Source organism: Pituophis catenifer, unplaced genomic scaffold (assembly GCF_029215685.1).
Source record: "Pituophis catenifer annectens isolate HBS135680 unplaced genomic scaffold, rPitCat1.0.hap2 SCAF_5, whole genome shotgun sequence".
Lineage (NCBI taxonomy): Eukaryota > Metazoa > Chordata > Lepidosauria > Squamata > Colubridae > Pituophis > Pituophis catenifer.
This window is the reverse complement of record NW_027256885.1, coordinates 2760745-2832290: the sequence shown is the minus strand read 5'-3', so window position 1 is coordinate 2832290 and position 71546 is coordinate 2760745. Positions and strand designations below refer to the sequence as shown.

General features: G+C 45.0%; 1 protein-coding gene across 3 annotated transcripts; it reads right to left on the bottom strand.

Moving 5' to 3' along the window:
* Window positions 1-12961: 12961 nt before the first annotated feature.
* On the bottom strand, window positions 12962-59286 carry SRCAP (Snf2 related CREBBP activator protein). 3 transcript variants are annotated; one of them, XM_070944567.1, is made up of 34 exons: window positions 59047-59286; window positions 48194-48267; window positions 45155-45387; window positions 44652-44894; window positions 44305-44490; window positions 43807-43947; window positions 39748-39964; window positions 39239-39522; window positions 38659-38749; window positions 38468-38557; window positions 35090-35242; window positions 34342-34598; window positions 34085-34262; window positions 32052-32188; window positions 31427-31596; window positions 31146-31338; window positions 30884-31020; window positions 30445-30631; window positions 30115-30284; window positions 29378-29727; window positions 28544-29089; window positions 28296-28463; window positions 26048-26278; window positions 25014-25340; window positions 23730-23971; window positions 23211-23599; window positions 22580-22782; window positions 22242-22411; window positions 20806-21002; window positions 19579-19693; window positions 19211-19336; window positions 18933-19115; window positions 18311-18394; window positions 12962-17880 (listed from the first exon to the last, which is right to left on the bottom strand). In XM_070944567.1, the coding sequence occupies exons 3-34, from the start codon at window positions 45197-45199 to the stop codon at window positions 14143-14145; spliced, it is 9948 nt and encodes a 3315-aa protein (XP_070800668.1). In that variant the 5' UTR covers window positions 45200-45387; window positions 48194-48267; window positions 59047-59286; the 3' UTR covers window positions 12962-14142. The 3 variants fall into 3 exon arrangements, with proteins under 3 accessions (XP_070800668.1, XP_070800667.1, XP_070800669.1); XM_070944566.1 differs by lacking the exons at window positions 48194-48267; window positions 59047-59286 and having other exon boundaries at window positions 38659-38746; window positions 45155-45270; XM_070944568.1 differs by lacking the exons at window positions 34342-34598; window positions 35090-35242; window positions 38468-38557; ... (7 more) ...; window positions 48194-48267; window positions 59047-59286 and having other exon boundaries at window positions 32052-32184; window positions 34085-34133.
* Window positions 59287-71546: the final 12260 nt, after the last annotated feature.

The following is a 71546-nucleotide window of genomic DNA, read 5'->3' as shown; positions in this document are numbered from 1 at the left end:
TTTTGGATCAGTACATATATTTGGGAAGGAAAGATCATACCCTTATTAAATAAGAGAGGTATATATTGCTTTTCTTAATATCCAGGAATTATTTTCCCAAAGAAAATTGGATTCAATGTGTTTTCTTTCTCGTTCAGGGAACACAGAACAGAGACATTAATTTTATCACCACCTTCCCAGCCAGCTTTTTCCATATGGGAAATCACTCACCTTGACTGCATAGATCAGAGCCAGGACCCCAATGCACAGCCACAGATGATGCTAGCTATGGCCAGGTTGCACAATCTGCGCCCATTCAAAGCAGGGGACTTGCCAGGGATATCATTCTCCAAGGTGTCCGGTCCTGCCATCCCTCTGCTCTCCCCTTCATTGACCCCCATTTCTTCATCCATGACTAAAGAACACCACCAAGTTGCTGAAGAAAAAACAAAAAGGCTAGAGAGAAGTTCCCTGAAGATGGGCTCCAGCACGAGTCTGAAAATTTAGAAGACAAAACCTCTGGTCCCGGTGACCGACCCAGGTTGGATTCTGCAACATTATCCTGGGACGCATATATTCACCTTCATTCGTAAAAGTCAAAAAGCTAGACTCTTGCTGTTTCAGTGATTCACATTAATTATCTGAGGCATCAGGATACTAGTCCAAGGTTGTGAGTCTAATTACAGAGGCCAGAAGTGTGACTGTCTTCATTTCATTTGGGAGAGTCGATTTCCAACTCTGTGTCTTGGTGTGGCATGGAGAAGAACCACATCATCTTGGCATCAGTCTTCTTTGAGCCAAGCTCTTGTGTCTTGAGTTGAGCCTGGCCAAATTGTCACAAAACCAGACAAAGCAGAATACCGCCAGACAGACGTTTTCACAAACGGAATGTACGAGATCAAGATTAAGAATGCTTTTTGACTGGGTCTTTCATTCGGCTCTTTCAGTGAAGGTAGGGAAGAAAGGAACAGAAGAAAACAAGTCTTAAGAAAAGATTCACATCCTGCAGGACTTGCACCTCTCTTGATGTTTACTGTTCTTCTGAACACCTTTTTCCTGGTTTTCTCCGACTGTTATGTACTCACATGTTAGAAACTGGATCTAGCCCAATAACTCAAAGACAGACTCCAATTCTTTTCTGTAGTTTTATTGTTGATCTGTTGGTACTGGAGGTCACTGACCTTGTACCTTTCTCTTTCAGGTATACATCTGGAATCAACTGTGGAACATGTGGTTGGACCTTTTGTACCCAGGAGGAGGGGCTAAGAGGTAAGGAGTGGTTACAGGGATTATGGGATATGTGGTTAGTTAACCCTTGAAGGTCCGGGTGGTCAGGGAGATGTAGTAGTTAGGCATTTATTATGACAAAACCCCCTCTAAATGCCTAACTGGGTACCTGGGGCAATGTTTGCATACATACAGGAAATACACAAGTACAGGCATGAATTACAAGCAAACACGCATTTTTGACATTAGGTAAGCATGTTGTTTATGTGGTAGGGGTTTAGTGAGAATATCTGCTGTTTGCTCCTCTGTGTCACAGTGTACTGCTCTAATGAAGCCTATCTCTGAAAACTGCCTGACGTGTTTGTATTTAATGTCAATGTGCCTAGAACGCTGACCTATGGCATCGGCCCTAGAGATCTCTATTGCCGCTTTGTTGTCTTCATGGATAACTATTGGATATGAGGGTTCAGCCCAGATGTCGCAGAGCAGGTCATCGAACCATACTAAATTGTTTGCGGCCTTTGATAGGCAGACAAATTCTGCTTCCGTAGTTGATGTGGCCACCAGTTTTTGCTTTCCAGTGTACCAATGGATGGGGCAATTGTTGAGTAGTAGCACGTAGCCAGAGGTGCTTTTTCTGCACCCTATGTCCCCAGCCCAGTCAGCGTCAGCATAGCAGGTTAGCTTTGGTTTCTCGGATGTTTCTGGTTCTAGGCAGAGTAGGGCATCCGCACTGAATTTTAGGTATCTGAGTAGTCTTTTTATGGCGTTCCAGTGTGTTAACGTGGGCTTGCTTACATGCCTGGACAGTAGATTGACGGCTAAGGCGATGTCGGGCCTGGTCCAGTTGGATATGTACAGCAGTGACCCTATCGTTGATCTATACAATTTGTTGTCTGTGAAAGGTTCAGATTCCTCATACATGGTCTTCAGGAACTCAGGCTGCATGGGGGTCTCGCTGGGTTTTGCTTCGGACATGTTGCATTTGGACAGCAGCTCGATGATCTTTTCTCTCTGGGAGAGGCGGAAGCCCTTGTTGGTTTTCATCACTTGGACCCCTAGGTATCTGTCAATCTTTCCAAGTGACTTTAGGGAGAAGTGGCTACCCAGGTCAGTGGCGAACTTGTCACATCTGTCCTTGTGTTTGCTGATGTACAAGATGTCGTCCACGTAAACGAGCACACCCTCGAATGTGTTGTTTTCTCTCCTCGTAAAGAAGCATTTGTCGGCTGAGATGTCCTCGAAGCCCATGGATCTGAGTGCCTTGGCCAGGCAGTCATACCACCTTTTGCCTGACTGCTTGAGCCCGTACAGGCTTTTGTTCAGCAGCCAGGTTTGGTCCTCGCCTTTGTTGTACCCAGGCGGCGCTTTGACGTATATTTCTTTATCCAGCTCGGCGTGTAAGTACGCTGTTTGTACGTCGAACTGGAAGACCTCCAAGCCCAGGATGGTGGCCACCACCAGGGCGCTTTTGACGCTTTCCGCCCTGACGGTTGGCGAGTAGGTGTCTGTATAGTCTTCGGGGTATCTTTGGGCGAAACCCTGCGCGACTAGTCTTGCCTTGTATAGGACCTTGTTGTCCTCTAATGTCTTAACCCTGAATACCCATTTGGTTCCTATTGGTTTTTTGTCCTTTGGAACTTGGGCAGGTGAGTATACCTGGAGGTTCCTTAGGCTTTCCATCTCCTTCTCCATGGCAGACATCCATTTTTCTTTTTCTTCCTGGGGGAGCCCGAGGATGTCTTCATATGAGCTGGGCGTGAAATGGGTGTCGTGGATGGTCATGACGTAGTCCTCTAACTTCTTTGGTAGCTTGTTTCTGGTTCCTCTGACTGGCCTGCTGGGGGTTGGCTCGGTTTCCTGCATGTTGTCTGCCTCATTGTCCGTCAGGTCATCTATCTTCAGTGAGGGGTGTCCTTCTTTCCAACCTTTGATGCTTGCCTTGCGATGGTTGGCTTTGTGCCCTGTGACCTCTCTGACCTCCCTTTCCCCTTGGTCATGCTCGAATGTGACCCTATTGTTTGGGATGTCATTGGAGTGTACCCTCGACCAGTTTGCGTTTTCGTGGAAACTGGCTGATCTGGAAACCACAAAACGGTTATTGTTGTCGACAAATCTGTAGCCCTTTGTGCCCGGTTCGTAACCCACGAACCTTAACCTTTTTGATAATTTCTCCCCCTTTCTTCTTAGCTGCCTGGGAATGTGGACATCAGCTGGGGCGCCAAATATGTGTAAGTGAGCAATGTTGGGCTTTCTGTTGTATAGCATCTCGTATGGCGTCTTATTGATAGAGCTTGACCACAGTCTATTCAGGGTGTAATTGGCGTAGTGTAATGCCTCTGACCAGAAATGCTGCCCCATCCCAGCATCCTCCAGGGCGCACCTCATCATGGTTTGCAACACCCCGTTTTTTCTCTCTGAGACTCCATTTTGGAATGGGGAGAAAGGTGAAGAGGTGTAATGCGCTATGCCCTGCTCCCTCAGCCACCTTGTGAATTCTTTGGCCATGAACTCTGAGCCCCTATCAGTCATTATCTGCCTTATTCTCATGTTGTGTTGCATATCTACTCTCCTGTGGAATTCTTTAAACCTTTGGAATACTTCATTTTTGTGTCTGAGGGAGTAGACGTACCCGTATCTGGTGTAGTCATCTACAATCGTGAGGAAGAATCGCTTCCTATGTCCTACAGAGGGTTTCATTGGCCCTACCAAGTCCATATGCACCAATTGGAAGGGGTATTCCGTGGTTCGTTTGGATCCCCTGGGGATGGCCTTAACCTTGATCTTAGAACGCTTACAAACTGAACACTCCAAGTAGTTTTCGCAGTTCTTTACTTTGAGACCCTCGGTACATTCCGTCATTTTCTTTACAATGGGGAAGCTTATGTGTCCCAGTCTCCTGTGGAGGAGGTGGGCGCAGTTATCATGTAATGGCTTGCCGATAGATACAGACTTGTTTGTCTTCTCATGGCTACATCCTGCCTCCTGCTGCACCCCCTCTGTTTCTGGATACTTATCTACCCTGTGGTTTGTGCTGGTATCAATGCCTTCTTCCTCCCTTGCGTTGGGTGTGAAGTAGGGAAGTCCCTCGTGTATGGTTACCTTTCCTATCTCTTTCCCTTGCTTGATCAAGTGTGCCTTTCCATCTTTAAATTTTATTTCTATATTTGTGTCTCGTGTTAGCCTTGTGATGGCTAGCACATTGTGGGGAATCTCTGGTATGTACAGTACTTCTTTTAAGTCCCCTACCTGTGTGATGTGTACGTTTCCTTTCCCCACTACTCTGACCTTGCTTTGGTTTGCCACCTTTATTTCTGAGTCTATTTCTGTGAGTGAGTCTAGCAGCTCTGGGTTACAGGTAGTGTGACTTGTGGCCCCTGAATCTAGAAGCCATGAGTTTCTCTCTATCTTATGTTTGTCATTTGGGTCATCGTGCCTGATCCCGTACATGGAGCCAGAGCTACTCTCCCTGGAGTGGTCTCTGCGCTCGTGGTGTTTCCTGGGGTTGGGTGACCACCCTCGCCCCCTTTCCTTTGGGTACCTGCGTTCAGGTGACCTTCCCCCTCTACTGTCTTGCTGTCCCCTATCCCTATGGTTCCTGGGGCAATCCTTCTTTAAGTGGTTCCTCGATCCACAAGAATAACATTCTGAGGTATCCCTGGCCCTATCCTGGAAATCCACCCTCTTTGTGGGTCTGGGGTCCCCTTTGGCTAGTTGGCGTTCCCTCCTCAGAGTGTCCTCTGCAACGAGCTGACTGGTCAGTGAGCCTAGTGTGAGGTATTGCAAGTTGAGGCTATTTAGTTGGGTCATAAAGATGTCCCAGCTGCTATCAAGAGAGTTTATGATTATGCTTATCATGCTCTCTTCAGTGATGATTTCCCCCCTCTGCATGAGTTCTGTCCTTGCAGCATTCATCTTTAAGATGTGCTCACTCATGGGGACCCCTGCCTTATGCTTGGTGGAGTGGAACTCCCTAGATAGTCTAGTGGTGGTGGCTCTGCTTTGGCTATAAAACAGGTTACATAGTTTTTGCATAATATCATAAACAGTTAGATTGTCCTCAATAGATGGATACATAGCAGATGGAATGGAGGTTAACATGATGCAAAATGCCCTGTGATGAATGCAGTCAATTTCCAGTGACCAGGGCTTTTGGGGAGGTTTGTTAGCTAGGAACAGTGCATTCTCTCTCATGAGAGCAACCCTTAATTGTTGGCTCCATTCTATAATATTACCCCCATCTAACTGCAGTTTTGGCAAATTGGCATAATTTGCCCCAGAAATGTTAGTAAGGTTACTTACTGGGGGGAGCTGTCCATGGTCCAAGTTGTGATTAAACTCACAATAAGGCTTTGGGATGTCTGTGGCCATTCTGTACTTGCTTGGATCTATGTAACTTGCTTCTCTTATTACAGGCAGGTACTGGGCATGCGCGAAGCTCATTCCGCGCTGGAGTCCATCGGGTGAGGTTCCTGTTGCTGGAGCTCCCAGGCCTAGGCCTAGGCCTGTCGGTGGGAGGCTGGACCCGCCCCCGGTGGGTCCGAAGATTCCTCCTGAAGGTGGACACCACTGCTGGATGGCCGGATCCCCGGCGAAGAAGGGCAGAAGGTGAGGGGGCGACGCGGTCGCAAGTCGAGGACTTTCGCGGGTCGGCGACGCGGAAGCAGCGGAGGTCGTAGGTTGAGGATTCCCTGCACCCAGCGGCTCGGCGGTAATGGCGGCGGCGGCGGCTGATCCTCCCTCGTGGTCGCTGGTCCCTGGTCGCGTGGACTGGCCCGATGGGTGTCGTGGCGTTGGTGAGTAGCCGGTTCTTCTCTTCTGCCTCGGGCCTCGCGTTGCCGGTGTAGCGGGTGGTGAGTTCGAGTTCTGCGGTTGATTTTTCCTGCAGGTGGGCGGTCTTTTGTGCCGGTTGTTGGCGCGCACGGTGTTTTTTGTAGGTTGTGACTCGGTTGCCTGGTCTCTGTTGGTTGTCCTGGCCTTCTTGTGCCCTCCAGGATTTTTCTTTGGTTTATTGAGTGCCGCAGGGGGCTCGAAAGCGGAGCCTAGGGCAGCGGTAATGGTCTCGATTGCCTTTTGCAATTCGAGATCGGTAGGCGTTTTTCTTTTTGTTATTGCGATCTCTTCGTGGTCGCTTTCAGAGCTGGGCTCTTCGTAGTCACTTTCTGAGCCCCCCTCGTCTGTTTCGGGGTTCGGGCATTTTCGCGCCAAGGGATTCAAATCCTGGCTTCCCATTGGCTGGTGCTCGTCCCAAGATGGCCGCCGGGAAGGGGGCGCGGAAATGGATTCTGCCGGCTCAGGATCATCGGGTTGGGGTGGCTTACCCTTTTTTGCTGGCTTTTCTTTCTCGGTAGTCTTTGGGGCCTCGATCGCTGCTTCTTGTTGCTCGAAGAGGCTTTGAAGGTCCGCGATGAGGTTTTCTTTGTCGCTGTTTCCCTCCATCAGTTTCAGGATGGAGAGTTTGAATTTTTTCATTTTCTGTGCTGTTTCTTCTTCCGGGGCGGTGATTTCCTTGGATGGCCCCTCTTCATCTGATTGTGAGTCCAGGCTGGAGTCCTGTTCGCTTCCAGCTTCTGTCTCCTCCATGGCTGTGGCTTTGGTTGCAAGCTTCTCAGCCATCTTCTTGGTAAGAGCTCTGGTCTGTGCTCTGTTTGCTTCTTCAGGGTAGGTGTTGGGTTCAGTCATTGTCTGGAGTTATGGGCAACCGACCTCTGCTACCATTTTGTTAGAAACTGGATCTAGCCCAATAACTCAAAGACAGACTCCAATTCTTTTCTGTAGTTTTATTGTTGATCTGTTGGTACTGGAGGTCACTGACCTTGTACCTTTCTCTTTCAGGTATACATCTGGAATCAACTGTGGAACATGTGGTTGGACCTTTTGTACCCAGGAGGAGGGGCTAAGAGGTAAGGAGTGGTTACAGGGATTATGGGATATGTGGTTAGTTAACCCTTGAAGGTCCGGGTGGTCAGGGAGATGTAGTAGTTAGGCATTTATTATGACATCACATGCCCACCAGTTCGCTTATCTTGGGTTGGGTTCCTACTGCTTTCTCCATAAAGTCATGTTTGAATCGTTCTGGTTGAGCTCGTGGCCTCCCCTTTCTTTCCTTTTTCCAGTCTGCCTTCTGAGTGCTGCCGTTTTGATAGGAAATGGTCCAACTGGAAATCTCTGCTAGGTTATGCAGAAAGCTGAGTGAGAAAGACTTCTAGGCTGCCTTCAACTGATGAAGATGATTGATGGAGCCTGGCAGATAAGATAGGGAATATTCTGAGCAATACCTCCTAGGCAGGGTGGGACAATGAAATCAGGTGACTTACTTGCCTAGCCAAGTAAGTTTAGCAAAGCAATAGCACTTATATACTTCACACTGCTTTATGGCCCTCTCTAAGTGGTTTAGAGTCAGCATATTGCCCCCAACAATCTGGGTTCTCATTTTACCATCCTTGGAAAAATGGAAGGCTGAGTCAACCTTAAGCCGGTGAGGATCGAACTCCTGGCTGTGGGCAGTTAGCCTTCGATACTACATTCTAAGCACTGCACCAGTGGTAAGAATGCAATATTGCAGGCTAACTCTGTCCCACAGCCTGGAGTTCAATCCTGAAGGGGCTCAAGGTTGACTGAGCCTTCCATCCTTCCAAATGGAAAGGTAAAATGAGGAACCAGATTGTTGGGCGGGGGACAATATACCAGTACCAATATTGTAAACTGCCCAGTGTTATAAAGCACTATATGGGGCGGTATATGAGTCAAAGTGCTATTAATGGATGTTCCCTTTATTATTTCTCATATTTCAGTGTTTATCGATTGTTTGATTTGCTTCATGAAGTACTTACCCTACTGCAGATATGCTCAAATTCAAGTTCAGGTTGAAGAACAGAGAAAACTGAGGCAGGATACTTTTTTTTTCTAGCTTTCTTCTTAGCCTGGGACTTTCTCCTCTTTGGACAGTGCCACAAGCATATTCAATTCTGATCAACAACCCCTTGTTAGACCCTTCTTTTCAGGCAAGTAGCAAGGTCAATGAGATGAAACAGGAAACTAGCTGCAGCTTAGAAAGAGCTCCATCAAAGACACTCAACTGCAACCCTGCAGAATCACACCAGTTTCTGTCAAGTAATGCCCGCAGACTGAGGAACAGGTTTGCCTACAGGTGAAACTCGAAAAATTAGAATATTGTGCAAAAGTTCATTTATTTCAGTAATGCAACATAAAAGGTGAAACTAATATATGAGATAGACTCATTACATGCAAAGCGAGATAGTTCAAGCCTTAATTTGTCATACTTTTGATGATTATGGCTTACAGCTCATGAAAACCCCACATTCACAATCTCAGAAAATTAGAATATTGTGAAAAGGTTCCATATTCTAGGCTCAAAGTGTCCCACTCTAATCAGCTAATTAAGCCATAACACCTGCAAAGGGTTCCTGAGCCTTTAAATGGTCTCTCAGTCTGGTTCAGTAGGAATCACAATCATGGGAAAGACTGCTGACCTGACAGTTGTGCAGAAAACCATCATTGACACCCTCCATAAGGAGGGAAAGCCTCAAAAGGTAATTGCAAAAGAAGTTGGATATTCCCAAAGTGCTGTATCAAAGCACAATAGAAAGTTATGTGGAAGGGAAAAGTGTGGAAGAAAAAGGTGCACAAGCAGCAGGGATGACTGCAGCCTGGCGAGGATTGTCAGGAAAAGGCCATTCAAAAGTGTTGGGGACTTTCACAAAAAGTGAACAGAGACTGGAGTCAGTGCATCAAGAGCCACCACACACAGACGGATCCTGGACATGGGCTTCAAATGTTGTATTCTTCATCAAGCCACTCCTGAACAACAAACAACGTCAGAAGCGTCTTACCTGGGCTAAAGAAAAAAAGAACTGGTCTGTTGCTCAGTGGTCCAAAGTCCTCTTTTCTGATGAGAGCAGCTTTTGCATCTCATTTGGAAACCAAGGACCCAGAGTCTGGAGGAAGAATGGAGAGGCACACACTGCAAGATGCTTGAAGTCCAGTGTGAAGTTTCCACAGTCTGTGTTGATTTGGGGAGCCATGTCATCTGCTGGTGTTGGTCCATTGTGCTTCATTAAGTCCAGGGTCAATGCAGCCGTCTACCAGGAGATTTTGGAGCACTCCATGCTTCCTTCCGCAGACGAGCTTTATGGGGATGCTGACTTCATTTTCCAGCAGGACTTGGCACCTGCCCACACTGCCAAAAGTACCAAAACCTGGTTCAATGACCATGGGACTACTGTGCTTGATTGGCCAGCAAACTTGCCTGACCTGAACCCCATAGAGAATCTATGGGACATTGCCAAGAGAAAGATGAGAGACATGAGACCGAACAATGCAGAAGAGCTGAAGGCTGCTATTGAAGCATCCTGGTCTTCCATAACACCTCAGCAGTGCCACAGGCTGATAGCATCCATGCCACGCCGCATTGAGGCAGTAATTGATGCAAAAGGGGCCCAAACCAAGTACTGAGTACATATTCATGCTTATACTTTTCAGAGGTCCGATATTGTTCTATGTACAATCCTTGTTTTATTGATTTCATGTAATATTCTAATTTTCTGAGATTGTGAATTTGGGGTTTTCATGAGCTGTAAGCCATAATCATCAAAAGTATGACAAATCAAGGCTTGAACTATCTCGCTTTGCATGTAATGAGTCTATCTCATATATTAGTTTCACCTTTTAAGTTGCATTACTGAAATAAATGAACTTTTGCACGATATTCTAATTTTTCGAGTTTCACCTGTACATTCCTAAGCTAGTGTTGTGGCCCACCAGCAGTCTGCTCGGATTGTGGCTGATCCCGATGACGAGGCTGGTGTGGGGTCGCGCCAGCAGCCTGCGCAGCCGGCACTCGCGTCGGACAGCGAGGAGGCTGAAGAGGATGTGGTGCCAGAGGCAGAGACTCAGCCAGGGCCTTCAGAACCTCCAGAGGCTCCTTCAAGTGGAGAGAGCAAAGTGGAGGAGCCTCTCCTCAATGCTCGAGCACGCAGGGCTGCCAAAAGGCAGGAGTGGCTACTCAGGAGGAGGTCTCCTTGAGAGTAAGGTTTGAGGATAATTGGCCACTCCCTTAGCCTATTTAAGTCACAGGCAGTTAGTAATTTCTTGCTGGAAACAACGTGTAATTATTAAAGAGCAGTTTGGATAGTTAGTGTCTTATGTATCTTGTTTTCTGGGCTGGTTGCCAACTTTTGCCAGACTTTGTTTATTCTTGGTACGTTATAACTTTGATAAGGACCGTTGGTGAGTGTCACAATCCTTGGGAATCCGGAGCTGGGGCAGAACAGCTAGCAACTACAAAGTTTGCAACAAAGCTATGTGCCAAATAATTTATTGCTTCCTTTTTGGGCATATTACAAGTTTTAGTTGTTTGGTTTTATTTGTTCCTGGCAGACTTGGTTGCTAACGCAAAGGTGGTGTCCCCCCCCCCCCCAATTCCTTACAGTGTAAGCCAGCCTTTTCCAATGTGTTGCCCTCATGTGGGCTGGAACTACAGTCCCCTCCAATCAGTTTTCTTGATCGATACCTAAATATTTCCCGTTTTGGTATATAGTAATGGGAACAGCAAACCGGCAGCGTTCAAATAATGGACCACTCCCATGATCACCACCCTTCGTCCTGCTACGATCACAGAATCACAAGGCTGGAGGCAGGCTCCTGCTCAGAAGACTCACTAGAGCAGTGGTTCTCAACCTTCCTAATGCCGCGACCTTTTAATACAGTTCCTCATGTTGTGGTGACCCCCAACCATAATATTCCTAAAACCATTGAAAATGTTTTCTGATGATCTTAGGCGACCCGTGAAAGGGTCATTCGACCCCCAAAGGGGTCATGACCCACAGGTTGAGAACCACTGCACTAGAGCATCTCTGAGAAACGACCATCCAGGCTGTTTAAAGACCTCAATAAAGAATTCACTCTTTGTGGCAGTTTGTGAGGTCAGGAAATTCTTCCCAACATCTACCTTGAGAGGACTTCATGTGATTTTAACTCAACTGGGTTGATCTCAACTTGTGGGACTACAGTGGAAATCTGTTCTCCTACGTGCCAAATTTTGGCAGATCAAGACTGCGATCATCTCTCCCCGCGGTTGTCTCTTCTGCAGGCGAGGCAGAGACTTCCTGCCCGATTTAGCACCAATACCCTTTTACCTAGACCAGGGGTCCTCAAACATTTTAAATAGTGGGCCAATTCAGTCCCTCAGACTGTTGGGGGGCTGGATCGGCTGGGTGAGCGTGGCTAGGTGGTCACGTGGCTAGGTGGGCGTGGCCAATTTAACAGTCCATTTAACAATGCACACAAATTAAACTTTAATTTGGTCTCTCCCTCTCTCCCCTTCCTTTTCTCTCTATATCTTCTGGAGGCGGGGAAGGTGAAAAACGGGGCGTTTTTGCCTTCCCCCACCACACACATTCTGCAGGCTAAAACCAGATGGGTTTTTGACCAAAAATGGGCCATTTTTGCTGATTTTTTTTTTTGCCTCATTTCACCCCCCCCCCCCCAAGCATTTTGCAGGCCAAAATTGTTGAGCTTACCTTTTGGTTCCAGCCCACAGGGCTCCCGAAAGCTAGTCCTGTGCTCTGCTGAAGGGTGGGCGGGGCAACCTCGAGAACTTTTCTTCTCTGAACAGTTTCCTGCCTCCCCACAAGAACTAATCCAGTGCAAGGAAGAATGTTTTACTTAAAAATAGCATCTTCCTGAGAATGTTTCTAAATGAATTATGTGGACAAAGGATGTGAATGTACAACTGCAACAAGCAGATCAGTTGGTCTTGCGTCTGGCTTTTCTGTCTCCCAGTTATTTATTTAGTATATTTATATCCCATCACGATCTTTTACGTAATCTTGGTAGCAGGATATAAATGCACTAAATAAGTTAGGTTACAATGAAAATGCTGTCATACGAAATGTTGTATCTGAATATGAAACCATTATCCACTTCTATTCCCAAATGATACAGGTAGTCCTCAACGTACGACCACAATTGACCCCAAAATTTATGTTGCTATGAAAAATTTGTGAGTTTTACCCCATTTTACGACTTTTCTTGCTGTGTTTGTTAAGTGAATCACTGCAGTTGTTAAATTAATAACACAGTTGTTAAATGAATCTGGCTTCCCCATCAACTTTGCTTGTCAGGTCGTAAAAGGGGATCACATGACCCCGGGATACTGCAACTATCGTAAGTATGAACCACTTGTCAAGCATCCAAGTATAAATCATGTGACCACAGGGACACTGCAACTGTCATAAGTGTGAAAAATTGTCATAAGTCCCTTTTTTCAGTGCTATTGTAACCTTGAATGGTCACTAAACAAACTGTTGTTAAGTCAAGGATTACCTGTACTTTTAAGTTTGGCTATTTCCTAATAAACTCAATATAATTTGCTACCATTCTTAGCACAATCTTTACTTTTAAACTGCAGGTATGCTAAAATAATAGACTTGGTCACCAAAGCAAACTGCCTATTTTTGCTTAAGCTATGGTTTGAAATGGGCAAGGAACCAGGGCAAATATAGATTCCAGTTTGTCCAACTGAATATGACAGCAAATGACACCTTGTGGTAAGACCAAGTAAATTTGCTGAATTTGAGCACGACAGCGTGTGGAGAAACATCAATACCCAGCTCCCTTATACAACCCAACCCACTGTGCCCAAGCAAGCTGTTTTCAAAGATGGAAACACAGAAATAAAAACGACTTTTAAGAAAAAATTTCACAAATCCGTGTGGTGTGCGTTTTTTCCCCTTTTAACACTTTATTCATAAGCATTCTGAAGAAAGATTACATCGGTCTTCTGTACAAGTTCTGAATATGCTTCAGTAGGAAAGACAGCTCTATGGGAACACCTCCCGCTCCACCCCAACTGCAGCCCATCCCCAAATCCAGAGAACCACTACCGCCCCCTAAAAACCACTGCAGTGAGGGAGGGGAGGGAAAATTGTGCTCCCCTATACAAAATAACCTTTGCATAGTTTATGTTCAAAAGAACCTATTTTACAATGAGAGCTGTACACAAGGGGAGTGGAAGGGGAGAAGTAGTTGACCCAACTCATGAACCCACAAAAAAAGTCCTTGGAGCAGTGAGGCTGTGATTGACATCATTAAAAGAAGACATTTTTCTCTGGGTGGTGATGCAGAAAAGGAGCACATAATCTTACTGGGTTGGGTGGTGTATCTCCTCTCCCTTGCCCTCCAGGTTGGTTGGGGAAATAACTGGCCCCCTCTTCATGCCTCAAAAGGGCCCGACGTGGTGAACGGAATAAGCAGGGAGACAATGAAAAGGGGTAGCCAGAAAAGGGGACCTAGCATTTGGTCACTGTCATTTAAAAACCAACCCAAAGCCATTAATAAAGAAAGAGCTAATCGTGTTTATAAATCAGGAGGGCATCCTCTGCAGGACTCTGGTGTGGGTGAGAAGAAAGAGGACAGAGGAACATCTGGACCAAAAACGTGACACGTGCCTATCAAAGCCTAGGCTGGACTTCCCAAAGCGCTGGGGGGCATTTAAGGATAGCAGGTGCCCTGTAGTGTTATTCTAGGGGCAACAACTCTGAAGCTACTCCTCCCCCCCCTCCCCGCTCATGGTTAGGAAGTAGAATTCATTGCAAAGTGCTGGCCCTGCCACTACAACCTATGGAGGGGCAACTGAGCTCCCCAGCCCCAGCAAGCGTGCCCCTTGCCTGCTCCCAGAAAAAGCACCTGGGAATGAAGAGCCACACTCACCGTCCCCCTCCTCCTCCTTTCAAGTAGTACTCCAACAGTCAAGACTGGAATGCAGGGAGCTCCAGTAGCCATCCCCACATTAACGGGAGGAATAAGAGCAAAGGGAGGGGAGGGACTAGATCGGTTTACTGTTATGTGCGGGAAAAGAGGTGGTGATTGAGCCATCCTCGCAGAGAAAGACCGGCAGGATCTGTCGCTCTGTGGTCACGTCTTGGGCTTGCGGCCTCTGTTACTTTGTGAAGAGGTAACTGGGGCGGTGGAGGAAGGGGTTGTTGGGGAAGAGAGGGCTCCAGTGACCCCCACAGCCAAAGAAGCAAAAGCAGGGCCCGTTTTCCTGGGGGGAATCGGGGATGACCCCAATCGGGTATTGTTGGCAGGCTTCACTGCGCTACGGAGGATGCGGTTGGCCGTCCCACTCTGGTGACCCTGGCCCCTTTTTCGACCGTGCCCCCTGGCTGAGTCATAACACTGGCGCTTTGGTTGCCAGATACACTTATAACTGTTGGATTCCAAGGAGGATTTTAGAAAAGCTTCCGACTCTTCACCCTCCTGTTCAGAGATGCCTTGGGAAGCAGGTGACTTACTGCTGTTCCTCACCTGCTTGCCCTCCATGGAGCAGCGCCGTTTCCTTCGCTGGGTTTCCCGCTCCAGCGGTGGAACAAGGCAGCCAGGCCGCAGGCGAGTCGAGCGGGCAGGGGTGTCACCGGAAGGCTGTTCCCAAGTACTACTCTCTGCCGATGAAGCCCTCTCAGTTCCTGTGTGCTTTGGAGAGAGCTGAATTAATGCCCCGCTGTAAGACTCCGGCTTTTCTTCCCGCTTCAGCAGGGCGAGTCTGGTAAGCAGTCGGGTCTCCTCACCGTCCGAAGAGCTCTGGTTGGCACTGGGCAATGATGGGCCAACGTCATCCTTTCTCCTATGCCTTCGTTGTTTGTGGCCAGGAGGAGCTGGGGTGTGCTTCTCCAAAGAGGTCTCCTGGTCAGAGTTGAAAATGGAAGGTTGTGCCACCTCCACCCGAGGCGAAGATGGGTTCTTTGGGGGACGACCTCTTTTCCGCTTAGGTGGAGAATTTGCTGCTGGGGAGCTGGGGGCACCTTTGGGTAGCGAGCGTGACACGGGGGACAGATAAGGTGGATCTTGCATCTCCGGTGAAGTTTCTGTGGCAGAGACCCCTTGAGGGGAAGACGCTCGGGGTTCACATACTTCAGTGGAAGGTTTGGGAAGCGCTTTAGGGGAAATGGTCAACAATTCTCGTGCCTTCAAGGTGGATTTAGAATCTGACCTGGATTGAGAATGCAGTGAAATTCGATTCCATGCTTTAGGGGAGGTTTTTGAGACGGCTGTTTTGGGATGTAAGTCTAGAGGCTCGTGAAGCATCAAGGTGGCCTCTGTTACAGAGACTGCCTCAGATTTCGGCAGCTTCTTTTGTACCTTAGTGGGGAGCTCTAGTGTCTGAGGTTTTGTGGATGGGGATAGCAGCGCTTCCGAAGCAGGAGACTTGGGAGGCATGACAGGGGACTGCCGAGTCTTAGGGGGCCGGCCACGCCTTCGCTTTTCCACAGGGGAGTCACCATTCTCACTGCTGTCTGTCTTGCTCTTGGGAGATTCACTCTTGGAATAGGAGCTCTCAGGCCCCTTCTGCTCTGGGGACTGAGTCCGTGGATGGCCCTCGGGTGTTTTCCTCACTGGTGCTTTTCTTTGGGGGCTGATCTCCAGAGCTGGCTCAGGGAAGGGCTGGAGCAACCCTGGACTCTGCTGATCCGGTGACTTGTTCTTGGGGGGACGTCCTCGTTTGCGCTTGACAGGCTCAGAGGACATATTACCTAGCAGCTCCCCTTTCGAACCATCGTCCTTTTCTTTGGCTGCTGCCCAGCTCTCCAGTTCAATTCTTCGCCGGGCAGGCAAATCCCGCAGCAGAGGCAAGGCTTTTGTAGAAGGCAGAATTTCTGGCTCCGACAGGCTTTGTGCCAGGCTGCTGCCCAGGTTCATCATAGCGCTGGGGCCCAAATCCAGCTTGCACAGGCGATTGCGTCGTCGACGAATGAGCTCTTTCTCTTTCACCACCGTCACCAGGCGCCCTGGCAACTTGCGTAAGACTTTGGCGGCAGGGCCATCTGGCGTTTGACAGCTTTGCTGGATTTGTACATCAGCGCTGGTTCGGCGACGGGGAAATTTGTTCGGTGAAAGGCTGTCATCCAAAAACAAATTTCCTGGAAGCGATGAACTCTCCTGCAAAGAGGCAGAGCTAGGGCAGACTGCTGCAAGCCTAGCCTCCTGGGGCCCCTCCCCGTGATTGTTTTTCCCTATCGTTCCTTGATTCTGAGCTGTTGTTTCACCCAGACTATTGACTTTGTTGTCAGCTGTCTCTGATTTGGGCAATGTATCCCCCAAGGGTAAGATTTCAAGCTGGGGCTCAGTTAGCAAACTGGAAAGAGAAGGGAAGTCTCCACTTCTCAGAGATTCCTTCATGCCATTTTGTTCCTTGATACAGGCCAAAGTTTCCAGTTGAAGGAGAGAGCTGGTAGCTGGAGAGTGATCCAAGGAAGGAAACACAGGGGTGTCCATCTTGGGGACTTTGCTGTCCAACACAAATGATGCTACACTGTCTGCAGCTTCCCAAGTGGCGTCTTTTGTGTTTTTAGAAGAAAGAGGCTTGGTTACTACCTTAGCAGTGTCATCAGGAGGTGCTGTGGTCTCTCGAGTAGAGATCTGCCTGGTTCCTTCATCCGCAGAATTGACTGGTTCTCCTTCTGCAGCATTACAGCTGGTGCTCACATCTGCTCCTTCCGTTGGCTTCTGCACACTAATCTTTTGCTCAATCACAGGTAAATTTATTTCACCTGTAACCTCAGGTTTGCTCTCAGAAGTTAGTTCCACAGTGTCAAGTGACACTGGAGTTGTTGCTTTTATTTTACTACCTGGGATATTCAGCTTCCCAGCATCAGGTAATTCCTGTGTACCCAATAATTTCCCAGTGAGCAGAGTGTCTTGTTCTTGGAATGCTGGAACTTCCTTATCTGCAGCAGACTCAGCAGGATGGAAATCCAGGGTTGGTGGACTGAACTGGGAAATTTCTGTTTCTGTTTTCTGCTCTTCTACATCCGCTTTCAATTTAAATGCCTCTCCATCAAGTCCTTGCAAGTAAAATTTGGGAGCATTTACCTCTGTCCTTGACACCTCAGGCTTAGGTGAGCTACATTTAAGTTTATCTGGCCCGGAAGGTTTTTCAGGGTTCTGTAGGCCTGGCCTCGGCCCTTTATCCAAGTTGGTATCTGATGCCTGTGGGGCACTTCCTGGTAATCTTTCATCAACAAGCAGGGTCTCAGTCTTTGATGTGGTACCTCTTAGAATTCTGTCCCCAGCAGCTCCAGGATCTGATTTCTGTGGAGTAGCTTGTAGCATCTTATCCCCAGCAGATGGGGTGTCTGTTCTATGGCGATTAGTTCTCAAAACCCTGTCACCAGAAGCTTCACTTCTGTAGAGGGGCATTTTCTGCACCTTCTCCCCACTAGTTGGGCCTTTATTCCATAGCTCTTCCCGACAGGTCAAAGTTCTTCGAGTATTCGGGACAATCTGAGCCCGCTTTTCTTCCCGCACCAGCTCTCTACGTACCAAAGCACTTCTGGTGTGCTGTGCTACTTGGGGCAGGTTGTCATCTTCCTCATCTGTCACCATTTGGGAATGCTGGAGATTGGGCAGCCTCATCTGGGTGGATTCCACATGTCCGCTATCCCCATCCTTTGGTGGAAGACGAGTGCTACGGAGCCGTTTGCTCATGCGGGTGCCGGTCCTTTCTGACAGTGTCCGGCTAGACATCTTGGCCTTCTTGCTTTTCTTGCTGGAGCCTTCCTCAAGGAGATAACTCTCATTTTCATCCTCTGGTAGTTTAAAGACCACCTCATCCTTAGCCTGGTCAATATCTTTGCGGGCAGCTTCCACCTGTTCCTGGAACAACAGAGAAATCAGGTAAGGAGGAATCACCACTAGGTTGGCAAGGATTTTAGCCCTGTGAGCTACTCAAAGGCATCAGGAAAAATAAGACTACAGAGACATAATCTTTTTTTTCTTCTCAATAGGACCAAATGCTAAACATCCCCATATTTCAAAATTGCAGAAGGTCCTTAATATACATGATGTGATGATTGTCCTCTCCATGAAAGGTTGAGACCAGAAAAATGGGACTCTCAACAGCCTGGAAGATGGTTGCTTTGCGGCTATTTTAAAGAAGTTGAATCAGACTGAGGAGCTGACCAACATTTAACGTAAGATTTAGCCGGCTTTTTAAAAAAAAGAAGAAAAGAAATGACCCTTGATTCCTATTTTTCTGACCAGTATTATCTAAAAGAATTTCACCAACCAGGGAGTGGAAATTTACCTCTGCTTGCTTCAACTCCTCCCGACTGATGTCCTCCAGGGATGCCTCCAAAAAGTTCATGGCATAGCGTTCAATAGGAGTGAGCTAGAAAATTGGGGGGGGGGGGGATTCACAAGGGATTTTTGAAAAGAACAGATCACGTGTTTTAAAATTATTTTGGACACGGGGGTTGGAATGCAAGGCAGTGCTTGTGAGATGTTTCTATTTGTGTTGAATTTTGAGTGTTTGTTTATGATTTTTTCCTACTGCCAATTACGGATTCACTGTTATGCTGCTGTTCGGTTGTATTCTTTTAGTTATGGTTGGCCTCCCAGAGTCATGATGAGATGGGCAGCCATATACACTTAAACAAACAAGCTAAAGAAAAAATCCTCTGCCTGAATCTAAAGCAGGGGTGTCCGACCTTGGCAACTGTTAAGACCTGTGGATTTCAACTCCTAGAATTCCCCAGCCAGCCGGCTGGGGAATTCTAGGAGTTGAAGTCCACAAATCTTGAAGCTGTCAAGGTTGGACACTCCTGATCTAAGGGAAACAGTATTTTTGTATGACTGCAGTCTATGTCATGGAACAAAGGGGCAGCCTTCCACTTCCATCTCAGGTTAAAAGGAAGGATTTTATGTACCTGTTCTACAAGCAAAGCAATTTCCTGCTCTGCTTTAGAAAATTCTTCCTCTTCCTCTTTGCTGGACCGGTCTTCTGCATCCAAAGGAATGTTCTCGTTGAATTCTGCCAGCTCAGCCACTTGCTCTGCCTTGGCCTGAGTAGCTGCCCGGATGTCTTCCGGGTCCTCGGCCTTGCACAGTGCCTGTGAGGGAAGACATTTCCAGACAGAAATCACAATAGTCCTGGTCAAAGGGGGGCAGCTCCCTTATATTCAGCATAATGAACAAAGTAGCCTACTTGTTCCAGAATCTGTGTCTTGGTGGCCATGGGATCCTCTTCTTCCTCCTGCACTGGAACTGCGGCCTCTCCTTCTTTCTTAGAGGGTTCATCTACTGGCATGTCAAACAGCTCACGGATCGTTTGCTGAGGGCAGAGAAATTAAATTACAAAATAACCTTAAGATAGGAACTGCTGGCCTACACATCTGATGATTCTTTTGTTGCCTTTGTTTGTAGCAGATTAACATAACTAAGGATGTCTCAAAGTAACATGGCAGAGTTAAGAAGCTCTTTACGATCGAAACTGCGGGTTCCATATGCCATTACACCAAGCACATCACAATTCAGCACCAAGGTCCAGGATCAATTACAGATGTTTATGGTTACCTGCTTGAAGTAGGCTGTAGTGAAGTTGCCCCCCTCAATAGCCATATCTCCTAGCATCCTTTTCTGATTAGCTTTCTTCAGAATATTTTCCTCCACAGTCCTTTCGCTGATCAACCTAAAGAAGGCATCAGAGAATTAATCTGTAAATTACTGCTAGCAACCATGTCTACATCTGGAAAAACTTATGAACAGTTTTTTTTTTTAAAAAAAGATAGTGCTAATACAATTATTAACCATCTAAATCATTTTCTGCAACTACCAGAGCTCCTTCTAATTGCTGGTGCTGAAAAATGGGAGTGTGGCTGTTAAAATGACACTGTAGGAGATGACCAGGCTGAGCCCAAGTGAGGGGTCAAATGAATCATAAATCACGAGTCCTTACGCAGCAAGAGATCTAAGTCCAGCCCACCTTGAATGCCTATCTTATCTCCCGCTCATTTCCCTTAGCTGGCAGATGGTCAGATTCTTGTAGAGATTAAGCTTGCAATAAAGCTTTATATAGAAATCCTCGATTCATGACCACAACTGAGCCCAAGATTTCTGTTGCTAAGTGAAACATTTGTTAAGTGAATTTTGCCCCATTTTAGGACCTTTCTTGCCACACTTGTTAAGTGAATCACTGCAGTTAAGTTAGTAACACAATTGTTAAATGAATCTGGTTTCCCCACTGACTTTGTCAGAAGATTGCAGAAGCTGATACATGACCCCCCCGGCACTGCAAACATCATAATTATGAGTCAGTTGCCAAGCATCTGAATTTTGATCATGCGGCCACGGCGATGCTGCAATGGTTGCAAGTGTGAAAAATAGTCAATCGCTTTTTTCAGGGCCGTTGTAACTTCGGTCACTAAATGAACTGATGTAAGTCAAGGACTACCTGTATTCATTTGAACTGCCTGAATCTTCTGATTTCTCCACAGTTTGACAGACACATAACCAATTAGATCCCATGCTTTGTACCTCTTCTCCAACCTCATTTGCCAAGTGTGCAGACTGAAACCCTGGAGAGTAACTGCCAGTCAGTGTAAACATGGCTAAATTAAACTAACCGATGCTCTGAAATAATAGAAAATACTTGTAGCTCGGGTTTTAAATTTTGGCAGTGGTTTGCTCTCCAAGCTTGTTTCAATTTAGTTTCTGAACGTTTTGTTTTGTTACCAGACTAGATAACATCATCATCATCATAACCAATGTTCTGTTACACATGGAGTAGAAAGCTTAGTTAACCTGTAGATGTGGACATCCCGTGTCTGTCCGATACGGTGGCAGCGATCTTGGGCCTGGGCATCCATGGTGGGGTTCCAGTCACTGTCATAGAACACCACAGTGTCAGCACCGGTCAGGTTCACTCCCACCCCACCGCTGCGCGTTGACAAGATGAAACAGAAGATGCGCTTGTCTGCATTGAAACGCTCCATCAGTGCCTGCCAAAATCAAAGAAAGAAAGAAAATCCTGGACCGGGATTCTGCCTTTACCTCCTAGCTTCAGGAGGGGAAGGCAAGTTTATGAATTGTCATCATGTATGAATTACATGATTAAAAACAGATGATACAATTATCTTAATTTGACAACCTAGAAAATCAATTTTCTTCCAGAACTACAGATAGTCCTTGACTTACAAGTTTGCTTAGTGACCGTTCAAAGTTATAACGGCACTGAAAAATGTGATTTATGACCGTTTTCAGCTACGACCTTTGCAGCGTCCCCATGATCACGTGATCAAGTTTCAGATGCTTGGAAACTGGCTCATATTTATGACAGCTGCGGTGTCCCGGGGTCATGCGATCTCCTTTTGCGATCTTCTGACAAGCAAAGTCAATGGGGAAGCCAGATTCACTTAACAACCGGCTTACTAATTTATCAACTGCAGTGATTCACTTAACTGCGATGAGAAAGGTCGTAAAATGGGGCAAAACTCAGTTAACAAATGTCTCACTTAACAGAAATTTTGGGGTCAATTGTGGTCGTAAATCGAGGACTACCTATACACTGTATGTTTTTTTAAAAAATCCCTTCCATTACAGGACATAATCTCCATAATTTGCAATAGTTTCATTCTGAAAGCCCCTTCTCGCAGTCTTGGACTGTCACAGTTATTCCCTTACCTATGCAGCATACTTCCACCAAAGAAAAAGCCAGGTCTTTAAAAAATTATTCTGAATGAAAGCTATTTTTTTCAAATATTCACACCGATTTCCCATGACTGCCGATTTCCCATGACTGCCTATCTATCTAACAGAGATGACAGCTCCTGGTCCCTTCAATTAAACGTCACATGGTTGGATCCCAGAGTAATTTATTCTCTATGGCAGTGTCTGCCCTACGAATCTGCATCACTCCAGAGATTAGGATGGCCTCGATCCTTTGAGCCTCTTGCTGTTCCCCCAGGTGTTTGGGCTGTGTGGTTATTAATCAAGCTCTGCTGGTTAATGTTACTCAGTGTGAATTGGACTCTGCTTATGGCTTTGGACATTTGGTTTTTGTTAAACTGTGCTTGTTCTTAATCTTTGTATGCAAGTCAAACACTTCTGTGAGACGGATGGGGTTTATACATTGTTTATATGAATACATGAGGTAGGAAGAAAGCAGCATGAATAACTTCTGGGAGATGGGCAGGGATTTACTTAGCATTTCAGGAAGGGCACAAGCTGCTATCATTTACCTGCCGCTGCTCTACCCGAGTGCTACCATCCAATCGCAGATAGATGTGCCCGTGATAATTGAGGAATTGTTCCAACACATCCAACATGCGGGTCATCTGGGTGAAAATCAGGACCCGGTGGGCTCCGGCCTTAAGCTGCCGTAGTAGAACATCCAAAGTCTGCAATTTCCCTGAAGACAAACAAAAAGAACACAGAGAGAGAGAGAGTGAGTAACTGGACAATAGGCAATTATATATCTGCCAACCCAGAAATAATTTGCTTGATCTTACAAGCAGACTGACGCGTGGCCCTTATTTCCGATTGGCATCAAGTGGACCCTAAACTCTTCACCACCTACCACAGTCGTATTGGATGAGGCGAAGGTCTGGGAACTGGGTCCTCATGTTGCAAATGATACGATGCAGACAACTTGCATGGGGTGAGAGCTCTTGCCGCAAGGTCTCCTTGAAGACTGACTGCTGGAGCAGGAGTGTTGGGGGAGGATGAGAGGTGTGCATGGTGATAGCCGGAGCCTCCACAGGAGGCATAATGAAAATGAACCTGCAAAGATGAACAGACAGTAAAGGAGATGTAAGAACACATATTCAATAGCCAGTTTGGTGTAGTGGTTAAGGTGCTGGCCTAGAAAGCAGGAGACCGTGAGTTCTAGTCCCACCTTAGGCATGAAAGCCGTCTGGGTGACTTTGAGCCAGTCCCTCTCTCTCAGCCCAACTCACAGAGTTGCTGTTGTGGGGAAAATAGGGAGGAGGAGACTCTAGGTATGTCTGCCACCTTGAATTACTTATAAAGTAATCAATGTGGGTTAAAACTCTAATAAATATATAAATACCTCAAGAAAATAGAGAGGAAGATTTGACTAAAACTGGAACTCACAGAAATATTTTGAAAAACCTCAAGGATTTCTTCATGCTTCTCCCCTTTAGCACCACCATTTCAAAAACAGCCAAATGTCTGCAGGAAAATGTTACCTCTCTATAATGTCTGTCAGCTCCTCAATCCTTTGCTGGGGTGTCAGGACTGCTTGGGCCAAGGTTTCTGACTTCTGCCAATAGGCCTCAAGATGCTGAGCGTCCCTTTGGACTTGTGCTGTGTAGCAATGGGTGTATCCAGATCCTCTCGAGCCCTTTGGTTCCACTTTCTGGGTTACCATGGCTCGTTTTTCACTCGCCTCCACCACCACCTCCTCTTCCTCCTCCTCCTTTTCCTGCGCAGGTGACGGAACAGGAGGAAAGAGGGTGCAAAAGCGGAGCACTTCAGTACCGTAGATGGGCGCAAGGATGCAATGCTGTTCATTGAGACGGAAAAGCCGGTCGAGGCGCTCCTCCTTCTGCTTCTTCCTCTTCTCTTCAAGTGCTTCCTGGAGGCCAGAGCAAGCAGATAGAATTGTATTCAACTTCTTACCACCTCCCTGCCACAACCTGTCAACTATCCTGTTCCAGCCCTCCCACCACCACCATCGAAAACCATGTCCGAGCCAAGGAACTCACCAGAAAGAAAGGGGAGCGGGGTGGGGGAGGAGGTTGCCGTCTCGGCCTTGGGGCCAGGATGGAAAGGGGTGGTGGTGGTGTAGGTGTAGTAGAACGCAGAGTTAACATCTCCGGTTCCTCCTTGGGCATGGGGCTTGAGGCAATTTGGGACACCATTGTAGGAGAAGTGTTGGCAGTAACAGTAACAGTGGCAGCTGGGCTGATAGCAAATGAAGCAACTGTGGGAGGTGGGGAAGGAGGAACTGTGAAGGAAACAGAAGAGCAATCATGAGGATTGCCGACAAATCTACAATCTCATGTTTTCTAGAGTATGGCAACGTGTCACTTGGCTCCCTCTTTGGATTGGAGTTACTGCACATGTTAAATGTTGTTTAGAAGACTAGTTGGCTTCTGTAGGTGCTTGTATTCTTTGGAAATACATTTTGAAAAGATGACAACAAAAATGAATACCACACACCTTTAATGACTTCAAAATGTTGTATCATAGCCGGAAAGTTACCAGTTCTCCATCAACTACAAAATGATTTAAAGAATCCATATTTTTGCTATGTTCGAACTATCATTTTACCAATGTTTAGAGGGCTACGAGGAAACCTGGAATTTATGCAGGACTGTCAACATTTGGAGAATTTATTTTTGGTGTAACTGCTGTAATTCAAAACAGGTAGAATTTAGCAATTATTATTCTGAATAGTGAGAATGCTTTTGATACGATTTCCTGGAAGTTTTTGAAACATGCACCGATTTATTTTGGATTCCCTAGTTTATAGCCTACACTGATTTAAATAAGAGTTTACATTAATTAATTTGGGGTATTTTCAGAGGGTAATATTATGTTATGCACCTCATCAAGGATGCCCTCTTTCATTGTTTCGTTTCAATTTAGCTTTAGAACTGTTTCAATGTGCTATTAGAAATTCTGAAATCAGTAGTCACATTAGGAGAGGTAAAAGTGTACGTTTTTGCTATATGCAGATGGTGTGTTTCATAGATCAGCCAAAATGTTCCATTCCTAACCATATTTCACTTGCATCTTCTATAATATACTAATTTATCTGGTTAACTTTTTTTATTACATGAACTACTATCAGTCATTTATCTGCATAAAAATAGAAGAATCTATCTAAAGATAGTCTTTGTTTTAGCAGATAAACATATTCCTTAATTTTTCTTTTCGACAGAACATCATTTAAAAAAAATCAATGTGAAGCTGGCACTGGGATCAAACTCCCAAATTTTCTTAGATACCCACAATCCCACCCGGTGATTTTAAGACATGCTTACCCAGCTGTTGCTCCAGGTTGGGGTTTGAGTCTTGTATCTTTCGCAACAAGGGTCTCACCAGGGTCTGGAGGGGAGCTGGTGCAGGTGGCCTCCCTGGGCCCAGTGGCTGGTTGGGCAACCTAACTGATGAGGCTGGGTTCATAGGAAGTGGGGCTCGCTGGGCCAAGAGGGCTGTTGGAAGGCCAGGTAAAGTACTGGCAGTTGTTGATGTCACAGGACGCATGGGCGGATGCTGTGGCCCAGGTGATGGGGATACTAAGCCATCTCGAGGAGCCTGTCGTACGACAATCTTCACTACACCAGAACTGTTCACTGCTGAGGATGGCACTGTGAGAAACAAAGACAGAGAAGAGAGGCTGGGTTGTGGCTCGATTGTGAAGCATAATTATTTGTGGTTATTACTGTTTACTACAGGTAGTCATCAACTTACAAACAGTTCATTTAGTGACCATTTGAAGTTACAACACTGAAAAAAAGTGACTGACGACCAGTGCAGCATTCCCATGGTCACGTGATCAAAATTCAGATGCTTGGCAACTGATTCACATTTATGATGGTCGCAGTGTCCCGGGGTCATGTGATCCTCTTTTGCGACCTTCTGACAAGCAAAGTCAATGGGGAAACCAGATTCACTTAACAACCATGTTACTAATTTAACAATTGCAGCCATTCAGTTAACCAACGTGGCAAGAAGTCGCGAAATGGGGCAAAACTCACTTAATAAATTTCTCACTTAGCAACCTAAATTATGGGCTCAATTGTGGTCATAAGTTGAGGACTACCTGTATTTGTTGGAATACGGAGAAAACTGAAACATAAAGAAGGTATAGAAAGATGACGACCGCCAAAAGACAAGAAAGACGATTGGGGATGTAATTCAAGACAAAGCATGCCTCAAACAGTCACCAGAAAGGAAAGCTGGTGGAGGGCAACCACAGTTGCAGAAAGGGGCTTAATGTCCCCAAACCCATTTCCTAAATGACTTTTCCCTCACAAGCCAGAAGGAAAAATCTAGGATGCAGAGCTGTACTGACCTTGAGTAACGGCAATAGGGACGCTGATTGTTGCTGTGGAAGCAACAGGTGGAACAGTTGTGCTGGTAGCTGGGACCGGCAGGATGGTGGGAGGCTGCTGGCCTGGAACAGTCTGCACACCAACTGGGTTCTGCCCTGCCTGCTGGGCCATAGCCTGGATCAAAGCCACTTGAGCTGGCTGGCTGATTATGTGGTGCTGCCCCCCAGCGGACACCAAGTGAACCACATTCCCTGGAGAGAGAGAAGGGAAGGAGAATTCTTGCCTGTTCTCTTGTCTTTTCTGTCTGCAATGTGTAGTAACATTTTAAATACATCCACTTTAAGTCCACCTCAAGAGATCCCACTAAGAAGCAGTGGTCCTCTTGAGTCAAGGCTCTAGTTTTGTTCTATCCCTCCGGTCACCGGATGACTCACAAAGAGACACCAGGAGTGCTCCAATTAGAAAACCTATCTACCCCTTAATTTCCTTTTCAACATTATCTCCAGGACAGCCTGCCACTATTATTTTCCCTTAACAGGAGGCATTTAATCTTGTAAGCATTTTATCTTGTCTGTGGATCTATTAATTCAGATGATTCCATTCTCTTCCATAAATGGTGTTAAGTAATAGGAAGAAAGTATAGGTAGTCCCCAACTTACGACCACAATTGAGCCCAAAATATATTATAAATTAAATTATATTGCTGAGAAATTTGTTAAGTTAGTTTTGCCTCATTTTACGACTTTTCTTGCCACATTTGTTAAGTGAACCACCGCAGTTATTAAATCAGTAACATGGTTGTTAAGTGAATCTGGCTTCACCATTGACTTTGCTTGTCAGGAGGTCGCAAAAGGTGATCACATGACACCGGGACACTGCAACCATCATAAATATGAACCAGTTGTCAAGCTTCCAAATGTAAATCACGTGACCATGGGGATGTTGCAGCGGTCATAAACATGAAAAACGGTCATAAGTCACTATTTTCAGTGCTGTTGTAACTTCTGTCACTAAATGAACTTCTAAATCGAGGACTACCTGTATTCCTGCGTAGAGCAATTCATTTTAAATGGCAAGTGCAAAGTTTAATGCTGTCTCATGGGATGTATAAGACACACATCATGCAGGACTGTTTCTTATGCTGAAAAGATCCTAAACCAAGGATGACTAGAGTGTACATGAGGACCTAACATCCTTTTGCTAATTTTGAACAAAACAAGCCTTCCGATTTCAAGGAACAAATAACCCCCCTCCCCCCAGCTAAAATTCTGATATGTATGGCCGATGTATTAAAGCACAAACAAATCCCTGAACTGAGTGCTCAGAAGTACCTGGTTCCCAGGCCACTATTTTGTATTAGGGCTCAGGTTGCTGGATCTCAGTCTAATAAAACATTATTGAGCTAAATAATTATGTTTAGCTTAATAAGAAAACATTGGAAAGAGGATAGTAGTAATACTATCCTTCTCATCTTAATGTTTAGCTTAACAAGATGAGAAGAATAGTATTACTATTAACCTTCTCATCTTTCCACTTACCTATTTCCCTAGCTTCTTATGATTATAATTTTGTTTCTTTGTATCCTATGGTTTACGTTGTTTTTATTCAGTATCCCATGAGTTAGGTTGATTGCATATTTAGTATCCTATGACTATCACTGAGTGTTGTATCTTATATGATTGTATTTTATGGTTATGATCATGATTTATCACTTATTGCTTGTCTGTACACCGAGAACAGGGGTGAAATGCTCTGAAGTCTGCTACTGGTTCGTTTTGCTACCGGTTCGCTTTGTGTGCACATGTGTGGTGCGTGCCAAACGCGCATGAGCACCACAGGTGCTACCGCGCAGCGCTGAAAGAGGACGATTAAGAAGCCTTTTCTGAGTCTTCAAAGGTAAGTAGAACAGCAAGGGGGGGAAACAGCTGTACCGTGTGATTTAGATTCGCTAGAAGCAGGATTTCCTGCTTTCTAGCGAATATAAATCACACGGCACAGCTGATCATCGGAAATACTGGTTCGCCCGAACCAGTAGCATTTATTATTACCGGTCCGAGCGAACCGGTAGCATTTCACCCCGACTTGAGAACCTATGCACCAGAGACAAATTCCTTCTGTGTCCAATCACACTTGTCCAATCAAGAATTCTATTCCCATTCCCTATTATTCTACTCTGCTCTACCATAAGCAAAGGTTACCCAAATCTGTCTTATTCAAGACAGAGGACAAGGGAGTCATTGGGGCTGCTAAGGACTGGAGTTTACCTACTTGGCAGCTGTCGGGCTGGCTGAGGCATAGTGACCTGGCGAACTTGGGTACCCGTCAAGGTAAGCTTGTTGCCTTGGATCTGGAATGTGAGGGGTTTATTGCCTGGGGCACCTTGGAGAGGCCGATTAGCCAACGAGGTAAGTTGCCCAATGCTAACTACTTCACCTGCTGCAGTGGGGGAAAAAAAAAATTAGATTTTCAAACCATCATGGCGGCTGCCTGTGTTTTGCTGGCTTCTTAATACTTACAAGGCAATCGTGCCTGCATATCCGGGGACAGCAAAAGCCTTTGCTGCACACCTCCGGCTGGTGCTGCCAAGTTGTATCCAGGCAAGGTAGGTATAGCAGAATGGATGTTCATGGGCTTAACCATGCCCCCAATGGAGCTGGTGGATTGTTGAGCGGTAGCCCCTACAGGTCCTGGGCCCAAAATGTTGGTCGGTGGAGGCTGCTGCCCCGCTACAAGGGACACCCCCAGAGTGTTAATGGGGGATATGCTAAGTGTATTAATGGACTGGGTATTGGTGGGTGGTTGCTGAGCCATAGGACTAATGCCCAGGGTGCTGATGGGAGGCTGCTGTTGGACAGTGATACTCAAAGTATTAATGGGTGGTTGCTGTCGCACTGGGGTGGCACTCAAGCTGTTAACTGGGGGCTGATGCCCCACTGGGACTGGGACTGGTGCAGCCTTAAGGGAGGAGGCGGTGGTTGTGGTAGGAGAAAAAGGAGATGGTGAGAGGAGAGGCAGGGGAGTATTTGGGACCAACTGAGCTGCAGTCATTGCCATGGGCAGCACTGTGGGGGAAAAAAGAGAACAAGGTTAGAGACCTGCAGCTCTATCCTTTTAAAATATTAAGATACTACCATAAGTGACCCCAATACCAAAATAGTTTTGCAACCAAAAGGGCTACTTGTTTAAAAGTCAAACAAGAAAACTATTATTTCTACTTCAAAATAAGCTCAAGAGGTGCAGATACATTTTATGCAAACAACTTTAAAAGTAAACGTGAAGGTAAGAAGCAGCAGAGCTCAACCTCCCACACCATCCCCTTTCTTCATTCTCCCAAAAATTCCGAACCTCACCCTGAGGAACAGAGGCCTTGCTCTGCAGCAGAGCAGCAGCTGGGTTGTTCTGGTTTGAAGTAGGCACTAGAGTTGGGGTCTGTGGTCTGGTAGGAGGCGGCACTGGTACAGACATGGCAACAGGTGAAGGAGGCATCGGGATAGGCACAGGGAGAGACACTGAGGCAGGGAGCATGGTGGGCTGCAAAGGCCCTGGCAATACTGAGCCTGTGTGTGGTACAGGAGCTAGAGCAGGTGTCAGTGGTTCTGGAAGCACAGGAGTTATTGGTCTCTGTAGAGGGGTTGTGGGCCGAGGGCTGTTCACTAGAACTACTGTTCTGTTTTCTGGCTTGGGCATTGGCTGCAACATCCTGAAAGAGATGACATAGAGCAATGGATATTCCCTTTTTTTCCGCTATGCAATTAAAAAAAAAATCTTGGCTAAGAACTGTCTGATGGGGACAGTTCCAGAGATGGAGAGATGTAATAGTCCCCACCAGACAGTTCTCAAGCCAAGATTATTGCATATATATTCTAGCCAAGGTAATACTCAGAATTCAAAGTCAGGATAACGAATGCAGAGCACCATAACTAATAGCACATATTCTGCTGCATAATTTCCACTAGAATAATCCCAATATTAACATTTCATTTAGGTCAGAAAACCCAAATCCTTCAGAGCTGGCAAGCTTGTGTCTGAAGGGAAAAGTCTGGCTATGATGCAATGAAGCCTCTTGAGAAGAGAGAATTGCAAGTACCTGTTCACTTTCATTTTGAATGGCTTGGGTCTGGGAGGAGGGTCTGGGGACTCAGCAATCTCTTCAATCATTTTCCTTGTCACCTTCCATTTGGGCAGGAATGTGTCTGTTTCATAACGGGACACAGAACCCTCCAAGTTGATCAGATCAAAAATGCCCAAGTCCACATTCTATAAGAGGTTAAGATTCACACGCAATAAAATCAGGATGCTTTATTCTACTAGTTTTGCATCCACCCCTTGCCTCAAAAGCAGCTGTTCCGTCCACCCAGATACACCCCCAAATGGAGCAATTCCATCCTTCCCAAAAATCAGAGGAGGCGGCACCTGCCTTGAAAGGGTCATAATCAAGAGCATGCAAGACGAGGGAGGCGGTGTTGAAGCAGATGCCCTCCGTGATAAATGGCGAGTGGATCGGCCGCGGGTCGAAAAGATTGGGGTGATTGCAGACTTTGCGAAGTTGCATCAGGATGTTGATGACACTCATGAAGTGCCCTGTGGCCAACGTCTCCTTGGTGCTGAAAGGGTGACAGCCACATATAATCAGCTATGCCCATTGATGCCAAGGAACAAAATAATCAGTTTCAAAAGTCGTAAACACTGCTGTGGTGTGGAGCTGGAAAAACAAAAGCTAGAGAAACACCACGGTCTATAGTCCTTCAATGACTAGCCAACTGTTCTGCGAGGCCCACACTTCCTCACAAAATCCAAGAAGCCCAGTATAAAAAAGTATTTCCTCTGTCACTTCTCAACTAGCTTTGTATACTCACGTAGCCTGGGCCATGAAGTCATCGTAAAGATAACGCTGGCGCTTGGAAAGACGGCACTTGATGACATGCTCATATTTCTTTGGCATTTGCTTCTCTACATCCACTTTTACCCTTCGCAAGAGGAAGGGACGCAGCACCTGTTGGGACGATGACAAAGAAGAACATGTTCTGTTCCGGATCTTTTCCTATCCGGTTAAGTCAATCTCTGTCCACTTTCAACAGTCCCTTGCAAAGGGCCCTCCTCTCTTTCTACAATGCTCACCTTGTGCAGTCTTTTGACTAAATTCTCATTGTACTCCTGGCTGCCTTCGATCATGCCCGTCAGGGGGTTGGAAAACCACTCCTTGAACTCACGGTGTGACTGGAAGACGTGTGGCATCAGAAAGTGCATGAGGGACCACAACTCCATTAAGCTGTTCTGGAGAGGCGTCCCAGTCAGCAGTAGCCGCCTCTGGCTAGAACACAAGCAAGACACAAATTTGAAAACTTCTGAAACAAAAGGCGTCTATTCAATGCTGAGGAAAACACTGTATCTCTCCTCACCTGTTGAAGTTGAGCAAAGACTGCCAGCGTTGGGATTTGAAGTTCTTGATGTTCTGAGCCTCATCCAAGATCAGATATTTCCAATTCTTGCGTCGAAAGGCCTGGTGATCCTGCAACACCAACTTGTAGGAGGTGATGCAGATATGGAAGGCATTGGGCTTGGTCCAACCCTAAATGGAGGCAGTGAAGGAATTACAACAGGGCTAGTAAGAGAGATCCCTTATTAACTGCTTGCTACCATTTTTCTAGTAGAAACATTTAAATAAAATTGCTCCTCATGTCAATGATCTAAAAGTAGGATTTGCGTTCCTAAGTCTACCACCGTAATACAACTTTCTCTGCATGCCTTACCCACAAGGTCAAGCGTGCTTGCGGTTTCTAAAACTGTGATACATGGTTCTGAGATGGCACTGATGTCAGTGTCCAATCCCTTGCAAGTAATTTTTTTTCAGCTTTAACTAGGAAACAGCATTAATGTGAACATTTCCTACTTACCCTACATTTAGTATATCTACGAATACCAGATACTAGACACACAAGAAGATAAAGCAAAAGGCAATCTTCTTATGTATAACTGAAGAATAGGAAAGTTCAAAACCAGTTGAGAGTGCTTGAAAACTCTCACCTGTCGCTTTAGCTTACGCTCCTTCTGTGCCCCATAATATGTTAAAATCTTGAAACTGGGGCACCAGCGCTTGATTTCCATCTCCCAGTTGAGCATCACACTGGTAGGAACGATGATCAAGTGAGGACCCCAACTGCCTGCAGGAGCAAACAAACATTATACCCAGAAATGTTTATGTCTCTAAAGACAAAGGTCACTTCTTCACCTTATTCCCCAGCCATACATGTCCCCTGGATACATGCAGTTCTACCACAAAGATGGCAATACGATCACAAGCAGATCATATGAAAAAAAAAATCAAATCTTCTTCCCAGCTGTATTTATCAAGGGTTGTCCAAGTGGGCTCTTTCAGGCTGCCGGATGAATAATCCTACAGTGGGTCTGATCAGTGCCAGGTTCCATTTCAGAACCTTATGAGCAATTTTGTGGCATTTTAAGGTCACTTTAACTCATGCTGGGCTTTGAGTCAGTTCAAAGCATACCATACTTGGGATGACCATAACACCACCTAGCAACGTTCTTTTGAATTAATCCCATGTATTGTCTCCTAAAGAAGCCAATAAGGTTTTGGGAACTATTTCAACACAGGCTCATTCCCCACCCTTAATTTTAAGGACCACTAAAGACTCTGGCATGCTAATTTATCACTGGGGTCATTAATACTTTTTTACAGAGGGAATTCCCCATCCACTAAAAAAAGAGCCAGTGAGGAAGGCCTACCTAAGAAAACACATTTGGGCTGGATCAATTCAACAATTTATTTATTTATTAAAGTTATATGGCCATCCATCTCACAAGAAATGACCCTAGGTGGTATACAGCAAAACACACACACACACACAGTCCTCAACTCACAGCCATTATTGAGCTCAAAATTTCTGTTGCTCAGTGAGACAATTGAGTTTTGCCACAGTTGTGAAGTTAGAATCACTGCAGTTGTAAATTTAGTAACACGGTTGTTAAGTGAATCTGGCTTCCCAATTGACTTTTGTTGTCAAAAGGTCGCAAAAGGTTATTAAATGATCCTGGGACACTGCAACCATCATAAATAAGAGTCAGTTGCCAAGTGTCTGAATTTTGATTACGTGAACATGGGGATGCTGTAGCGGACATGTGAGAAATGGCCGTAAGTCACTTTTTCAGTGTTGCTCTAACTTCAAACAGTCACTAAGTAACTGTTGTAAAGTTGAAGACTATCTGTATACCATAAATATATCAAAACAAGTCATAGTAAAACATTTTTAAAAAGAATACCACACTCAAGAGATCAGCAAGAGAGCCATCTCAAGATCTCACTGGATTCGTGAGACCTGCAGGCCTCCCAATTACACATGCCTAGTTGCTCCAAGAGTTATTGGATTAAACTAAATGTCTTGACTTTTTCAATTTGGATTTGGCATGGTGAACCACTCTGATTACCCTGATGTATACTGAGAAAGATTGGGGGGGGGGGGGGGGTGTCTATGCGCAACTCTATTAGTATCTCGTATCTCTTGGCAGCTTTTGGTACCATCAAAATAGTATTTTGTTGTAGTAGCTGAGGGAGCTGTAGTCTGATTTCCTTTTACTGCCTTGCAGTGGTTCTGCTTATATTTCACCAAGTACTACCACCAAGTGATACTGGGATGCTTCTACTTGACCTACAGTAATTGTCCCACTAGATCAGGGGTGTTAAACTGGCGGCCTGCGTCACGTGCAGGCCACACCCACCCCAGCTCAGCGAATGGGAAAAACATCGCAAAACATCACTTGACAGCAACGTGACGCCGCAAGTATGACACCCGTGCACTAAATTCTACAGATCTGTCCTTGTAATGGTGTTATTTAATATATTATGAGCCACTGGGAAGGTTCAATTGCAGGTACAGAGCAACTAGCTTAGCTACTCTACCGAGGGTGCCAGTGAACATTAGTACCCAATATGAACTTAGCACAACATCAGCTGTGGCTTTTTTCTTATGTGGAATCCATCTCCACTCCCTGATCTCCTTCCTACCCAAATAATTAGGGCTCTCTCCAAGCTATTTGCCCACCTTTTTCACAGGCCAGATGCGCCAGCAAGGAAATTGTCTGGATGGTTTTACCAAGACCCATCTCATCAGCCAGGATACCGTTGAGCTTCTTCTCATACATGGTAACCAGCCAATCGAGGCCAATGTGCTGGTATTCTCGTAGCATTCCACGCAACAAATAGGGGATTGGTGTCTTAACCTGCAAGGGAGAATGGTAATACAATTTGTCTACTTTATTTTATTCCCTCCCTAATTGGCTGACCCCAGAAATGACTCACCTGTGTGGTTGCCAAGGTATAGCCTTTTGGCTGCAGGCTCTCGGCTGCTGCTGCAATGTCTGTGATCTCTTTTTTTGGCCCTGGGGCTGGAGCTGAATCATTGTCTCCCTCACCGCCATTATCATCATCCTGCTTCAACAGGTACTCAACGCCAAAATCTTCCTCCTGGATTACTGAAGCTTCCCTCCTTTCCTCCTCAAGGGCATCCTCTACTTCACTTTCCTCTTGCTCACTTTCTTCGATCTCTTCTGTGGAATCTGGAGGCAAAATCAGCAACATCAGGACAAAGCCGTACTACATAAGACCATTAACTATTGGACCAAATGTGCTCCAGACCCCAAACCAAGCAGCTGGCTGCTTTCAATCAATGATTTACAATGGCTTAGAACTATATATTGCTTTTCTACCTAAGAAATCACTCATCGCAGGCCCCCGTTTTCATTAAGACAAATCCAACACATTGTTTTAGACCAGCAGTTCTGCAAGCTATCAATTTGGAGAACTAGGGTGAAATGTCTGAACAGTTCAAAAATCCATTCAGCTTTGATATCATGCAAAAACATTCATTTATATTAGGGATGGCGAAGTGTTTTTTCACCCCAAAACATTGTAAAACGTCAACTCTCAACAGTTCTAACCAGCATCAATTATAATAAGGTGCAATCCGCATCTTCAATTGTTCAACCCCGAAATACAGGAATAACTATAGCTGTACATTTACAGGGGCCGCTCCCTCTTTCTTCTATACCTGAGTGACTAGTGCTATTCTCCTCTGATTCCTCCTCGTACTCTGAAGTAGTAGGCTCCAATGCCTCCGATGAAGTGTCTGATGTTTCCACTTCAAAGTCTGAAGCATAAGCACCAGCGTATTTCTGCAACAACTCCTCCATGGGCAGTTCACCTATTAAATCCGAAAGAAACCTTGTGTTAGGGCCAATGGAACCTAAAGGAGTTTGTTTTCCCCTTGCTTCCAAAGAGATTTTTTAAAAAAGTTTATTTTTTTAAACATTTAATACATCAGTCATTCCTTCCGTGTGACATCTCGGTGTTGTCTCCAATCGTTCTTCTTTTTGTTATTTCTTCTGTCTTCATTCTCATCAAATCAATTACAACAATTCATCACTAACAAAATATTCTGATTATGGCATTTTTATACATAACTATTAATTTACTTATTTGTATCTCTTTTCTAACCAATAGTAAAATTGATTCCATATCTTAAAAGTATTCTGAATCTTCTCTTTCTTTAATCATCAGTCAATCTAGGAGGCGTGGCCAATGTTGCAGCGGCAAGTTGGGTTCTTTAAGATCTCTTGAAGACCCGTCGATATCTCTGCAGTCCAGGGGTCCTAAGTGACCTAAGTCATCCTGAAGGGATGATAAACAAGGGGAGCACGGACTGGTCAGCATAGGGGGATCGCAAACTCCCTGGCTGAACCAGAAGAAGCTCCTCAAACCAGACTGCTGAGAAAGCGAACTTAGAAGTCGCTAGGAAGCTGTGGCGGCAGTAATGAAAGAGGATGACAGGAAAGCAACGTGAGACATCGAGGTGAGAGAGACTCTGATTTTTACAAGACTTTTCCCTTTGAATCCAACTGGAAATTAAATAAGAATAGATGGGCTGAGAGTGAGGAGTGAGAGCGAGTGTGTATCCACTCTCACATCCAGTAATCTGGCGGCGGAGAAGAGACAAAGGCCTCTTTTTTCCTTATATTTTTCTTTGTGTTGAGAAAAGTAATTTCTTAAAAATAAGAAATTGGGACTAAATGAATTAATGATTGAATCCCATTTCTATTGAAAAGTTGGAATGATGATAACTGAGAAAACGAAACTTTGATTGTTTTAAAAAAAGCCTATTGTGTTCTTAAAAGATAAAACGAAACTGAAGATTACTTTAAAAAGTTTGCTGTGTTCTTGAAAGCTAGTCTGCAGTGCCATCTAGTGGCAGAAGGGAAAAGATTTTGACTTGGAAGAAACTCTGACTATAGTTGACCTTGGCATTTCGGTAGACTGATAAAGAAAACAGATGTACAAGAGAGAAGACTGGATTTTGAACTTTCCTTTTCGCTTTTAACCTTTTATTATTATTACTCACTGACTGATTGCTTTGAAGTTCCGTGTTTTGATTTTTGCTGGTGGATGAAAGGCACTCTATTTCGTGTTTTGTGTTTTTTATTTTTACTTTTTTTTCTTTTAGGGACCTTTTTTTTCCTATGCTTTTTTTTTTTTAAAAAAAAATACATTGACATGAAATGGGATTAAGACTGGAAGAGTCAGAAGAAAATTTTTCCTTTTTGGTTGTTTGTATTTGTATTTGTATTTTTTACTTTTGGCAGTTGAATTTTTTTTCTCTTTCTCTCTTTTTTTTCTCTCTGTTGGGGTATTTGGAAATTTGATTTTTGAGGGAGGTGGTTGATTGGAATTTTTGTTTTTTAATTTTTGTATTTTATCTTTCATTTTTATTATTCTTTTTTCCCCCTAATCCAACCATTGGGGAGGATTAGGCACCTGGATTATAAATATGAAGAAATTTACATCACATCCACACCCAACAGCAAATCCCTCGTCGACAGAAACACAGAAAACTTCGGAGATGATGGAATTAAGAAATTTTATACAATCGCTTCATGATGACTTAAAACAGGAAATAAAAGAAATGAAAGCCATGATTGGGAAAAATGAAGAGAGAATCCAGAAAGTAGAAGAAAAAGCAGAAATGACAAAAAAGAAAGTTGAGAAATTAGAAGAAAAATTGGCACCAACTGAAAAGTCAATTATCCTGTTGGAGATGGAGCGTTCTGAGCTTTACTTAAGATTCCAAAATATAGAGGAAGAAAAAGGAGAAAATTTACCTGAGATGATTGCTGAGATATTATCAGAAATTTTGGAACAATCCAAGGAAAAGATCTTAAACATGATTGACGATGCCTTCAGAGTATACACAAGATATGCAGTGAGGAATAAACTACATGTAAGATTTACGAAGAAGGCAGTGAAAACAGAGTTATTACAAGCAGCAAGAAATACAGCACTGAAACACAAAGATAAAGAAATTGTGGTATTAAGACAAATACCCAGAAGAGTTAGAGAATTGAGGAGAGAATATCAGTTTCTAACAAAGTTCCTAATATTCAAAGGAGTGAATTTTAGATGGTTAACACCAGAAGAAATTTTGGTGACATGGCAAGAACAAAGACAAAGACTTGACTCCATTGAAAAAGCAAAACTATTTTATCAACAATTTTGTGGACCACTAGAAGACGACTTGGGAGCAATAGGAGAGACAAAGCAAAAAGATGAAGAGAAAGATAAAGATGAAAAAGCAAAGGAAGAAAGAGCCCTAAAAGAAGGAGCGAGATCTAAATATCCAATGGAACAAAGAGAGACAAGGGTGATGAAGTCAAAATTTAGTAACAAGTAAAACATGGTAGAAGAAATTAAAGCAATATCTTTAAATGTAAACAGACTGAATGTGGCGATAAAAAGAAACAGAACTTTATCTAAATTAAATAGCTTGAAGATGGACATTATATGCCTACAAGAAGTACATATTAGAAAACAACATTTAAAATTATTACAATATCCAAAGTTAGGAGTTCTATTTACATCATTGATACAAGAAAGCCAAAGAGAAGTGGTGTTGTATATTAAAGAAAAATTAGAACCTAAATTACTTTTTGAGGATGAAGAGGGCAGGATTCTGATGGTGGAAATAAAAATGAACTTTAAACATACTTTTGATAGCAATATATGCACCAAATGAAAAACAAGAAGAATTTTATCAGAGATTACACAGAAACATTTTAGAATTGGATTATGAATATGTATGTATAATGGATGATTTTAATGCTTCCAAAAAGAGATTAAAGGGAAAAAAAGAGCCAGCTCAATAAAGTTAATAAAAAGGTTTGTGACAACACTTTTTTTGTGGAAGAAGTACTCCAAGACATACAGTACTGTGTTGGTGCTTAATCTGACCCTCCCTGCTTCACCAAATTCTAGGAATTATGGTTCATAGAGCCAGCAAACATTCAGAAGCACAATTCAGTAATTATTGTTCTGAAGGATCATGGAATCCAACTCCTAATCCCCATTTGCTATCCCAATCTACAATCTCTATTCGAACCTTCCTTGGCCAGATCATCCAGTTCTTTGCTGTGATCCACATTTCCTTCCAGCTTTTCTTCAGCATCTATCGTTTCCTCTTCATCTTCGGCTGGGAGAGAAAAGATTTCCTATATTACTGGATTGCAATCCTAACCTCATCCCGATTCTCATTACATTCAGTCAACCCATGACCCCAAATAGCATGCTTACCTTCTTCTTCATTGGCCGTAAACTCCTCATCTTCTTCATCAGGTTTCCAAGGTTTCTTATTCCTCTGAGTGACAGCTTTGAGTTTCTCCTGCTGAGTAGAAGGAGGGAAAAGGCTTCAAGAGGCAGAAAGCTCTCTGTTGCACATGGGCATATGACAGTAGATCAGAACATTGAAATTTAAAAAGAGATCTCGTTTTTTAAAAAACTTCTATTTTAAGCCGCATATGTAATTGATGCTTCTTGGCAAACAGCAATTGTGGGTACCAGTGAAATAGCAATAGCACTTAGACTTATATACCGCTTCACAGCCCTAAGGGGTTTACAGAGTCAGCATACTGCCCCCAACAATCTGGGTCCTTATTTCACCAACCTTGGAAGGATGGAAGGCTGAGTCAGCCTTGAACCTGTGAGAATCAAACTGCTGGCAGTCGGCAGAATTAGCCTGCACTACTGCATTCTAACCACTGTGCCACCACAGCACAGTATAACTTTTAAAAATGAGCGATTGGATTCTTTTAATCCCAGCCTATAAATACATAGCACCCTACTTTCCCAGCTCAAGATTTGACTTGAAGGATACCTTTAGTGTCTCAGAGGTCTGACTTTCCTCGTGCTCAGCTTCCTCTTCACTCTCACCCTCTTCATCATCATTGTCAGAGCTGGAGGCACAAGGACATACACTGAAGGAATTTTCTAAGATTTGGGGTGGCAATGTCTGGAGAAGCTCCTCTAAGGGCAGCTCACTTTCCTGCTTTAGCAGCTCAATCTCCCGCAGCTGTGTTTCTGAATCATTCCCTTCCTGTTGTTCCTCAACTTCAATTGTCTCCTCGTCATCTGACTCTTCATGGGGTTGAAAATCCCTGTCTGCCAGAGAAAAAGGATCAGCTGCAACGCCTTTCAAATCACAAAACCAACGCTAGATTTGGGGGTCGGGAATGGACATTGAAATCCCACACCCCATCCCTGGGAAGTGAATACCATTTCTAACAAAGCAAATGTCTTTAAGTGGCAAGGTGTGGCTTGAGACAGAAGCCATACTAAGTGGGTCAGGAATTGGCAAGTTCAAAGAACAGAGTTGAGGAAACTAACCTTCATCTTCCATGAGCTGAGCAGGGGGAGGTGGACTAGAAGCAGTAGAGCCAGCATGGGAGCCACTGGTCTTGCTGGGAACTGGAAGAGTCTCATTGAGGCTTTGGGTTAGCAAGTCGGAATATTTCTCTGTCTGGCCCACTATAAAATCCAGCTGCAGATCCAGTGCTTTTTTCCGTTTTTCCTCCAGACGTGACTGCTGCTTGAATTGCACAACCTGAAATTTGTTTATTTATTTATTTAAGTTTATATGCTTCCCATCTCATGGTTTGAAACGACTGAGTGGCTTGAGTTAAGAAATACCAAACTGCATCTTCAGCAGAATATTATTAGGCATAATTGCAGCCATCTTTTCCTCTGCAACCATGAGAATAGAAAAACAGGCTTGATTTCTTCTCACAGTTCAAAAGCAATTTTGCTAATAAGAAGAGATAGTCATTTGTCTGGAATGTTATAGGGTCCTGCTTGAGCAGGGGGTTGGACTAGAAGACCTCCAAGGTCCTTTCCAATTCTGTTATTCTGTTCATCAGATTTAAAAAAAAAAAAAACGAATCCAATTACCTTAGGACAATATCTCCAGTGCAAATTTTAAGAGTAGGCCAGTGTGGTTTTGAACTTGGACTGAGACTATAAACCTATCTGAAAATGGGAACTTACTGAGTGGCTATCCCCCAATTCAGCCCGTCTCATGGAATTGGTCAGGGGATAAAAATGAGGAGAAATCCCTACATGCACTGCCTTGAGTTTTTGGAGGGATGGTGGGATATAGCTATAATAATAGGCAAAAGTAACACTATGGTGTAAAGGACCAGATATTTCATGCATACATTTTTAACATTTTTGATTAGACACATAAAATAAGAATAAATTCAATATGACATGGAAAATGGGTTGGCATGTACTTGCCTATATATTTAGGCCAGGGGTGTCAAACTCAAGGCCCGTAGGCTGCATCTGGCCCATGGGGTGCTTAGATCTGGCCCGTGGGGCCACCCTGGAAACAGTAAAGGACCATCCCGCAGTGACTTTGCCAGCAAAAACAGAGCTCCCGGGGGGGGGGGGGGCGCATGCGGCCCTCCCGGGCTCAGTTTTCACTGGCAGAGGGCTAACAAAACAAACTAAAAACAAAACAAAAGAAGAAATGTTTCCCCTTTTGCATTTGAGCATGCAAGAAAGGACAGGAAAGTAGAAAGGGAAAGAGGAAAGACAAAGCAAAAGATGGGAAGATAGCAAGGGAGGGAGGGAGGGAGGGAGAAGTCCTGCCTTATTTATTTATTTATTTATTTATTATTTTATTTATATGCCGCCCTATCTCCATAGGACTCAGGGCGGCTCACAACAATAAAATATCCAATAAAACATATTAAAATACATGTTAACCCCCCCAGTCCAGGTTGAACCACCATGTCTTTAAATCGCGGCGGAAGGTGCAGAGGTCAGGGGCCAACCGGAGCCCCAGAGGACGTTGGTTCCAGAGGGTGGGAGCACCCACAGAGAAAGCTCTACCTCTAGGGGTCGCCAGTCGACACTGTCTAGCCGACGGCACCCTAAGTAGGCCCTCCCTGTGAGAACGCACCGGGCGATGGGGAGCTGTTGCTGGTTGCAGATGGTCCGACAAATATCCTGGGCCTAAGCCATTAAGGGCTTTATAGGTCATCACCAGTACCTTAAATCTCACCCGGAGGGCAACCGGCAACCAATGCAAGTCACGCAGGAGAGGTGTAACATGGGCGTATCAGGAACCACCCATCACGACCCGCGCGGCTGCATTCTGTACCAGCTGGAGTCTCCAGATGGTCCTCAAGGGCAGCCCTAGGTAGAGAGTGTTACAGTAGTCAATACGGGAGGTGACTAGCGCATGAGTAACTGTGCGTAGGGCATCCCGGTCCAAATAAGGGTGCAACTGGCGCACCAGGCGAACCTGGGCAAACGCCCCCCTGGTCACAGCCGTTATATGATCTTCTAAACTCAACCGTGAATCCAGGAGGACACCCAAGTTGCGTGCCCTGTCTACCGGGGGTAACACCTCACCCCCTATAGACAAAGATGGAACCTCGAGATCGGACCGGGATGCCGGTACCCACAGCCACTCGGTCTTGGCAGGGTTGAGCCGAAGCCTGTTCCTCCCCATCCAGACCCGTACCGCCTCCAGGCAACGGGACATCACGTCGAGAGCATCACTGGGTTGGTTCGGGGTGGATATAAAAAGCTGGGTATCATCAGCGTACTGATGATACCTCACCCCGAAGCCACGGATGATCTCACCTATGCTGTCTCCGTGCTGTAGTGGGGCCTGAAACCCGATTGGTACGGATTGAGGTATTTCGCTTCATCCAGGGCCACCGGGAACTGACGCGCCACCACGCTCTCAACAACCTTCGCAAGAAAGCGAAGGTTGGAGACCGGACGGAAGTTATTCAAGACAGCTGGATCCAAGGCAGGTTTCTTGAGGAGGGGCCTAACCACCGCCTCCTTCAAGGCGGCAGGAAAGTTTCCCTCACCCAATGAAGCAGTTATCACTGCCTGGATCCAGTCACATGACACCTCCTGAGCCGAATAAACCAGCCAGGAGGGGCACGGGTCCAATATACACGTGGTCGCACTCAGTTTACCCATGATCCTGTCCACTTCCTCCGGGGTGACAGGATTGAACTCCTCCCAAATGACAAGACCCGCCGCCTCCCCACCGTCTGACCCTGTCCAGTCGGGGTCCAAGCCATCCCGAATCTGAGCGATCTTGTCCAGCAGATGCTGACTAAACTCCTCGGCTCGTCCCTGCAGAGGGTCTTCCCCCTCCCTCTGATTCAAGAGGGAGCGGGACACCCTAAACAGGGCAGCCGGGTGATTATCTGCGGACTCGATGAGGGCGGAGAAGTAACGATGCTTCGCCGCTGCCATCTCCACTAGGTAAGATCGTGTAAACGACCTTAACCGGACATGGTCAGATTCGGAACAGCTGGCTCTCCAACAGCTCTCTAGGCCTCTCCTACGGCTTCATCTCCCGGAGCTCCCCCGTAAACCACGGAGCCAACCGGGATCTGTGCCAAGTCAGAGGCCGCAAAGGCACGACCCGGTCGAGAGCCCCGGCAGCCGCCTTATCCCAGGCATCCACCGGGTCGCAGCCGGGGCGTGGGAGAGAGAGAGGTATCGTCCCCAGTTCCACCTGGAACCTCTCTGGGTCCATCAGGCGCCAGGGGCGGAACCAGGTGGTCGGTCCCGCATCCCAGTGAGGAGGGGTGGCATACTGGAAGCCTAGCCGAAGGAGATAGTGATCGGTCCATGACGGGGGTAAATAGTAGGTTCTCCCCCACCGAACTCAACCCGCCACTGTTCCGAGATAAAAACAAGATTGGGTGTGTGACCCCCCTCATGGGTCGGGCCTTGAATAATCTGAGTCAGGTCCATGGCTGCCATGGAAGCCATGAACTCCCGGAAAAATATTGGAGTGCGCCGAAATGAACAAACTGACTTCAGAAATTAATGACAGAGAAGATTCGGAATTTTATAGCGTGTGGGACATGTGGTACGAATGGATGGGGAAAAGAAATAAAGAAGGAAATAGAGATTAAATATTAATTAATTAACAAAATCCATATGAACAGTATTACATTTAGTCTTAGAGATTTGAGCACTATTATCTTTAAGTGTTTTGAAATTAAATCTAGCTTTAAGAAACAATATCAAATAAAAGACAAGTAATAATGCATGTAGATGTATATATGTATATAATTGCACCAATGAACCGAAAATGTATTGAATGTATCACTATGTTATAATAAAAATCAAATTAAAAAAAAAAAAAGGAAGCCATGAACTCCCAAGCCACCCCCGACACCCCGCCCAGGGTAGGCAGGTTGAAGTCCCCAAGCCTTAGCACTTGGCCACCACAGGTGCCCCCAACACGAGTGACGTCAAGCTGGCCATGTCCACCCTTGCCACGCCCCCACACAGTCAAACAACCCTGATGTGGCCCTCAATGAAATAGAGTTTGACACCCCTGATTTAGGCTATCAAGATGTACACACACTTTTCCTGACTCTGTACAAGGGTTTCACACACCTTCTCAACGTTGCTCCAGAACTGCTTGACCTCTTTGGCAATGGAAGAAGCAATACGGCGCAACTTGGCTTGCTCCTCGCGTTTGGCTCGTTCTTCTTTCTGCTTCTGTTCCTCGTGGTGCCTGATCACCATGCGCACAACCTGTATGCCACAGAGGAGAAAGACAGCAGGTCCAAGTGACCAAAATCCATCACATGTGGCCATGTTTTCCACCTTATCCTGGACCATATTTTAGGAAACATTAGTTCGCTGGAGGTTTTCTGGAGGGAAATCTTATAGCCATACTGTGCACTAGCCAGTTGAAATAGCACCAATTACATCACTTAGCTGCTAGGTTATACAAAACGCCAGAAATCCCGTAAGAGCCATGAAACAGTTAAGAAGCATTCCATTACATGGTACTTGTTTCTAAAAAGTATAAAGATAGGAATGGATGGATGGATGGAAACCAGCTGAAAAAATCTGGAGAAGGGACAGTTTAAAGATGCCAGAACCCACCTTCCTGGCAACACCCCTCTTCCAGCGACGTTCTTGAGCGAAGTCAGCAGAGAGCCACTGCATTTCCTCACAAAGATAATCCCAGTGCACTTTGGGCCGAATTGGCTCAGGCACCTTTGAAAGCCTTTTCAAAGACCAGAATCCTTCCTTCTTCATTTCTGCAATGCGATTCTCAATTTCTGCTTCCTAAAACAGAGTAACCAAGTCAGGTAGTTCATTCACATGCTTCCTGAAAGGCTCAGGGCTACCCTACTATCTTCAGGGTTACCCTACTATCTTAGATTGCAGATGCTTATGCCCAACAGAAAGATGGCTAAAATAGTCCAATGGTTTGGACAAGAGCTTACATGCTTTGCCTGCTCAGCAATCTCTGCTTGTGTCTTGTCCCACATGCTCGCAGGATCAGGGGAGATGTATATCCCAGATGATACCAGGGCTCTGTTCTGCGACTTGGGACCATCAAAACTTAGGTAACTGTCCAAAGAAGAGTCGTGGGTGAGATGTGATGGTGAGATGCTCCCACTTGAGGCAGGAGAGCCTGAAGAGGCTGGTGACACTGGATTGCTGCCTGTCATTTTGTCTGATGTAGTCTGAAGCACGCAATGTAATATGAAAAGCATGGAAGGAGAAATCAACAGCAAGGATTATCACAGTGCCCTCAATCATTAAAATATAGTAACTCCAGAAATAAGTCTAGGTGAGGTCTCAGAGAAGAACTTCCTTTGGTTTGCCAAAAAGCTGCTCCCTACAATGCGACTCACATTATCTTAATATATCACTGAAAATCCACAGACAGACTTGGCTAATCCAGAGGGATTTGCACATGGGTGCTTCTCACCTCCAACTCTACCTGTGCGTGCAGCATGTGGTGTTGTCGGGGAAGACTGCTCTGCATTTTAATTCGCTCTTGCTCTTTGCCTCTTGTCCCAATAGTTTCAGTTGAGGTTGTAGTGCTGGCGTCCAGTTCCAGTGCATGCTGCAAACCGGCCTCATTCTGGTCAGTCAGCCACTGGGACAAGCCGTCCAGCTCCTGGGTTCCTGGGCAGCCCAGCCTGCGCTCGGGTCTGCCTGACTCAGAATTAGCTGAAGAAATTCATGAACAGAAATCAGCATTTAACGATTGCAGCCAAACTGAAAATCTTTCAAAACTGATGCACATATCAAAGAGCTTTTTTTTTAATAAAAAAAAAAAAAAGTACAATTAACCAGTTAAGACAAAACAATTTGACTTCTGCCAATAGCATTTAATGTAATTGGAAAAAAGTGTAGGAAAAGGTCTTGAAAAGTGAATGCACTCTCTGTAAGGCCAACTTAATTCTTTGGGGATTATTTTAAAATTTGAGAAAGTTTCTCTCCCAAAATACATTGTTACTTCTCTTTCAGTTTTTATAGATGCACCTTTAAATCATCTGTATTTGTTTCTTTAATTTAGCTGCTTGCATAGCTCTCTGAACATATGAGTGCTTTAAAAATCAATGTTTATTATTACTGTGCTGTTCCATAGCTCTGAAAATTGTAATAACAATTTTGTTCATAGCTCACCGCTTTCTCATCTCTGTACCTTTGCAAAAAATAGCTGAATATATGTAGTCCTTGACTTATGACCAAAACTGGGACCAGAACTCCTGTTGCTAAGCAATATAGCCACGATGGCAAACCTATGGCACGCATGCCAGAGGTGACACGCAGAGCCCTCTCTGTGGGCACGCATGGCGTCGCCAGCTGCTCTTCTGGTTTCCGGCGCATGCATGCCGGAGCACCGGAAACCCGACGACCAGCTGGCCAGTGCACATGTGCACGCCGGCCATCTGGTCTTCAGGTTTCCGGCGCGCATGAAGACCAGCTGGCTGGCGCGCATGCGTGCGCCGGAAACCCAAAGACCAGCCAGCCAGCGTGTGCATGCGCACTGGCCGGCTGGTCTTCGGGTTTCCAGCACTCTGGCATGCGCATGTGCACACATTCCAGTTTGGGCACTCGGTGCCAAAAAGTTTCGCCATCACTGCGATATAGTCATTAAGTGAACTCCACCTGATTTTACAAGGTTTTTTTGCCACAGTTGTTAAGCAAATCATGCAGTTGTTAAGCAAATCCGGCTTTCCTCATTGACTTTGCCTATTGGAAGCCCCCTGGGAAGATGGTTGTAAATGACAATCATATGACCTGGTTGTAAGTATGAGGACCGGTCATAGTCACTTTTTTCACCACTGCCATAACTTCGAATAGTTGTTAAATGGTCATCAGTTGAGAACTACATCAGTGATGGCTAACCTTTTTGTCATTGTGTGCCAAAAGCAAGCACACGTGCGACAGCTCGAACACGTGCGTGCTGACACCCATAATGCAATGTGCACTAGATGCTCCCCCGTGCCCCCCACCCCACATGCATGTCCGTGTGGCCTCCCCATGCCCCGTTTTGGGCCTAGTAGGCCTCCCTGCAGCCTCCTGGGACCAAAAACGGGCTGGGGGGACCGCACCCCCCCCACTCCCCCCACCCCATGCAAGCGTGCATGACCCCCCACGCATATGCATGTGTCTCCTGCATGGTCCCCCCCGCGCACGCATGGCAGAGACCCAAAAATCAGCTGGCTGGCGGGAGGCGCGCGCGTATGTGTGGTGCAGCTGAGCTGGGCGACAGCTCGCGTGCCCAGAGGGCTCTGTGTGCCACCTGTGGCATGCGTGCCATAGGTTGTCCATCACAGACCTATATGTTATGATTTAAAACGTAACCGCAATGTAACGAAACACAAAAAGAGAATTTTGATACCACACCATCTTTTTCCAACAGAAATTTCCCAAGAAAATGTGTTTTCCCATTATGAGGAAATGTGCAGCTTCAAACTTGAGAGTGTTCGCAATACATCAATGTGTGCGTTAGTTAAGATTTATCAAATACATTTCCTGCCTTTTGACTGCAATAGTTCCTAGTATACTCTCCTGCATATCACAGCAAGCAAAATCTAATATACATAGCCCTCAATTTACGACTGTAATGGAACTCCAAATTTCTGTTGTATGTCATGATGGTTGTGAGGCACCCATATGAGCAACTTGATTTCATAACATTTTTTGCAAGGTTTATTAAACAAACTCAGTGGTCGTAAAGCAATCCCATTGTCTGCAAAGGGCATTTTGTCAGAAATTAGAAGTAAATACTGCTTTCCCGCAAAAATGTTGGAACTTTGTTTATCCACACAGGGTGGATAAAAGTTGATGATTTTTTTTTAAATAAAAAAGAGGATTTTTAAATTTTAAATTGGATTTTTTTTTAATCAAATTTATTTTAATAAAATGCTTTTGGAGTAAAAATCTATCTAAAGATAATTTTCTATTTAAGATACATTAATAATTTAGTTTATTCAGCATGAAATGGAGCTTAGTTATGTAGCATGAGGCTGTGTATTCTGCAATATTGAGACTGTCGGGTGAGTCAATAGTGGGTCAGAGGAGCTGCTGTGGGACAGAGATGACAGTTGCTCTTTAAAAATTATGATTTAAATCGAGTTGATTTAAATCAATCCTTTTTACTAGTGATTTAAATTGTGATTTAATCCACCCTGCAGTCACATAACTGCGGGACATTGCAAACGGTTGTAAATGTGGGCCGGTTACCAGGCAGGCACCCAAAATGAAATCATGTGACAATAGGAAGAGGGAGGGTGGCCATCAGAAATTTGAATCTGAGTCGTACTTTTTTGGGGGGGATCTGTCATAACTTTGAATGGTCACTAAGTGATCAGTTGTAAGTTGAGGACTTATCCTGTATGAGATACAGAAACAAACTGCATCTAACTTTATTTTTAGGAAGATATGGTAATCAAGTACTTCCTTAGCATGCTTATACAAATGCTCTGTTTCCATGTTCACTATTTTTTAAAAATTTCAGCTGTACCTGTTTGAGCTGAGAATTCCACTTGCTTTTCAGACTGTACTTCCAGGGTTTCGCTTTCCAGAGAAAGACTACTCCTGAAAAGAAAAGGTCAATCCAGGGCAGAGAATGCCATGTTTTACAAACATTTATTCTTTTTGCTTGAGCCTTGCTCTATTTTTTTTTTAATTCTCTTCGAAGCACTAGCAAAAGGCTGTTTCTCCATAATTGTAATGCAGACAGCACAGGAATAGCTTGACTACAGGTCATGATGGAGACATTTAATGTAAACACCAGCTACCAAATCCAAGCCTATGAGAAAAGGCAAGAACCTGTTTGAGATGCTACTAAATGTTCCAGAGACAATTTTTCTTCCTTTCTGAAAGATTTTAGTTACCTTTCACTCACAGCCACAAATCCCAGATGATCCAAATCACCAATTTTCTCAAGGTCAATTTTTATCCTTGTTTCATTTCATTCCCTTTGTTCCTGAAGTGTCAATACACTGTTACTTATATCGTCTTGGCCTTTCATCTTTCTCTATTCCTTTGACAAATATATACTGGTAAATCCTCTCAACCTGAAACTTTGCTCTTAAACTGCACTATTCTCTATACATTCTCTGCTTTTCCACTAATTCTTAAAACAATCCAATATCCCTAAACTCATTGCATAATTTCTTTCACCAGTTACCTTGAAAATTTCTCACCTTTCTTTGACCTTGCTAACTCCATATCCTCCTTCAGTACCTCAGCCAGACTTTGTCCACCCAGTTCCAAACCTGGTACTCTCTCATTTGTTACCTGCTGTGCCATTGTTAACACTCTTCTTTCAACATGTCCCAAAATGGAACTCACCTTATGGGAGCTACTTGCAGGTCCATATGAATCCTCAGCTAACTTCCTCCCCTTTATGTGCAAACCAATTGGGCCTTCGCCCCACAGTGAGTCTCATTGCATTGTATCTCCTGATTGCTAGTCCCATCACCCCATCCCTCCAATCTTTTAGTTCTTTTTTCCTTGTAAACAAACCAGGACTTTGCCTTTCAGTCATCAGGCTAGGACTTCCTTCCTCATGAACCTTCTGATCTGCAACACCAAGTCGAGAACCTGGTGGTCTTGGCCTCAATATCTCATGGTGGTGCAGTGGAAGTAGTATTTAGCTGCCAGCTGCCTGCAATTACTGCAAGTTCAATTCTCACCAGGCACAAGGTTGACTCAGCCTTCCATCCTTCCGAGGTAGGTAAAATGAGGACTCGGTTTGTGGGGGCAATAAGCTGACTTTGTATAAAATAGAACACCACGGGGGGGGGGGGCAAAAAGCCCTACTAAGCAGGTATATACAAAAGGGCGGCATATAAATCAAACTAATAAATAAATAAATTTAACAAATGCACATTGGCAGACTTGCTTGCAAGGTCAAGTATCCTTCTTCTCATTCGAAAATTTAATGGGTCAAGACTCTGTGCTGCTGGTTTTGTTGCACTCTCACCCATCACCATCAAGTTAATTCTTTCTTTTATTCCTGCGGGAAGTGACCTTGAAATACACCCATGTCCTGGCCCTATGCCTGTAGTCCACCCAGAACTTTCTTGTGCTGTATAATCTCGTGTCAACGGTCTACCAAGCCATGCTGTTGGCAGTTCCTCTAGATGATGCCTTGCTACTTCATTGGCATTAATTTCTTGTATCTCTTTCTTCCTCACTTCCTGTTCCTGCCTGGGTACCTCTACCTGTTTTATTGCAGGCTTTTTCCCAATCTCCTCTAACTCAGGCAGCTGAATTTTCACCATCCTCTTCTCTGCCTCTGACAAGCAAGACATTATTTCCCGCCCAATTCGGTAACCCATGAAGACCATTGCTTCATTTGACCTCATGCTTACTCCGAAATGCCCCCGTTCAGCTAATCGCATCTTTGTTCTAATGTCCTCGTGTCCAACTGCATATGATCTTATTTTGTTAGTTTCTTTCCTTCAGGCTTCCTCAAACCAGTTACAATTAATCCTGGAGCTACATGTGCCAACACTCTTATAGCCTCCTGCTAACCTAAACGGTCCTATGTGGTGTTACTTGAATTGGTCCTTGTCTTATTAGCCCTGCCACGCCTAGAATTATTTTACCTTTCACTTTGTGACTTTGTTCTTCACTACCCAATTTACCTAATTCTTCAGTGAGCTTTATGCTAGTTTCTAATAATTCTACTTGACCTAAGCCCAAATCTCTCCTTTCCTGGCCAATTCTCACCAATTCTGCAATAGGTTCTCGGCTTAGTTTATCCTCTTGCTTATATGATCTGGATGTCCCTTCTCTGGAGCCCACCCCTGCTATCTCTTGAGTTGGTCTTTCCAATTCTGGACTCCAGACTAAAACCTTTTCCTGAGATGGTAATTTTTCCCCCACAGCATCTATGACAGCAATCTCTGCCTTTTCCTGAGATGGCCTCAGGCTTTTCATTATTTCATTCTGATTAATTGCTAATGCCATCTCTAATTCTCCAGTTTCCACTTTATCAATCATGCCAGCTGTTCGCCTTCCCTCTCTTCTACTTGTTCTTCTGGCCTTTGTTCTGGTTGTTTCAAATCTTCAACTTTCTCTTCAATCAAGAGCCTTGATAGTACAGTGGTCTAAGCACCCTATTAACACAGCTGCCTGCAATTTACTGCTGGTTCGAATATCTCCAAGGCTCAAGGTTGACTCAGCCTTCCATCCTTTCTAAGGTAGGTGAAATGAGGACCCAGTTTGTGGGGGCAATAAGCTGACTTTGTATAAATATACAAAAGTATGAAGGCTATTGCTTAACACATTGTAAGCCGCCCTGAGTCTCCAGAGAAGGGCGGCATATAAATCAAATTTTAAAAAAAAATCATCTCTGATTCAGTCTTTTCTTTACTTCTCTTATCCTGAATTTGCATGGGTATTTCTTCCATTACTATCAAGAGGCATTTCTTCTTGTATTCTACTTATACTCTCTGGTGCTTCTGTTGCTTCTCCTACATCTTTCTCTGCAATCAACTCTACAGTCTCTCCCTTTGATTCTACATTTAGTGCCATGTCCTCTCCCATCTGTATTTCATTAATGTCAACCAAATTTTCAACCTTAACTTCAACTACTGCTAATGATACATCTTCTGCTCTCACCTTCTCAACAGCCCCCTTCTCTGCTTCCATGGCAGCTAAATCTTTTGCCCATTACTACTTCCCTTATCTCCAGCAAATCCTCAATTTTATCTTCAACTGGTATCATCACAACTTCTTCAGTCACTTTCCCAATTCTCGCCTCAAAAGAATCACTTGATTCTTGCAAATATTTCGCTTTGGCATCAACCACTGTTAATGTCACTACATTTGCTGTCAGGGTTCCGACGGATACCCTAATTAATTCATGAGCCTTGAGCCAAGTTTCAAAAGAAATCCAGTTATTTATTAGGAGCAACATGTCGGCACGTACCCAAGTGGAGCCAGCTGTTCTCCCACTGGTTGCCCACTTTCTTCCTGACTTCCCTCAACTAACTTCTCAGTCTTTGTTTGATGCAGTGTTGTTGCTGCATCTTTCTTTTCAGTTCCAATCTCTGCCTCCACCTGACCAGCCTCTGCCTCTGGTGCTTTCCTAGCCTCTTCAACCTGTACTTAATTTGCTTCTAACAGCCTGGCTTCCTCCTCAGCCATTGTTGCATCTTTTTCCAGTCATTTCTCCAGGTTCCCTGAGATTTTCTAATGCCTCCTCAGGTTTTTCCTGGGTTTCTACTGATGTCTCTGTTTCACATGCAATTAAACTCTGCTCTACTCCAGCTATTTCCTCATCCTCAGCATTGGTGTACACCAGGGGTGTCAAACTTGATTTCGTTGAGGGTTGCATCAGGCTTATGGTTGACCTTGGGGTGGAGGTATAGGGGTGGCCAGGGTGGGTGTGACCAGCTCATCATCACTCATGGCTGGGTGTGCCTGTGGTGGCCCTGGTGGGATCTATTGTCTACAGCAAAGGAAGGCGAGACCAGGGCGAGCGCCAAACCCTTGTCCACCAGAGCAGTGGTCACCAACTGGTGGTCCGTGAGAATATTTTGGTGGTCCGCAGAAAAATTGTTTGCATTTTTTATATTGCACTAAATCAGGTGTCCTCAAACTACGCCTCCTCGGCTGGATACATGCAATGAACATTTGTGTTGCTGCAGAGAGTCTCCCCCTTCAGGGTCTTCTTGTGTGGGTTGGAGGGGGGAAGAAATTCCGACTTGGGGTCTGCTTCAGCCTCCTGGTGCAGAGCTTTGGGCGAAGGCTGGAGGGAAGTGCTGCTGGTGGCGAAGAGCCGGAGGGCCTTGTTCCAGTGGAACTGCATGATGGCCTGGAACTGACTGACCATCTCAGCCCGCTGAGCCTCCAAGTGCCGGTACCTGGCCTTGCACTCCCGCAGGTCTTCCCTCTGCTTGGAAAGCCTATGCTCATAGTCCTGAGCGAGGTGCTTCTGCTGAGCCTCCTTCTCGGTCAGATCCAATTTGAACTGAGCTGTTTTGCCAACTCTTTCTCGTGGTGGCTGCTTAGCTCCAACAACTGCTTCCTGTTGGGGCCCTAGGGAGCCTGGGTGGTGAGGCAAGTAGAGGCCGTTGAGGCACCCCACAACATGAGTGACATCAAGTTGACCACGCCCACCCAGTCACATGACCACCTAGCCACACCTACCTATCTGGTCATTAGGCATATCATATTAGTGGTCCACGGGATTTTAAATTATGAATTTAGTGGTCCCTGGGGTTCGAAAGGTTGGTGACCCCTGCACCAGAGGAGCCTTGCCATCCCTCTCAGGCCACACGCAGGACTCCCGGACAGCGGTGCAGGCTGCCTGGAGCCCTGGGCAGTGGAGGGCAAATGCCCAGCCCTGCCCAGCCTTCCCCAAGGGCCGCCCGGATGAGCTTACCTCCTCCTCAAGGCGGCTGCTGCTGTGCTTGCTGTCCTTGGCCAGGTTGCTCATCGTGGGTGGGTAAAGTGTGTGGGTCAGAGGGAGGCCCACTCCCTCTCCATACGAGGAGACACGGCTTTGTAACCAAAGCATCCTCAGCGATAGGATGGGAGACCACCAGGGCAGCTGATGGCCAAGTGCTAAGGCAGATCCTCCCTCCCACTCATTATAACTTCCTTCTTTTTCCTTTCCTCTTCCTTCTTTCTTCTTCCTTTCCCTCTTTCCTTCTTTGCTCTCTTCCCCTCTTTTGTCTTTCCTCTTTCCTTTTCTCCTTTCCTGTCCCTTCTTGATGCTCAAATGCAAAAGGGGAAACATTTGTTGATGCCTCCTTGCTGGAATCAAATGCCACTTTTGCTAGTAGTTTGTGGCCACTTAAAAGACAAAGAACAAACCAGGGTCAGTTTATCCCATGCTTGCATTTATTGGGGGTGTCCACAGACAACAGTACAGCAAAACTGTCAAAATGGTGGCTGTGATAGTTGATCAGAGCTCCTCTGTTTTTTATGTGCAACAGCTTTAGCGTTTAGGAACAGAGCTAAGTTAGTTGCTTTTCTATTAATACTTAATCCTTAAAAGGGCCCTCCTGTAGGGACCCTGCATTATGTAATTCAGAGGTTCACAACCTTTTTGGCACCAGGGATCGGTTTCATGGATGACAATTTTTCCATGGACCTGTGTGTGTGTGTGAGAGAGAGAGACAGAGAGAGAGGGAGGGAGAGAGAGAGAGATGGTTCAGCAGTGATTTCCTTCCAGATTAGACATGTGACTTTCTGCTTCTAAGAAAGTGGTGTGGGAAGGACAGTGCCAGGAACCACTAAAGCAGTGCCAAAAGACTTAAGCCAGCCCTTCCCCTTTAAGAAAACCAAGAAGCACCAGCTGAAAGGAAAACTCAGAGCAGCCTGGGCTGTTACATGAGGGGCAAATAACATGGATTTTGTTATTTGTTAACTAACATAGTTACCTTGTATTTTAATTTGATTTTCTCTTTTTTAAAATGATGTTCAGATTTATTAGCTTTTAACATTCCTAAACTGATAAACAAGCTGGAGACTACCTCCAGATAAGAAAAGTTGGTTAGTACAACTTGGGGTCTGGCTTATCTCTTTCGTGAACTCTAAACAATCTTTTTCCTTACAATTACACCCAGTGGTGGGCTGAAACCGGTTTAACAACCAGTTCTGTGAGCGCGCACTTTGCATGCGCACCTAACACACTTGTGCGCAGCTTTCAAAATACAGCAATTTGAAGCTCAGCTGCTTACCTGGTGGCTCAGCAGACTGATAGCATTGTGATTAACACCAGCTGTCTGCAATTACTGTAAGTTTGAATCTCACCAGGCTCAAGGTTGACTCAGCCTTCCATCCTTTCTAAGGTAGGTAAATTGAGGACCCAGTTTGTGGGGGCAATAAGCTGACTTTGTATAAATATACAAAAGTATGAAGGATATTGCTTAACGCATTGTAAGCCGCCCTGAGTCTCCGGAGAAGGGCGGCATATAAATCAAATTATAAAAAAAAAAAAAAAGCAGCCCCGGTAAGTAGAACACAGGTGCGGAAATCAGCTGAGCCAGAAAGAAGGAAATATAGGACAGGATACGGCGGGGGCAGGGTCAGCTGATCGTCGGAACTACTGGTTCTCCCGAACCAGTCCGAACCAGCAGCAGCCCACCTTCTGACATCAGACCTCATTTTAATGAACATGTGTGATATTATGGGATACAAATATGTAACATGCTTGACTACATGTAACTGATTTCCTATGCAAAGGGGAGGTTACTTTTATTCTGTCCAATCAACTTTCCTCTTGCATTTTGTTAACTATAAAAAGAAGGGAAACATAGGGCTCGAGGTTCTCTCTCCCTTTTTCATAGAGAGACCCACTTTATCAGGGTACCCTAATAAACTGCTTTTAAATGATCTTCTGACTCAGTTGTTTATTGGAAAGGTGAACTGAGGCAGAACCTAGAGCCAGATTTGGCTTTCATACAAAAATAACAAAGCTGACCACAGAAACACTTAAGTAGAGCCATTAAGATAAGGGGAATCAGGCTAAAAAATAAACTCTCCAAGCTAAACCGAAACTCCCTTTTTCCTGCCCCTGACAGGATTAAACCCCAAGGACAGAAAAAACAAAAGACCTGGGACCAAGTTTAACCCAGTAAAACAGGAAAACAAAACCCAGGGCAATCAGAAACACATCAAAACCCATCAAGCTGCAGGAGCTTCAAAGGGGAATTAAGCATAAAAGGCTCAGATTCACACTCCCAAGGTTCTTGCAAGCCAGGAATGCTGGAGCTGTGCCACTTTTTTGCTTCTTGCCTTCCTACATTAAAAGAATTCCACTTTCTGGCAGCTGGCTTCTGAATCCATTTCTTCTCAGTGTCTGTGGTGTGTCCCAGCTGGGAAAGGAACACAGGAGTTTTTCTTCCAACAGTGGGAAGTAAGGCAGGGGAGAAGAGACAATTTATTTTATTAGTTCGATTTATATGCCGCCCTTCTCCGGAGACTCAGGGCAGCTTACAATGCTTTAAGCAACTCTAACTCACTTTAAGCAACTTCTAACTCACCCTTCCAGAAAAACAAACCGAAAATCCAGAACGTTGAGGAAGTGCTGAGAAAACCATTCAAAAGAAACCAAGAGATCAAACCAACTTGGCATAGCACAATGCCGCTTTGCAAAGAAACCCAAAGCATGCAGTCACCTCAGCTTGCAAAGGCTTGGAGCAAGCAGTGAAAGCCCTTTAAGCACACACACCAAACCAAACAACGAAAAGCAAGCACGATGTTGCCAAAACACATGAGGCATCCTCGAGCATCAAAACAAAAGCAAAAAACTCCAGTTGAAGTGCAACTGAGCCGAACAGTCTTGGAAAAGGAGAGAGGGATTCCCTTGGAGACCCAGAGCTTAAGGTGAAAGGTAGCTTTTCCCTGCCCCTATTTGCACTCTGAGAAAGACACATCCCCACGCACACATACCTTGGAAGGGTCCCCCTCCAATAAGGCTTTGGGGCAGCACCTGGTTGCAAATTGGGCTGCTGCATGTTTGTCTTGCAAACTTGGAGAGGTGCGCGAAGGGAACACGAGCCCAGTTGTGGTGCTGGGAGAGGAGGAAACTGGGGAAGAAGCGAAGGAAGGAAGAAGAGGTAGCAGGACGAAGAGGAAGCCAGGAAGGATCAGGAAGAGGAGGCAGAAGCAGGCATAGCAGGAGGAGGAGGAGGGAGGACGTGGAACTCAGGTGTTGCAAGCCAATTGCAAGTGCAGCCGCTGGAGGACTTTTGCACTGGGCAAGAGGGCTTCGTATCCGCGGGCCTTACTGTTTGAGGGCAGGAACAAACCTTCAACTGAACGAAACCCTCGCATCCACGTCCAGCTTGCCAGAGCTCACTGCACCAGGGGAGGAATGAAACCCTGTTGTCCTGTGGAGCCTGTCTGGGTGCAAGTGGGGAGTTTGCATGCAAATGAGATGCTTGGAAAAGGAGTGATCTTTGAGGGCAATCCCACTGCTGTGCTTCCGCTTTCTTCAGCTTGGATGGAGCCGGGCACCCAAGCTGCTGGCAGCAGAAGCCACCTGAGCAGCCATGATTCCCCCTCCCCAGACAGCCACCCCCACCGGACCTACTCCTTGCCTGGCTGGCTGGCACAAACCCTCACCACACTTCTCCCCACCACCACCACCCTCAAGTGGCGGAGATATGAGAGGCCCTGCTGTCCCGCAGAGCCCGCCACTGCTTGAGTGGGGAGGACTGCTCAGGTGGCTCCTGTCCCCCCCCCCCCCCCCCGCTGTCAGCTTGAGAAGTTGCAAAGAACAAAGAATGAAGCAAGGCGGGGGGGGGGCATAGCAAGGCAGGGGGTGCAGAGCTGCTCCACCCGCCCTGGCTTACCTGAGGGCCCTTCAGCCAGGCCAAACCCTCACCCCTGCCACCCACATCCCTTTACTAACATTTCTAGCTCCTTTCGAGCAACTAGTCTGTGGGACTACGGTAAAAAAAAATAGTTCAGACCTTCCAACTTCTCACAGAAAAAAAAAGATCTCGCGAGGTTGGAAGGTCCGAACTATTTTTTTTTTACCATAGTCCCAGACTACTTTAGTTGCTCTGCACGTGGTGATGGAGAACTGGGCCTGTGCACACATGCCGGGATGGCATAGGCTGGGCTGAAGTGACGCGGGCTGGGCCCTTAGAGTTTCCAGGATTGCCACACGGGCCAGATTCTGCCTCATTGTGGGCCAGATCAAACCACCTCACAGGCCTTGAGTTTGACACCCCTGGTATACACCTTATTTTGCTCCATACCTAATCCTACAGATTCTTCAGTCTGTCTCTGATGGATGTTGCATCTGCTGCTACATCCTTTCCCTCTTTAGTTATCTCTAAATTACCTCTCTGACCCAATCTTGATAAATCTTTATCCTCCTTCTGAATCTCGGTGGTTTCAACAATCTCTTTTTCAGTGTCTCCCTCTGAATCCTTCTGGTCTAAAGCTAATACTTCAGCCTTCTTCAATGCCATGCCTTCCCTATCAGCTGCCTCTTTAATGCTCTTCTCATCCAAGTTGTGTGAATAATCAGCCTTTCCTTCAGTGTCTGCATGAACCTCTTTCTCTCTCTGACCCTGATTTGCCGGATCAACTTTTTCATTCATTTCTAGAATTCTCTCTTCAACAATCCCTTTCATCATGCTCCTTTCTCTTCCACTGATCTATCCCCTTTGGAGTTTTTTCTTTTGCTTCTCCTGCTAACGGACTCACAAATAAACCAGTCTCTTTCTGACCTGCTCCTCCCAATTCCTCAAGATTCCTCTTCGATTGCATTACTTTTCAGCTCCCCAACACTTGCCCCCCCCCCCCGGTTTTTACTTTCTCGGGATCTGGGTCTGCCATACCCTCAGTATAATTTCTGTCCTCGCCTGACATTACTTCTTCTTCAGACACATCAACTCTTCCTTGATTTAATTCACCCTCATCCCCCAAAATTTCCTGATCCTGCCCCTCTAACTGAACTGCCTCTGGAAATGATGTTGCTGCCCCCTCGTTCACTTCACTGTTATTTTTTCCCACCGTGGACTCTTGATTTAGCCCCTCATTTCCAGTACTATCAGCTTGATCTTCTTTATGTCCCTCCTCAGGCTCCATGTTCATACGACTCTTCCCCCTTCTCGCAAGCCTTTCCACTCGAGTGATGACATGCAGTAAATAAGAGTTTCTCCACTCCAGCCCAAGCTACCTCACACTTCAGTGTCTATAAACCCTCCCCCCCAACGCCTTGAGACCTTTGCAATCACTCTGGCCTGGAAAAAACCCTAAATCTCTCCAAACTTGCACCCCCTATCCTCTCTGACCCGATTCCCTGAACACCCAAGATTGTACTCGCGTTTTTTTAACATGGCCCGAGGACACTTTACTTTTTTTCTTTCAACCTAAATTCGCCGCCGTTCGCTCCCTCCCCCTCTCTTTAACCCTTTGTCCCCCCCATCCCCGCCCACTTCCCCCTCACCCCCTCCCGACGCCTCAAACCCTCCCACCCACGCGCCCCCGACCCTCCCGAGCCCCGTCCCCTCAAGATTCCCCACCTGCCCCTCTCCCCCACGCACAAAGGAAGCTGCGGCCGTTGGTTGGCTGGTCCGTCGGCCGGATTCGCGGCGCCCGCAAAGACGAGCTGCCGGGAAACGGGCGGGGGAAGCGAAAGAGAGAACGGCGACGGCTGAAGTAATAATAGGCCGGCAGCGGCCGTTGGCTAAAGAAGCGCGTGCGCTCTCATTGGCCTCCCGCTCCTTCCGCTAGCGTGCCCTCTAGAGGTAGGGGGGAGAAAGGGGGCACGGGGACGCTCTTATTTGTTTCCTCACTTTTCCCTCCCGACTCGACGCAGTCTCGCACCGCTCCACAGAGGTGGGTGTGAGCAAGAGGAGTACAGACCCGGCCGGTCCGCCATCTTACCTCGGTGGGAGGGGGGAGGAGAGAGGGGAGGTGCCTCCTGCCCCGCCTCCTCCTGCCGCCACCTCAGCCCCAGCGCCGCCGCCTCGGTCGGATAGAATCTGCTGCCATCTGTGGCTCCTAAGCAGCTCCCGGTCGGCTTTTTCCTGTGCGTGGCCCCCGCCGGTATTGCTCGACACGTCGCTAACCCCTTCCACTCGGCTGTGAATCCCTAACCAGGCCCCGCCGAGGTAGACCCGAGCCGCCGTGGGAAAATGGCGACCGCCACCACCAGGCGCCAGGGCCAACCCGCTCTCTCCTCCCACTGCTTGCCTCCGACCGCCGGCCTCGGCATTGAAGTGTCGCGAGAATTCGACCTACGCGAGGAGGAGACGAGCGGTACGGGGGTGGGAAAGGATTCAACCGGAAGTTGATTCCTACAGAGCGTATTGAGGACTGGCTGAGACTCCGCGAAAGGCTGCGGGGAACGTTTTCTGAAAGGCGAAACGTTCTGTAACGATCATATACCAAGAGGGGTGGATCACTCAAGAGAAAAACTCTCAGTGGCGCCTGAAGGGTGGGCAAGACGGTCCCATCCGGCCACCAGGTGTTCCGTTCCGTCCCTTAGCGAAATCTCGCTTCACCTGGCTGGCTCACCAAAAATGTTGCAGAAAAATAAAGGAGATGAATTTTGAAATCAAGAGAAACTTTATTTTGGCCAAAATAGGTTCAGACAGATTAATTAATCTGTTACATTCTGAACAAAGTTCTGATTAAGACACACATTTTTATACCCTTCAATAGTAGCAAAACAGGAAATTTGTGAAATAAACCACCTACGTGCTAGGCTCACCCCCTTCCCTTCACGCTGATCCATGTGGTTTAGTTCTGCATTTTAACATAGTACCAGGAAGTTAGCTAATTCTTGTGGTTTGACTTTTTGAACCCAGCAACTGTCTCAAGTCAAAGGGGCCCTTCAGAGATCATCCAGGCTGACCCCGTATTATTTCACTCATATATCCAAATTTCACTTTACGTCCTACTTTATTCCCCCCTTTAAGACTCTATTTTATTTGGTTACAATTGAGTCTTACCTATTACAGAGCTTAAATCAGCAATGCAAGCATATAACATTTGGCATAACAATCAATTCAGGATAAGATATATAGTAATGCAAAGGAAAAGACAAGTAATACATATGACTGTCAAATCTTATTCTCTGAAGGCATTTTCTCTAGTCACCTGGTTGAGAGTTGTACATATGTTCCTGCATCAGAAACTTCATTTTCATCAAAGAGATCGGAGTCAATTTTATGGTCAATAAGGCTTTCCAGCAAAATCAACTCTTTCAACTCTCATCTCTTTCACTGCTCTCGTAGCTAGTTGTCTGGACAAGGAATATGTAAGGTCCCAAAATACACTTGAGTCACCAGAATGCCAAAGAGAGAGACTCAAGACGAGGCTTGCAAAAAAAACAGATTTTATTTATGGCCAAAAACAAAATACTGGGTGGAATTATATCCAGAACATACAGATACAATGCATGCGAGGAGATAGCCACACCTTGGGGAAGGTATGGCGTCCTTTTATACCCTCAGAGACGTCAGCTTAGTACCCAACTCTGGCCTCCCAATCCAGGCCCGTGCATTCCTTGTTGCCCTGCAAGGGGGAATAGAAACTTCCCAATTAGTCATCTTGAGCATTTCTTTGTTTACTCAATTGGCCACTTAGGCCCCCTGGCCCTGGAAAGTAGGAGTCTATCCAGATCAACATAAATTAAGACTGAGATAGTACCATGCTCTTAGATGGCACAAGAAAGAAACAGGGAGAAGATTAATATGGGTTCAGGTCAAATGGCAGGGACATATGTTTGACAAATACCAGATACATTACAGGCCTAATAACAGAATATGTTTGTTACAGGAGATACAAATATAAAGGCATAATATATGATACAAATACAAAGGCATATGTGTATTACAAGAACCTAATGGTTACAGAATCTAGTATACCAGTATATCATATCCTAGCATTATTTATTATATCCTTATTATTGTTTCCCTTCATTCCACACTTTTTATTTAAATGATGGAATGCTTTCCATCGCGGGAATCATGTGACTATTCTTTGGATTAAAGGAATGAGACAAGGGAGAAGAAGGAGACCTCCAAGGGTTAACAATCATCAATTTTGCAAACAAAATTTGTGGAAATAATTTTTCCATACACACCTACTTTTGCTAAGAAATAGTGTACAGCAAGTCTATTCTGGGATATTGCTGTTTTCAACAGAGAGTGTTGTTTTAAACAGAGAGTGCTGTTTAACTAAGAAATTTAGAACACTAGCAGTTGTATTAGGTATCATTGCAATCATTGGCTGTAACCTTACAATTCTATTCAGCATATAAAGGGAGTTCTGTACCATCTTTTGCCCAGGTGGCTGGTCCGTATACCTGAACTATTATTTCTGGAGGCCACTCATCTTTCTGTGGCCTACTTCCACATAAATAGGTATACCCAGTTTTTCACCTTGTTGTATGGGCAGTAGAAAAAGGAAGAAAAATAGATTTCACAGTTCCTAATACACATGCTTCCTACCATTGGCTAGGCAATTGCACATAGGCAAATTTTCCATTTATCCAATATAAGCCATCTGGAGCATGCCAATTAAGAGTTACCACATCCGTCCATAACCCACTCAGTCTAGGTATATTTTCAAATGGGTTACTAGGTTGTGTCAGGTTAATTCCAGACTAAAAAGTAACAATAAGCAAAGAAAATACCTTTACGTGTAAAATGATTTTTCACACTGATCATTGCATTATATTCTCATATTAGTCCTATGCATAAGAAAATTAGTCCCAAATATTGAACCATTGCATTAAATCAAATATAGAATTGATATCTATATCTTCAGGGATCATGATATCACTATCTCCTAGGACTACTGTGTTCAAGTCAGATTGACCTGATTCAATGTCTCAATTCTCCAGTGTAGGATAGATATATACATAGGAATAGAGTTTCTATGGGGAGCAATCCCTTGCACATTTACACAAGCACAGTGTCCCATTATTCCCCACAGGTGTGTATAAGTTCACAATTACAACAAGAGTAACAATAACATTCAGTGATACAGTTACAATCATGGGACCAACACAATCTGGAGAGTGTGAAGTTGCACAGCTGCTGTTGGGATCTTCAGACGGAATAAGAGAGGCCACCACTCAGGCTGGAAAGTCCAAAAAGTTGCTACTCCTGCAACAAGAAAAATCACAAACAAAACCCATTCATACCACAATGACCACACCAGTTTTTGGAAAAGTTTATTCTCAGCAGGTCTTCTTCAGGAATCACTTGCCACTCTTTAAGTTCTTCCACTGGTCCTTTTACACGGTCCACCCTTTGTCTTTAGGTTGGACTGCTGTTTCAGTAGTCAGCAGGACTTGGTAGGACCTGTCCCAGGCTTGGCTAAGTTTGTCCTCACATCAGGTTTTATCAGGACCCAATCACCAGGCTGGAACTTATGAACAGCAAAATCGAGAGGTAGGGTTTGAGCTAGGAGTCCTTTGATTCTGAGGTAAGATAAAGAAGAATAGAGGCCGATATACAGTCTTTAGTTTCATATTGTGGAATTTCCCCCATTCTATCCAAACATCATTTGGCAAGGCAAGGCAAGGCAAGGCAAGGGTAAAGATTTGGTTCACAGCAGAGATGATTTTGCATTCCATGGAATATGACATTCCCACTGCCTCCATTATTAATTGAAGCACTTTTGCAATAAAATGAGTCTCTTGGTTGCTGTCTATAGCTTCTACTTCTACTATATAGGTATATATAGGTATAGGTATAATATAGGTATTATCTGTTAATTTTGGTGACTACTGCTGAGTGGCTCTCATGGCTGGATAAGCCTCAACCCATCCAGTCAAGTGACCCACTATCACCAATAAATATCTAAGTCTCCCCACTTAAGTTAGTCTAATGAAATCAACTCAAATGCATTGAAATGGTCTCACACTAAAGTAGCCCTACCTTCTTTTTCTACTGCTCACATTTTCTTTAACTAGTACTTCTCACCTAACACTTAAACATTCAGTTCTTTCTGCCGCTGCCATCCTGGCTTCCAAGTAGCACCTCAAGCTTCAAAGAAATTCAAAGCTTGATTTCACAAGCCTGTGCAAACCAACTTACCTAAATGTCTTCTCTTACCTGCTACCACTTTCTCTTCCCATCTATAAACAAATTAACCCCTTCTCAGCACCAATATCTGATCGTCCTTCTAAATCTCCTTGTAAACTGAGCTGGATTCAAACAAAAACAAGCATACTCTCAATCAAGATCATCCTCACTTGAGGAGGGGCACTAGGGCTCCTCCAAAAGTCAACTTTCTGCTTTCCTTCATTAACACTGCCATAGCTGCCACTGCTTGAACACAAACTGGAAATCCTTAACAGGCAGGATCTAACATTTTAGACAAAAATGCCACTGACTCTCTCTTACTACATATTGTAATTTCTAACTCATCTCTGTAACAATTCCTAAAAAGGCAGCAACTTGTGCTGCTAACAAACAAGCAAGCAAACAAACAAACAAACAAACAAACAAACGGATAGGATAGAGCACCTTGTCAAAATTGCATTCCGAGCCAAAAACAGTGAAACTGCAAAGGCAGGTATCAGATATCACCCTTTATCCTGCCTTTTTCAGGCTGGTTCAGCAGAGAACCAGCCCGCAGCCCCCCTTTTTCCTGCTTCTCTCCTCCTTTCATCTCTCAGCATCCTTTCAACAAAACAACCCTCTGCATTTCTCTGTAACCTCAACACACAGGCATTCACAGGTCTCAGGATCACTTTACTTTATGAGCTTCGGGATATCTCACACACACACATTCACATTTGTACTGCAATCAGACTTTTTGTATACATCAATTTCACATACAAAAATTTCATTTAATGCTTCCTCCATGCAAACCAAATTATTTCAGGGAGCTTTTCACAAGCCAATGCGCTCCATTTTCTAAATAGCTTTTTGTGTACTGTTGTTAGAGGGTCTCCTGCAGGTTTGGAAATGATTACATACATACACACACACACACACACATACCATCAAACATTTCCAGACCTGTGGAGGTTGTTTTTTGTTTTTTGTTTTAATTTTATTTCCTTGGGCAACCTATAGCTTATTCTTAAAGCAGTGGGAAAACTCAGAGAGCAGTTTAAATCATAAATATGATTGAGGGCCCTAACTACTTTCCATTTCCCACAGCTCCAAGCCGAGATGTTTACTTAATTTGCAGGCTGGGCAGACATATCACAATCAATTCTACATACTATTATTATAGATGCATATCCAAGAATTTTGTAACAGAAATCACACCAGATTGATCAAGTCAAATTATATGAGTCTCCCCATTTAGGCAGGTTTTACATTTTTATTACCTGCTAAAACCCAGGTGGGAAGAACAATAAACAATTTCTTCTTTATTCTTAGTTCTTTCAGACTTCTCTGGCTCTTTTGAGAATGGTAAATTATCAAGATCTTTATAACATTGCAATATTTCTTTGCCACCCATAGATCTCTCTTTAGACACTGGATTGTTACTACGTGCCTCTGCCCTGGGGGTGTTCTGTGTGTTCTCATTCTAACTTGGACCTCTCAGCAATCGCTGGCCCATTTTAAAGATCAAGATGTATAAGAGGTATACACATCGTTTGCATTTAGCCAGGGCTCTCATGAGCAAGTTTGAACTCCATTTTTCTTTTTTACAGACAACTTTTACTGCCACAACATTTTTCATTCATTTTTTTTTATACTCTTTTTTTTGTTTTGTTTTTTCACAACTTGTTTGTAACGTGTTCCAGTGGGCTAACATAGCCAAATGGAGAACACGGCCCAATTCTTGTTACTAGTTATTTGTTCCAAACAGGCTACCAGCACGGTTGCCCATTTTTCCCAGGGGATTCCTTTCTGTCAGCTCGAAGCCTGACTAGACTCTCTTTCTTCCTGAGGAGATTTCCCACACCTTTCCGTCGGTGCGAAGCCTAACCAAACCCTCTCTTTTTCCCTAAGAGATTTCCCAGACCTCCCCTGCGGGTCCGAAGTTTGGTCAGAGTCCTCTCCTGCACTACAGATTCTTATTCCAACAGTCACACTCCTTTCAAAGCGATCGTCTCTGGCTGATCTCCTCTCGGATAATCAGAAACGCAGATTGGATCTCCGCACATCGCTTCGAGGGCAAACCTCTGAGGAATTTCCCTCGTCTCATTCACACACTCACAAAGCAACACTCCCCTTCCCAAGAAAATATATATATATATATATACTCACCCAGAAGAGCTCAGTTCCATACCCCCCCACAGTGCAAGCCTCTTTGTTAGGCGTTCAGGACAGGCAGGATCGGAGCCTGCCAGCAAATGACCAGATCAAAGTCACTGGATAAATTTTTCCAGGAGCGCTCTTGACTTCGGTACTGGTCCAAGCTGGTTTCTTCCGTCTGCCTTTAATGAAGGCCACCAAGCCTCAAAGCGGCTCAGTTTGTGGGAAGCTGAATGCAGCCACCTTGAAGAAACTTTGCCTTCAAGTCCCACTTTGTCACGAGTGTTTCCAGGATTGCTGTGGCTATCTGCCTACTCACAAACAGTATGGTTTTAATCAAGCCATCTGCTGTTGGCAATTACCTGCAAGCCTTCCCCGCCCTAGTTAATTGCAGGTTAACTCCCTATATAAGCAAGGACCTTTTGCTTGCTACTCGGGCCTAGTCTTCTAGGCCTAAAAGCACAGCTCCTGCAGGAAGCTTGGTGCCATGCCGCAGATGGGAGAAGAATGCAGATAAGGACTCCAGATGTTACAGAGAGACTCCCACGGATGCTTGCCTTTTGCTGTTTTATAGCACGCAAGCTATCATCGGGACTGCTGTTGCTGGATCTTCTTCCTCCCACAAGCTTCAAGCAATGTTTGCTGTTTGAACTGATTTTATTTCAGGTGACTTTCAGCTGTGAAGCTCGTGCTGCTCCCACCATGATGGCCTTGATGATGTATCGACGCCGAAGCTGCTTACCTTCATGCTAGCTTTATTCTTTTGTGAACTGTTTCGGTATTGTGGAGAGGGATCTAGGGAGATAGCCTTGCTTCACATACCCAGATAAGACTTTGTTTTTAATGTGTTTTCTTAAAGACATAGTGCCTTTTAAATGTTTTAAAGTAAATTATATTTTTACACAAGACGCCTCTGTCAGAATCATTTCAGTCTCAGTGTGTTTACTCATGAGCTGGTTCACGGTCCGGGGTACCCCTCAACCCCATTTCGTCACACACTTCGGGCGCCAGAAATGTAAGGTCCCAAAATACACTTGAGTCACCAGAATGCCAAAGAGAGAGACTCAAGACGAGGCTTGCAAAAAAACCAGATTTTATTTATGGCCAAAAACAAAATACTGGGTGGAATTATATCCAGAACATACAGATACAATGCATGCAAGGAGATAGCCACACCTTGGGGAAGGTATGGCGTCCTTTTATACCCTCAGAGACGTCAGCTTAGTACCCAACTCTGGCCTCCCAATCCAGGCCCGTGCATTCCTTGTTGCCCTGCAAGGGGGAATAGAAACTTCCCAATTAGTCATCTTGAGCATTTCTTTGTTTACTCAATTGGCCACTTAGGCCCCCTGGCCCTGGAAAGTAGGAGTCTATCCAGATCAACATAAATTAAGACTGAGATAGTACCATGCTCTTAGATGGCACAAGAAAGAAACAGGGAGAAGATTAATATGGGTTCAGGTCAAATGGCAGGGACATATGTTTGACAAATACCAGATACATTACAGGCCTAATAACAGAATATGTTTGTTACAGGAGATACAAATATAAAGGCATAATACAGTCAGGTCCAGAAATATTGGGACATCGACACAATTCTAACATCTTTGGCTCTATACACCACCACAATGGAGTTGGAATGAAACAAACACAATGTGTGTTAACTGCAGACTGTCAGCTTTAATTTGAGGGTATGTACATCCAACTCAGGTGAATGGTGTAGGACTTACAGCAGTTTGCATATGTGCCTCCCACTTGTTAAGGGACCAAAAGTAATGGGACAGAATAATAATCATAAATCAAACTTTCCCTTCTTAATACTTGGTTGCAAATCCTTTGCAGTCAATCACAGTCTGAAGTCTGGAACGCATAGACATCACCAGAAGCTGGGTTTCATCCCTGGTGATGCTCTGCCAGGTCTCTACTGCAACTGTCTTCAGTTCCTGCTTGTTCTTGGGGCATTTTCCCTTCAGTTTTGTCTTCAGAAAGTGAAATGCATGCTCAATGGGATTCAGGTCAGGTGATTGACTTGGCCATTGCATAACATTCCACTTCTGTCCCTTCAAAAACTCTTTGGTTGCTTTTGCAGTATGCTTTGGGTCATTGTCCATCTACACTGTGAAGTGCCGTCCAATGAGTTCTGCAGCATTTGGCTGAATGTGAGCAGATAATATTGCCCAAAACACTTCAGAATTCATCCTGCTGCTTTTGTCAGCAGTCACATCATCAATAAATACAAGAGAACCAGTTCCATTGGCAGCCATACATGCCCACGCCATGACACTACCACCACCATGCTTCACTGATGAGGTGGTATGCTTAGGATCATGAGCAATTCCTTTCCTTCTCCATACTCTTCTATTCCCATCACTCTGGTACAAGTTGATCTTGGTCTCATCTGTCCATAGGATCTTGTTCCAGAACTGTGAAGGCTTTGTTAGATGTTTTGGCAAACTCTAATCTGGCCTTCCTGTTTTTGAAACTCACCAATGGTTTACATCTTGTGGTGAACCCTCTGTATTCACCCTGGTGAAGTCTTCTCTTGATTGTTGACTTTGACACACATACACCTACCTCCTGGAGAGCGTTCTTGATCTGGCCAACTGTTGTGAAGGGTGTTTTCTTCACCAGGGAAAGAATTCTTTGGTCATCCACCACACTTGTTTTCCATGGTCTTCCAGGTCTTTTGGTGTTGCTGAGCTCACCGGTGCATTCCTTCTTTTTGAGAATGTTTCAAACAGTTGTTTTGGCCATGCCTAATGTTCTTGCTATCTCTCTGATGGGTTTGTTTTGTTTCTTCAGCCTAATGATGGCTTGCTTCACTGATAGTGACAGCTCTTTGGATCTCATCTTGAGAGTTGACAGCAACAGATTCCAAATGCAAATAGCACACTTGAAATGAACTCTGGGCCTTTTATCTGCACATTGTAATTGGGGTAATGAGGGAATATCACACACCTGGCCATGGAACAGCTGAGAAGCCAATTGTCCCATTACTTTTGGTCCCTTAACAAGTGGGAGGCACATATACAAACTGCTGTAAGCCCTACACCGTTCACCTGAGTTGGATGTACATACCCTCAAATTAAAGCTGACAGTCTGCAGTTAACGCACATTGTGTTTGTTTCAATCCAACTCCATTGTGGTGGTGTATAGAGCCAAAGATGTTAGAATTGTGTCGATGTCCCAATATTTCTGGACCTGACTGTACATATTCATAATCCAGTTCTAGTATTTTTTTGTGTAATCTTCAATAAAATTATTCTTGTTTTTCATTTGGTGCATATACTGCAATGAGTAATATTTGTTTTAAGTTCATTTTTATTTCCACCATCAAAATCCTACCTTCATCATCTTCAAAACATAATTTTGGTTCTAATTTTTCTTTAATATACAGTACCACACCTCTTTTACTCTGTTGTATCAATGGTGTAAATAAAACTCCTAGCTTTGGATATCGTAACAATTTCACATGTTGTCTTCTATGTTCAATGATGGATCTAGCCCAATAACTCACAGACAAATTCTCTTTCTCAATTGGATTCCTTTATTGCAGGCCTAGGTGAATCCTAGGCCCTATGGCACCAGAGGTCACTGACCTTAGACCTTTCTCTTTCAGGTATACATCTGGAACAACTGGAGTACCTCGTGGTGAGAGCTATTATACCCAGGAGGAGGGGCCAGAAGGTAAGGAGTGGCTATGGGAGTGATGGGGTATACATATACAAACTGCTGTAAATCCTACACCGTTCACCTGAGTTGGATGTACATACCCTCAAATTAAAGCTGACAGTCTGCAGTTAACGCACATTGTGTTTGTTTCATTCCAACTCCATTGTGGTGGTGTATAGAGCCAAAGATGTTAGAATTGTGTCGATGTCCCAATATTTTTGGACCTGACTGTATATGTGAAACAAATACAAAGGCATATGTGTATTACAAGAACCTAATGGTTACAGAATCTAGTATACCAGTATATCATATCCTAGCATTATTTATTATATCCTTATTATTGTTTCCCTTCAAATAAAAGCCAGGCCTGTCACGGCACAACAGGAATACACACAAACCACCTTTCAGCTGTTAAAAGGTCTATGGCATGCCAGTTTTGTAAGACCACTGCTGCCAAAGAATCTATTTGGTCTTGTACTTTGACCAAGGTTCCAGCAATTTGGTACAATTGCCTAAATTGTATTATGGAGTGTGTCATTCCTCCTACACCTGTTCTGACTGCTGTTCCTTTCCCCAGAATTGCTAATGGTGGGACTAAGAGTGGCACTCTTTTTTGAACATGCCCCATGAGGGGGACAGGGATAGTGTGCTCTCCACTGACAACACCTATTTTGGGGAAAAGATGTACCAGAGTGCATGTTCCAGTCCAGTTTGTAGTTAAACACAAATACACATTTTTCCCACATAAGAAGAAAACTCCATTTTTCCTTACACACACACACCTATGTTCATGGAAAAGGCATGGGCTCGTTGGTTTTTCTCATTAGTCCAGACCCCCAAAGTCCCTGCCACTAGCATGCCAGTCAGCGGCTGCAATGGGACTTCTAATGTAGGGTCCTTTTGCTTATCTCTGAGAATTGGGCCTTCAAAAAGAGAATGGGAGCTTGCATTTCCAGGGGGAAATAGGACACATAAGCCTGTGCTGGACCTAAGGGAGAGCCAGACTGGAAATTGGGGTGGCTGAAATGACCTTGGGCACTTTTCCTGAGACATATTCCATCCTCCCCATTTTTTAATGGAGACGTGGTGGTATTGAGAAAGTGACCTTCTGTTGAAATAAATAGTGGGCATAAGGAGAAATACCACTAGTCAGTTTTACATCCATAAGCGTCTCTCTAGGGCCAAGGTGTATTTCTGATGGACATTTTTCTCCCTTCAGGGATCCTACAGGAATACCTAGTTCCTGATGTCGCTTTACACACGAGGAGGGTGACCCTAGGATTTCCACACCAACAGCTATAGGACCAGCAATGGGGAGGCAGCTCATCCCCAGCCTTTTGAAGACGTTATAAAAGTCTCCTTGCAATTTGGCCACTGCCACTTTGGTTCTCCATCTAATATCTTTCTCAAGGACTATTGTGGCCCTGGTCCTGACCCAAAGATCTGGCTCATCTGGAACAGCATTGTAAAATGAAGGACCAGCAGACAAACACAACCAGCATTTTTGACCTAGGGTAGGGTCAGACTGATTAACTAGGCTTTGACTCAATTCCAGTATTCTTAAGATGTAGTTCCCTTTTCTCAGTTGTTGCAGGGGTCCATTCTCCCTTTGTTCTACCCCACTCTGTTCTGGGATTGTCAGATGCTTGTCTTTAGGTCTTGGGGTTGGCTTAGGTCCAGGGTACCGACCCCACCTATTGATGATATGTCGTTAGCAGGAGTGGACCTGTTCCAAAGTGTCCACACCTTGTGACCTGTTCCTGCCCTGTTCTTTGGGGTTCTCAACTTCCCCGGATCCTTCCTCAAGGGCAAGGGGGGTCACTCGGGCATTCTCACAACATTGGAAACTACTGTTCAGGGTGTTATTACTCATTAGGCCAGTGGTTCTCAACCTTCCTAATGCCGCGACCCTTTAATACAGTTCCTCATGTTGTGGTGACCCCCAACCAGGGGTGGGTTCTAAATTTCTTTTACTACCGGTTCTGTGGGCGTGGCTTATTTTGTGGGCGTGGCTTGGAGGTCATGTGACCGGGTGGGCGTGGCTATGTGTATAGGGACTACTCAGAGGGCTGAAAAAAAGTCATTTCTGACAGGTCCTCGCACTTTTGACTGGTCCTCACACTTATGACCATCCTCACATTTATGCCTGTGCAGCATTCTTAACAACCATGTCACTCATTTCACAACTGCTTCTCTTCAACATGGTATAAGATAGGGCAAAAAACGTAAAATGTGAGGACAGTCGTAAATTCGAGGACTGGTCAAAAGTGCGAGGACCAGTCAAAAATAACTTTTTCAGCCCTCTGAGTAGTCCATATGCATAAAAGGATACAGCAATAGAGAGGGATGAAGGAAGGGAAGGGAAATTAGAATAGGAGTGAAGGTAAGAGAGGGAGGAAGAGAGGAGGAGAAGGAGAAAGAGGAAGTAGGGAGAAGAAGAAGAGTGGGGGGAAGAGAAAGTAACTAAGAAAGAAAAGACAGAGGTGGTAGGTTTGAGGAGAAAGATTGCTGTACAATAAAAAAGATGAAAGGGAA

Coding starts and splice junctions, on each gene's coding strand:
- SRCAP (XM_070944567.1), bottom strand. CDS start 45,199: ATGCAGAGCAGTCTTCCCCGACAACACCACATGCTGCACGCACAG. Junction 39,523..39,747: donor TCAGCTCATGGAAGATGAAG/GTTAGTTTCCTC, acceptor TTTCTCTGGCAG/ACAGGGATTTTCAACCCCAT. Junction 19,116..19,210: donor AGACACAGATTCTGGAACAA/GTAGGCTACTTT, acceptor CTTCCCTCACAG/GCACTGTGCAAGGCCGAGGA.